The sequence below is a fragment of the Xenopus laevis genome, chromosome 5L, assembly GCF_017654675.1.
Source record: "Xenopus laevis strain J_2021 chromosome 5L, Xenopus_laevis_v10.1, whole genome shotgun sequence".
NCBI lineage: Eukaryota > Metazoa > Chordata > Amphibia > Anura > Pipidae > Xenopus > Xenopus laevis.
In genome coordinates, this window is record NC_054379.1 from 137,121,008 (window position 1) to 137,193,096 (window position 72,089).

General features: G+C 39.0%; 1 protein-coding gene across 4 annotated transcripts; it reads left to right on the top strand.

Moving 5' to 3' along the window:
- The first annotated feature begins 14,998 nt into the window (after positions 1-14,998).
- st6gal1.L (ST6 beta-galactosamide alpha-2,6-sialyltranferase 1 L homeolog) lies at positions 14,999-48,796 on the top strand. 4 transcript variants are annotated; one of them, XM_018263917.2, is made up of 7 exons: positions 15,003-15,350; positions 22,726-22,845; positions 40,760-41,483; positions 42,158-42,255; positions 43,073-43,174; positions 43,736-43,910; positions 46,251-48,796. In XM_018263917.2, the coding sequence occupies exons 3-7, from the start codon at positions 40,790-40,792 to the stop codon at positions 46,490-46,492; spliced, it is 1,311 nt and encodes a 436-aa protein (XP_018119406.1). In that variant the 5' UTR covers positions 15,003-15,350; positions 22,726-22,845; positions 40,760-40,789; the 3' UTR covers positions 46,493-48,796. The 4 variants fall into 4 exon arrangements, with proteins under 4 accessions (XP_041419395.1, XP_018119406.1, XP_018119404.1 ...); XM_018263915.2 differs by lacking the exon at positions 22,726-22,845; XM_018263916.2 differs by lacking the exons at positions 15,003-15,350; positions 22,726-22,845 and adding an exon at positions 34,335-34,793.
- The last annotated feature ends 23,293 nt before the right edge of the window (positions 48,797-72,089 follow it).

Genomic DNA, 72,089 nt, shown 5'->3' on the forward strand with positions numbered 1-72,089 from the left:
TCTCCTCTTCTTTGGGCGACTAATCTCCCCGAACTGCCTTCCCCTTGGCTAGAATGTAAATCGTCGGTGGGATAGCACTGGGAGCACTTCGTTTTCCGAAGTCGTCTGAAGTTGCCTCACGAGGAAACTCCGGGCGACTTCGGAAAACAAAGTGCTCCGAGTGCCATCTCTCCTGCAATTTACATTCTAGCCGAGGGGAAGGCAGAGGAAGGCAGTTCGGGGAGATTAGGCACCTGAAGAAGAAGAGATTAAACGCCGGGCGACTAAATCTCCCCAAATCTGAGCATGTGTCTCTGCCCTTTTATAATAAGGAGCAGCTCATTATACAGAGGCTTATCAGTGAACTGGTAATTTATCATCTTCTCTTCTGCTGACTCAGCAGAACAGGACGTCGGTCAGGAAGTGAGAAAGTGAAAGTGGCAATTAATAAATAAAAGAAAGAAAGAAATATTAGACTTACAAAAACATTTGTAGTATAAACAGCTCATCAAACATTACACAGCCAGAAAGAAGTAGATGCCCCTTTATCAAGTGAAATTTTCCTCTTTTATTCTAGTACAAGAAATAACACAAAACAGACATATGTCTTAACTAAAGAGGATCTAAAGCCCAAAAAATGAATTGCTGTAAAGAAACTCAGGATGTTTCTCTAAGCACTTTTGTTGTTTACCAGGGGCGTAACTACAGAGGAAGCAGACCCTGCGGCTGCAGGGGGGCCCAGGAGGTACATATGAACATATATTGGTAAAACAGGACAAACACTGGATATGTTGGGGGTCCTAAAATTAATTTGATGTGGGGCCCAGCAACATCTAGTTACGCCACTGTTGTTTACATTTAATTTTCTAATTTTGTGAGATATTTGCATTATTAGACTGCAAATACCAGGTTTTTGGATCCAAGATTCAACAACCCGAGAGTTAACTAAATCCAAGATGTGCAAAGAAAATGCAAAGACAGTCAGGGTTACTGACTCTCACAGTCAAAGGAATCAAGGGATTTGAATGTTAGCAGAAGGATTTTGTATGCTTTCCTTTGCTTAACAGGCAGTGATGATAGAGATTCTACCAAGGGATGGATAGGTTCCCTCTTAGGAGAGAAGGAACCTTTAAATGAACTTTTAGTATGAGGTAGCCATTTTATCACATTGGCTGTTGCTATGCCACCCAACCCCACCCCACATTTTCCGGCACCAGAGGAGGTCCAGGAGGGGCTGCATTTCTGGATTAATAACCGGAAATTAATCTCTCACCAGGAATGGCTTTTGTGCCTTTATGGCATATTGGGGACACCATTTACATTTTCAATTCAAAGTTTTATTTTTTTTATTTGTATAAAAAAAAACTCAAAATAGTACAATAACCTCAAAAATGGGGTTGTTGTATTTCTAGTACTGTAGAATTCACTGCTATTTAAAATCTAACACTGACTGATTGTAAAAGGTATTGCCAAACTTAGGGGGAGATATGTTAAAATATACAATTTGTGGGGATTTTACATGTGTATCTTCAGTATTCAACTGATAAGCGGTTTATATTCATTGATGTGACTTCTCAGCTTGCTTAAAAGGGAAATATGCTTCATTATTTCTTACAAGATTTCTTTTTTTTTTTATAGATTAGGCAGGTGGTTTATTTCCACTTTTAAGAGAGAGAGAGAGAGAGAAATCCCATCCCCAACTCCAGACCCCTTACATCACACTACCAGCCTATTGTGTCCTTCGTCTAACTCTGAGAGGTGGTGTGGTAGCAGTGAGTGAGGCCAAAGCAGGGGGCCGGGGGTTGGGGGGGAGGGTTTTGTTCTCCTTTAATGTTGTCCTTATTGCCCAACTTAATTCTAAATGTTATCTGTACAAATAGTACTTGATGAAGGTGACATGGAGATCTGATATGTGGTGTACAGTAGCTATACTAGTATGTACAGGTATATGATCCATTCTCTAGAAAGCTCAGAATTATGGAAAGGCTGTCTCCCATAGGCTCCATTTTAATCAAATAATTTACATTTTTTTAAATGATCTCCTTTTTCTTTTTAATAATAAAACAGTACCTTGTACTTGATCCAAAGATATAATTAATCCTTATTGGAAGCAAAATAAGTCTGTTTAATATCCAGGTGTCCCATATTCCAGTGTATAGCTCCATCTGGTTATACAACTGGTATTGTAGTTATTTTCTTTGTATTTTCTTTAACTCTACAAATCAAAAGTGTTTGTGTATTTCATGTGTGGCCCCAGACAATTTTTCTTTTTCCAATGTGGCCCAGGGAAGCCCTGGGTTATATGGTTCAAGGGCAAGGCAGAACTATATGGTTTCATATCAGGGCTGATATTATACAGTATATACATACATACATTTAGGTAAGTGGTTAAAGTCAAGTAAAGGGAGCTCGGCTAAGCAAACAACCTGGAAATGCAATAGGAAAGAAGCTTTTTCTCTGTAGTAAAAAAACAGTAGCTTGTACTTGATCCAAACTAAGAAATAATTAATCCTTATTGGAAACAAAACCAGCCTGTTTGGTTTATCAAGGGGCCTATTTATGAAAGTTCAATTTTTTCTGGTTGAGTTTTTTAGGGGGAAAACTCAAATTTTTAGAGAAAAAATGTTGAAGAAAAATAAATTTTTAGAGATTTATTATACCCCAAAGCTGCTTAAAATCTAAATCTGAAAATATTCCAGCTAAAACCTGACGAGGTCATGTAATAGCCAATGGCAGATTTCCCTTTTACAATTTGAAGATGTTTCTTGATATCTGATCTGTGCCGGATAATCTGAAAAAGTCTGGGTTTTCGGGCAACAACTTGAATTTCAAAAAGTGTTACAATTATAATAAGTAAAACAAAACAAAAACGAATGTCTATAGGATTTTCTAGTAGACTTAAGGTATGGTGATCCAAATAACGGAAATATCCACTATCCAGAAAACCCCAGGTCCCAAGAATTCTGGATAACAGGTCCCATTCCTATACTGGTAAATAACGGTGTTTCTGAAAATATCCATTACAGCTGCCTGGCAGTGTGCGCAACAATTAATTCTGTTTAAAGCACATTCAGAGAAATAAAAAAAGCTACGCCAGCATGTCAGGGCACTATTTGTGGATATACCTTCCTTTCTCACAGCTTCACAAAGTGCCCAAGGCTCAGCGGGAGCTTTACTGGAGAATTGCTCTGCCCTAAATATGGTTACACTGACTGTGAAATTCAGGCCGGTCTCACTAATTTGTATGATTATCAGTCTACGAGAGGGGATCCAGAATAAACACTTGGTAAGTTAAACTCCCTCATATTTGCACCAGAGCTGATTAGCCAGAACCAACATCCTAGTGATCCCCACTATCAATTGTATAGGATTATCATCCTTCCTGGAACTATATGGTGGGACATCACACACCTCCCAACATTTTGGAAATAGAAAGAGGGACAAAAAGATTTGAGGCATTGAGCATGGCAACATTTTTGACCACACCCATTTAGTGGCCACACCCTCCTAATTACCATGTCCAGGTTATAAAAGTTTGAACACATTTCTGTGTTTTTTATGTTTTATTACAGTTTTGCTAATGAAGTTGAATTGCCTTTAAGCTGCAAGTCAGTTTTCCCAAAAGACCTGCTTATCTTAAATTGTCACAAAAGTATCTGAGGGGGTTATTTATCAAAGCCCGATTTTATCTCAACATTTTATTTTACAAACTCCAATCAAATCTACGTTTTTTTTACGTTAATTTATTATTACATTTTCCCAAAAATTTGCTTTGCGGGAAAAAATCTGATTTTCACAGTTTTTTTGGATTTTTTCACCTGAAAACTCAGATTTCTTATGCTTTTTTGAAAACTTTGGGGTATTGCATGAAACCCAACGCATATCAAAAAATCATTGTGACTTTTCCCAATGACTTATATGCAACCTCGACAGCTCTGAGATGCCGGATTTTCTAATTCTGACTTTTCCATCCCCGGGGTTTAATGCATTCCAAAAAATTCATGATTTTTTAAAAGTGAGATTTTATATAAAAAAATGGCATGTGACTTTTAGCAGCAGTAAATCCTGAAAAAAAGGGCAAGGGATTCTATAGAGGAGAATTATTGCTCTCATATTAAATAAACACATCCAGTAATACTAGAGTGATGGTGGTACAATAAGATGCAGAAAAAAATGTCCTTCCTTTTGAGATATGAAGGCTGATTGCACATAGATGCAGAATAAAGAACACAACAAAATAAATGGAATAACCTTGCTTTCCTGCTCAGTCACATCAGTGCTAAAAGTCAACACAATTTTATAATGCCTTTATTTGAAATTTTAGCCTTGCAAACATTATAGGGTTTAAAGGGGTGTAACACCATTAAGTTAACTTTTAGTATTGTAGCGCTATAGTAAACTGACTTGTGCTGGGACAGTTTAGCTACGTTCCTTGGTGGGCTGAGACCACAGATGAGCTCTCTTTCTCAGGGGTAAGCCCTCGCAGCGGGGTGGAGGCAAGGGTGTTGTGTAACTGTAACCTGATGCGATAGCACAATGATGGGCGCCAGTAGTTCTTTAACAGTTGAACCAAGAACAGTATTTATTGAACAATAGCACAGAGATCATTTAGCACATTGATCCACAATGGAGTGTAGAACATACACAGCAGCATAAAGGAAGCATATACTCACAGCACGTATAGGCTGAATACCCACAGGCTAGGGAATATACAGCAGAGAGTAAGTTGACAGCATGTGATGGGTATTGCAGAGTAAGCCTTCAAGCTGCCTCCAAGTGTTTTCCTTCTTTTATATCAATTATATTAGTGATCACAGTTTATTTTTGGATTGGGGTTGGGATTCACTCCCGGGCATCACTTCACTTATCCATGGATACCTTCTGGGAGGGATATTTAGGTTTTCCACTGCCCACTTTGTCTAGTCTGGGCTGATAGCATCATAATGGCGATCACCCATTGATAACATGAAATAGGAAGCCAAGAGGTGAAAGTGCCAGAGGAATCTCTTCAAACTGCTGACATTTTTTTTTTCACTAGAAACCAGCTGATGTGGGCACCTATTGTTTCCAGTTTCCTTTCAAAGAAATGTTTGCAGTTTACCCCTTGCTGATAATTGATCCTGTTTATGCAGATTATTGCTAAGTAGGCTTTAAACCCGGGGACTGAAATATCCTGTTCACTCATTCATTTTTACATGAATACTAATTTTGTCCACGAGCTGTCAAAATATTCAGTTCCATTATTGCCAGCTGGTCTGATAACACCTTTCATTAATATCAATTTACTTTTTGCTGAAGTGTATGAAATTCTGTGCTGGGTTCCTTAAAGGAGTCTTGACCTCCATTGTTCTTCTAAAGACAGCAAACAACAAACATCCATGTCCCATGATCCATTTGTCTGGTGCTATACATTGTATCAGCAAGTCAGGGCAGGGATTTCAACAGAGCGAGGGGAAGGGAATTGAGGACAGACACAAGATGATGGTTCTACAAAGTAGCAGCAACAGCTGCAGAAATATTGTATGCTGCTCAAAGATGCCCATTGCCTTTTCTCCATGAATCTTATATCCCTGGTCCAACTTACTACTGCAATGAATAGCAGTACCCTCCCAATAATCAGCCTTTAAGAATCCAATTGCCAACAGTCCTAAATTATTTGGTATAGCTCCAGAAAATTGTTCACAAAAGGGGTCAGCTTACCTAGGCATGATTTGGCAGATTGGTGACCTACAAAATTTGAAGTTTCATTTTTAGAATGTTGTCAATTTACCAAGCAGAGATCGTCATTTTCATGAAGGGCTGTACTATATTCATAAATATAGCTGCCTGGCTAAAATCTATCATAGACAGCATGCAATAATCAGTGCTACTTCCAGGCCTATATATCCATAGAGATGGTAGCAGTGGCATAACTAGAAATTACTAGGCCCCACAGCAGAAATGTCTATAGGTTGACCAGTTTTACCAATATTTATTTACATTGTATATGAATTAGGACCTCATGGGGCCTCTATACCTCCTGGGCCCCCCTGCAGCCTCATGGTCTCCTCTATAGTTACACCCCTGGATGGTAGCACCTGTTGTCCAAAGGCACCAGAAGCACAGCCAGGAATGAACAGGCAATCTGTAGATTGTGACAGGGGATGCTGAAAGATGCCATAGACAGTCACTATTCATTGGGCCTGTGGGGGTTGTTTGAACCTCGTGTACCTGAAATTCCAGGGCCTATTTTGAACAGTATACTGTTGACACAAGGATACACCTACAGAGAACTGCACCTTCCAGCATTTTAGTTTGGTCAACACACTTGAACTTCAGTGGAGTTTATTGCAAGGCCTCAGTATCCCCACAGAACATTGTACACACTCCCAGTATAGCTCGAATTTAAACTGCATTGTCTGAACTGCCATTAAACACTGAACTACATTTTATGTACAGTACGATCATTACACTGTACAACACTCCACATATCAGTGTTGGGTGCCCAACATAACGTAGCACACACACCAAAAACCAGATAGTGACCAAACCATCTCCCCATAACACAAGTATTCCAGCATTACAAGCACAATATAAGAGCAAGGAGCACAATTAACTGAGCACAAATTATAGGCACATTATGGAGTAAATGTACAGTCAGCAGGTGAATTACCCAGTACCAGACTGCATATTACACCAAGGACGAACATATAACAGTGCCAGACTGCATATTATACTGACCCCTAGAAGGTAAATATTAGATACCAGGCTTCATATTACACCACAAAAGTAAATATTGCAGTGTGACCCTGCATGTTACACTGGACAGGTACATATAACATATATATATATATATACATATCTGAAGAAGGATTTATGAGCCAAAATAATGTCACAAATACATTTCTATCATGTGGATTAAAGAAGTCTGCCTGTTACATATATTTAAGATACATGATAGCAGCCTCCAAACTATGTACTGTATATCAAACTACTAGTCCACATACATTATTTTACTCTCAAGTTTATAGAATGTTTGCATTAACTGTAAATGATATACTAAAATAAAAACATGAAATCTGAATCCCTGGTCATATTGGCTCACACATCCCATTCCTATCACAAGACAGGTTTCTCTGTCAATACAGAAATCACAAAAGCTCAGCTATATATTATCCTCAGGCCTGGTAAAAACGCACTGGCTGAACAAGTGGGACTGGCCCACCGGGATACCAGGAAAACTCCTGGGGGGCCAAGGTGTCAGTGGGCCCTCAAGCTGCTAAACGTTTGGCCTATTTCATGGCCATTCCCTATTCTATGAGAACAAAGAGGCTAAATAGATGGAATAATAGATAATAGTATGTAAAGAATACAAACTAGGAGAATAGAGGATGATTGAGGAGATGAAGAATGTAAGTACTGAGAGTGGGCCCCTGGTCTAAGGTTTTTGGATGGGCCCCTGGTGTCCCAGTCCGACACTGGATAAATAGTTTGGGAAGACAAGGTAGGGGGTTGGGAGGGGCCCAGAAATGCAAAAAGGGACCCAAATTGAGAGGGAACGGGACAATGGCAGTCAAAAATGAATAAAGCCAAGCACAGTTAAAGGGAAAGCACAGCAGATAGTTAGGGTCATTTACGACACAATACATTGTGCAAAGTGCAATTTTTGGACACACGACTGCAGCATTTTGATCAGAATCCCAGTGTCGTTGTGACAAGTTGTACCCAATGTGTGTGAATCAGGTGCAAGTTACGGCTTACATTTTCAGCGTTGGGATTACTTCTATTATGTGGCGTTGAAACGCCATCAGCATGTGATTCTTTGACAGACCCTCACCCTGCTATGGGAAACCTGGAATTAGCACCACGTTTCAGGGTGGAGGTGGCTCCAGGATTCACCAGTGTCATTGGGTTCACTTGAGCACAATTCAGCAGAAGAGGCAGGACGGAAGCAACTCCACGGACATGCATGGAGCATATTTGCACACAAGTACCTTTCATGTATGGCGTCAATACACGGAACATTTTAGACTGCTCTTGAACTTTAATGGCCCTTAGAGTCTGTGACAGTTCTGAGGGGGGAGGAGTCTGCTATACAATGCATTCAAATGATACATTATTTCTACTATTTCTTTAAGTATCAATCATTTAGAAACACACGTTTAATAAAAAAAGCTGCAAACCCTGAATCAGGATTATTTTCCCTTTAAAGGGATGATTCACTTTTGCGTCAACTATGATGTAGGGTTATTGTAATACAATTTGAATTTGGTTTTCATTTTGTATTATTTGTGGTTTTTGAGTAATTTAGCTTTTTATTCAGTTCTCTAGTTTGCAATTTCAGCAATCTGGTTGCTAGGGTCCAAATTACCCTAGCAACCATGCATTGATTTGAATAAGAGGCTGGAATATGAATAGGACAGGGCTAGAATAGAAAGATGGTTAATAAAAATTAGCAATAACAATACATTTGTAGCCTTACAGAGCATTTGTTTTTTGATGGGGGTCAGTGACCCCTATTTGAAAGCTGGAAAGAGTCAGAAGAAGAAGGCAAATAATTCAAAAACTATAAAAAAAATAAATAGTGAAAACAAAATTGCTTAGAATTGACTGTTCTATAACTTCTCTAGGAACCACTCCTTTAAACAAGCAGGGGATTTTAGATACTAAATTATATAATGCTAAAAAGGCACATTAGCTTAGTAAATAGAATCTGACAAGCTGGAGCCTCCAGGAAAAGCTATGATGTATGTAGCCTAAATTTTAAACTTGGAAAACAATAGCATGGTAGTAACAGAGTGACTGACGATGCAAGAGTATTAAATTCTACATTAAGGTTGTCTTATTATAATCCGAATGTTAAAATCTTGAAAAATTCAACTTTTTGCTCTAGAAAACTTGAATTTTTAGAGAAAAAAAAACTATTTTTTTTCGAGCTTTATTATACCCCCGATGCTGCAAAAAGCCGGAATCTGAAAATCCACCATCTCAGACCTGTTGAGTCCTGTATAAGTGAATGAGAGAGGCACCAATCTCAATTTGAAGTTTTTGGTGGTATGCGCTGGGTTTAGCCCGAAAATCCAACTTTTCAGAAAAAAATCTAGAAATTTGAGCGGATTTGGGAAGAAGCCCGAAAAATTTGAGCAATTCAGGAAAAAGCCAGAAAATTTTGAGCAATTCAGGTTTTTGCTCAATATTATCGAGTTTTTCAGTGATCCAATGAAATCAAGTTTTTTATTAATAAATATCTGGCATGGGAGTTTGGTCGTGGTTGTTTTAAATCAGGAGTCCCCAACCTTTTCGATCCATGAGCCACATTCAAATGTTAAAAAAAGTTGAAGAGCAACACAAGAATGCAAAAAGTTCCCAATTATGGGGGTCCCAAATATGTGATTGACTATTAGTAGTTCTTATGTGGACTAGCAGCCTAAAACAGCCTTTATTTGGCAGTGCACTTGGTTTTTATGCAACTAAAACTTGCCCCAAGCCAGGAATTTAAAAAGAACCACCTGCCTGAGGCCACTGGGAGCAACATCCAAGGAGTTAGTGAGTAACATGTTGCCACTGGTTGGGGATCACTGTTTTAAATAAAATATTAGATTATTTCGGATTTTAGTAAAGAACCCCCTTAAAGGAAAACTATACCCCCAAAATGAATACTTAGCAACAGATACACATACTACTAAATAAGTATATTATTATGAAAATAGTTTATCTGCATGAAGCAGGGTTTTACATATGAGCTGTTTTATGCAATATCTTTTTATAGAGACCTACATTGTTTGGGGGTTATAGTTTTCCTTTAATTTATAGCAAAGTGACCACCAAATGGTCTGTAAGTTTGGTTTCTGCAGGAAGCTTTGATTTTAATAACAGAACTGACAGTTATGAGAAGAATATTGTAGATTCACACGGGTGTTTTTATCAGGGCACCATGAAACAGCTCACAGTGAGTTTCCACATGCAGAGAGTTAAGGTTGATCTGCATAGGAAACCTATAACAAGGGTGACGATGATCATTTAACAACAGGTCTAGCATAGTCATGGACGAATTTATTCGGCAGGCGCGATTTTGCGGCGAATTCCCTGCGTCAAAAAAAAATTAGACAAAAACGGACGCCGTTGTCTAATAAATGTACGTCAAAAATGAGACGCCGGCGCCGTTTTGCGAAAATTTTCACTGTTTCACAAATTTCACTGGAAATTTGCGAATTTTTTGGCAAAGCGAAATGCCCCAAATTCGCCCATCACTTGTCTAGCATTCCCTGAATCATTAGCCAGACTCACTTTGCTGTAGTCAACCTAGAAATGTTTGTGTTTACTAATACGTTCTGCTATAAGATGCAGAATGCAGCCAGATAGACAAGCTGGAAATAATGGCATCAATTGATCTGAATGAATCTGTTGTGATCTTACCACCCTGGGAATGAAGTGAGACATGAGTAAAACTCATTGCTCTTGCCATAATACCACTGCCACTTGTGGTGGTGATTAAACACTACTACCAACCAAGAATCATTACCTATTTACTTAGGGAACAGGAAAGTGAATAAGGGGTCTTCACCGTATGGTATACATATACAGGTATGGGATCTGTTATCCAGAATGCTCAGGAGTCAGGACCTAGGTTTTTTCCTGATAAGGGATAATTTGGATATCCATACCTTACATCTACTAAAAAACATTTACAGGGTCAGACTTGAACCCTGCCGGTGCTCCCCCAGTCTGCTGATCTAATTTATGCATGCTCGGGGGGGACAGGTGGCGGCTGCCCCTTGGGGAGAGGGGGGCCCTCGGGCAGTAGCCCCGGTGAGCCCTGCACCCACCACTCCGACCCTGGACATTAACAAGGTACTTTTTAATTATAACAGAGAAAAATGAAATGCATTTTTTAAACTTTAATTACAGGTATGGGACCTGTTATCCAAAATGCTCGGGACCAGGGGTTTTCCAGATAATGGATCTTTCTGTAAATTGGATCTTCATACCTTAGGTCTCCTAGGAAATCATTTAAAAATTAAATAAACTGAATGGACTGGTTTTGCTCCAGTAAAGATTAATTTTATCTTAGTTTAGATCAAGTACAAAACACTGTTTTATTATTACCGACAAAAAGGAAATCGTTTTTAAAAATGTGGATTTTTTGAATAAAGTGGAGTCTACAGAAAACAGCCTTCCTGTAATTCGGAGCTTTCTGGTTAACGGGTTTCTGGATAACGGATCCCATATCTGTATTTGATTAAAATGGAGTCTATGTTAGAGGGCCTTCCTGAAATTCAGAGCTTTCTGGGTAAAAGGTTTCTAGATAATGGATCCCATAACTGTATATTTATTTTACCAAGCAAAGAAACCTCTTCTTTGACAATTCCATGGGGCAAATTCACTAACCGGCGAAAATTCGCCAGCGCTGGCTTCATGCACATCGCAACACTTCACCAGGCGTAAATTCGCCTGGACAACGCTAATTCACGAAGATCCGAAGTTGCGCACAGGGTAACGAACGCTGCCAGCGAAATTACGCTCAGCAGTTCCAAGTTACTGGCTAATTAGCATATGGCGTTCAGTAACGTAATGTAGAACTTCGTATGGAGAAGGCAGAATGGCGAGGATATAGTTGTACTACTACAGGGACTGTGTTGGGCTTGTTCACTTTATGTGCTGGGAGAGATAAGAATTATATCTCCCAGCACTGGTAAGGTTTTCTTCTTGAATTCCTGTTCAGTTATTTTAGTGCTTATCTCAGAGTAGTGAGCGACTGATGCGTGCAGGGCCAGCTTGTGTGCAGTGAAGCCCCAGACTCTCATCTTCTGTAACTGTTATGCTAAAAATTGAACATTTTTGTTTTTTCCATGCTGCCTACACATTTCCTCCAGAGGTGGCTTTTTTTTAAAGGTGTACGCCCTCTGCCTTTGGTCAAAATGGACAGGGAGCATATGAGGACCATACAGTATATGGCAGCCTTCATATTGTTCTCTACCTCCTACAGTAGTCCACCAACCAGTAGTATATGTGTTTCTAGCAAGGCAGGGACAGGGAGTGTTTGAATTTATATCCAGTATAATAAATCAGCTCAAAAGACATTAAAGATCACTTCACTCAAAGTTTAAGGGTGTCTAAAAGCCTAAAACAGCCATAATGATATGCCCTATAGCATTCCACCTTCACACTGCCAACCAAAAGGTGCTGCCCTTTCACACAACCTATATAACCCCATCCTCCCACACAGTCCACACTTTATTATCACTCTTCCACCAACCAAATGGGGTTATATGCAAAATTCTGATTTGTTAGCGACCTTTCCACTGGAGTGGTTCACTTTGAAATTAACTTTTAGGAGTATATTTATCAAAGAGTGAAGTTAGAGATCGCCACAGTCCGCTAGCATGAAATTCCGCCACCCATTCATTTTTATGGGATTTTAAAAGGCGTATTTATCAAAGGAAGAACTTTCATTTTAACCCATAGATAAATTCTCTTTTAAAAATCCCATATGAATGAAGGAATGGAGAGTGGCGGACTGTGGCGATCTCGCTTTGATAAATATACCTCCATATATGTTATAAAATGGCCTATTCTAGCAACTTTGCAATTTGTTTTAATTATTTTTTTATAGTTTTTGAATTATCTGCCTTTCTCCTCTGACTCTTTCCTGCTTTCAAATGGGGGTCACTGACCCTGGCAGCCAAAAACTTCTGCTTTGTGATGCTACACGTTTATTGATACTTTTTATTACTTCTCTTTCTAAGCCAGTGATACCCAACCAGTAGCTCGCGAGCAACATGTTGCTCTCCAACACCTTGGATGTTGCTCCCAGTGGCCTCAAAACAGGTACCTAGTTTGGAATTTCTGGCTTAGAGGCAAGTTTTGGTTGTATAAAAAAACAGGTCTACTGCTATATAGAGCCTCCTGTAGGCTGCCAGTCCACATAGGGGGCCAGCAAATAGCCAATCACAGCCCTTATTTGGCACCCCAGGAACATTTTGCATGCCTGTGTTGCTCCCCAACTCTTTTTATTTTTGAATGTGGCTCACGGGTAAGGTAAGGTAAGGTTGGGGACCCCTGTTCTAAGCAGTCCCTCTCCTATTCATATTCCTGTCTCCCGTTCAAATCACTACCTGGTTGATAGAGCAAATAGGACCCTAGCAATTAGATAGCTGCTGAAATTCCAAACTACATAGCTGCTGAACAAAATGCAAAATAACTGAATAACCACAAAAATTAAGACAAATTGCAACTTGTCTAAGAATATCAATGAAAATACACAAGGGGGGTTGTGGGAGCACCCGCATTGCTAAGTAAAAATATATAGAAGTATAAGGGAAGTGCTACTGGCATATCCAAATGGGTCAGTGCACATTCCCTGGGCCCCTGTCTAAGTAATTCAGTAGATATGCAAATGCATGTGTTAACAAAGACAGGGGTTTTTAGTTACAACGTTATGATCATAAAGCTGAAAAGCCACCATACCACGTCAAGGTAAACCCCATATGGCGGTCCCTAACTTATTTACCTACCAGTCATAGTTTTGAGGATCCTGTGTCTCTCTGCATAATAGCATTAGTAAAGTAAAAAGTAAAAGTCTGCTGAACCTTGGTTTCTGGAGAGCTAAATCATCCCCCGCTGCTGAATTGCAGCTTTTAAGAGAGAGTGATTGCCCAAACCAACGCCCATTTTTGAAAAAAATGTATAAATATGGTGCAGTTAAAAGCATAGGGCCACTATTAATTAATAGGGGTGGGTATGGGGGTGCTACAAGCCACAAGAAGCTTAGCCAAAGCTACAGGCTGTAAGAGCAAATACACAAGGGGGGTTGTGGGAGCACCCGCATTGCTAAGTAAAAATATATAGAAGTATAAGGGAAGTGCTACTGGCATATCCAAATGGGTCAGTGCACATTCCCTGGGCCCCTGTCTAAGTAATTCAGTAGATATGCAAATGCATGTGTTAACAAAGACAGGGGTTTTTAGTTACAACGTTATGATCATAAAGTTGAAAAGCCACCATACCACGTCAAGGTAAACCCCATATGGCGGTCCCTAACTTGTTTACCTACCAGTCATAGTATTGAGGATCCTGTGTCTCTCTGCATAATAGCATTAGTAAAGTAAAAAGTAAAAGTCTGCTGAACCTTGGTTTCTGGAGGGCTTTTACTTTTTACTTTACTAATGCTATTGAAACCGTAGAAAAAAGAGGTGTTAGGAGCAGTAAATGAAAATGAAGTTGGAATTGGAAGAGAGATAAAGAGAGAATGAAGCTTGAGATTAGTTGGTGTTCCCTATATTAAAGGACCAAAATTTGTTACTCTACATTTAGCATGGGCAGAGGCGGGCCAGGCTGTCTGGCCGCCCTAGGCAGACCAGCCAGCCAAAATGCTCCCCATCCCCATCTCGCAGTAGCTGCATTCGCGCGCATGTGCAGTAGCGGCATTCAGACGCACTTGTTTGGTAGTGGCGTTCACGCACACATGTGTGGTAGAGGCGTTTGTGTGCACATGCACGTTAAGTTCACAAGTCTAGTGCCAGGTCCAGGCTAGGGGTAGGCAGAAGAGGTAGTTGCCCTGTGCCCCCCAATCCTTGCACCCTAGGCAGCTGCCTTTTTTGCCTAACCCTAGTTCCGGCCCTGAGCATTGGGCAGGGGTTCTTGATCCTATGCATAGGGATTGTAGGTGCCAGATATGGAGGGCTGGACTAAAGACCACAGAGACTGTGGGATGGGTGATTTTTTTCGCCGTGTTTCGCCAGGGAAATGACGCCCATAGACTTATATGGTATAAATACATTTTTGGGCAAAATGAAACCGGTCAAATTCGCTCAAGCCAGAGTCCCTGAGGCTAAAGAAAACTACATGAAGTAGGAAAAAGGTACATAAATCAATGACATCCAACAACCAGTCCCCGAGCTGTCATTAAACTACATATCAGCCCCCAGCTGTCATTAAACACTCATCAGCCCCCTCCCAGATGTCATTAAAATACCATATTCACACGCCATAGATATCTGCCCCCTGCCAGACCTCGAACAATGCGACTCCCTCCTCTGATAAAGCACAAGTGACAGATGTTTCATAACTCCCTGTCGCCCACTGAGAGGCAGCAGCGGCCTCTCCCATTCATGAGCGGAAAAACGCTCTAGATCGAGTCCAGTCCCGCTGGGTGATCTCCTCGCTTGTCTCTGCCCTGCGCGCTTCATCCCGTGTCCAAGTATATGGCAAACACAACGCTGGCTCCGGCCACTTAGTCTTTACGTGTATAGGAATAAGCGCTCCAGCCAGCAGTCACTCTGGAAATAAACGCTCCAGCCAGCAGTCACTGTATCGGAATAAGCGCTCCAGCCAGTGCATGAGAGAGGCGGCTGTAGCAGACAGAGACAGCAGGGCGATTGATCATGGACACAGTGAGTACCTCTACTTTCCCTTGGGGCACTGTCAGTAACTGGTGAGCAGTCAAAGCCATTGGTGTAACTAGATGTTAATTTTTTTAGAGCCTTTTTTAGAACATATCTAGAGTTTGTCTTGTTTTACCAATATATGTTGAAATTACTCTCTATTTGGAACTCATGGGGCCCCCCTATACCTCCTGGGAATCAGCTGGTTCTGCTTCCTCTGTAGTTACCCCCTGATCAAAGCTTATTAGTGCATTGGGGGCTTAGATATTATACAGTGTAGGATATTTGCTTTGGACCATCAGCATCAAAGGGTGGGAGAATAGTTAAAAGTACAAATAGCCTATATACTGTGTAGCAGTTGTTAGTCTTTTTGGTGTGTGTGTGTGAGACAGGGGGTGTCCAACCAACAACCTTAATGTGTAGTATTGTATATTCTGAGAGATGGAGTTAAAGTAAAACAACTCGTAGGGTGTTGCAGGCTGGGCATCCTTGATTTGTGCATCATGGAAAGGGGAGCCCATTGGTAGACCATGTTCTTTATCTCTGGGGTTTGTAATGGAGATGAGAGGGAAATAAGTGGTGAGAGGCAGCACTAGGTGTTACTAACCCCCATGCATTTATAGAAGGCTGAGATGCAATGTACCTCAACACTCAACAGACTATTATTATCCTTTATTGGCCAACAGCAGACAATCAGACTCACTCGTTGCATGCAGGAACGCTTAATAGTATAGCTGCAGAGAACAGTGGTGTGTGAACCCGCCGACTCAAGCCAGTAAAAGTCAGCCTAGACCTGTCATTAGAACGATTAGTATGTTAATAGTGTTATAATGGTCTGTAACAAATATACCGCCTTGTACTGATAATTGCAGTGTCTGCAGTGGACAGTTGTGAGAAGATTGAGTGTAACTGTAGTGATGCCAATGAGGTGTAATAACAAATAATGTTCCCCGGCGTAAAATGTGAAAGGTGTATAAGACTGGGGTGTCCTACCTGTAGACATTGTGGGGCCGTATATAAATATATGTATATATATATATATATATATATATATATATATATATATATATATATATATATATATATATATATATATATTTGGAACATCTATGGCTTATGTATGGCTTGTTGTACTAAAACCCTCAGCATTGACCTAATAGTCCTGCACAGTGGTTGCTGGGAGTTATACTTCAGCAACTACAATAAGGCTGCAGGGTGGACAATAGTGATACCAGGCGCATATCTCCTAACATTTTGGAAAAATATTTTTTTTTGACCACACCCATTGAGTTATTAAACTTTTGCTAATGAAGGTGAATTGCTCTTTAAGCTGCAAGTCACAGTCTCCCCAATAAACCTGCTTATCATAAATTGCTACAATTGTTTCTTTGCTTATCTTAAATTGTTACAAAAGTATCAAGGTGGACCTGCCACATATTCTGGCCTCCCTGCCAATTGTTTAAGAAAGTTTGTGTCTTTTACTGGCTGTTCAGTGCAGGAGATCAAAGAGTAAATCGGGACATTTCAGTAACAAATTGAGCTGTCAATATTGGGACTGTCCTGCGAAAAATGAGACGTTTGGGAGGTATGCAGGTGTTGTTCTACTAAACCACACTCAATACTTACAGCTGCTGCTTTGTGGGGCACAACTGTATCCAGGATCATTGGCAGTCAAAAAAAGTCCTGTGATAAGGTATGAAATTAGAGGCCAAAAAAGTTTAACAGACAGATGTTAAATAAATTGTTATTTATAAACACTGGGCAAATTTGCACCTGGGCAGTAACCCATAGCAACCAATCAGATGATTGCTTTCAGTGTTCACCCTACAGCTGGCTGAAAAAAAGCTCATCACTGATTGGTTGCTATGGGTTACTGCCCAGGTGCAAATTTGCCCAGTGTTTATAAATAACCCGTGTTTATGTCAGAGTACTGAGAGCTGAAGCCAACAGAGAGCTATGGGTACTGACTGCATCATCAAACTTGTAGTATGATTATAATGTACAAAATTGTATCAAGTTATCAACTCTACGTGTGCTATATCTATGGCTTGTCAAGTCAATAGGGTATGTATGACTGCTGCAATGAGTGTGGGCTTAGTCGTGCAGGCACAGCCCTCTAATTTGCCTAAGCCACCCAAACACCTCAGACTTGAGAAACCATAGCACAACATTCAGCGCTGACAGGGGATTCACTACAAGCACTTTTTCTGCATTCAGGTAAATTAGTGAAAAGAAAGGGATATCATAGATAGGAATAAAAAAACAGCAGCACATTTAGGGGCAGATTTATCAAACTGTGGGGCAGATTTACTTCAGGGCGAAGTGACTAACGCTTGCCAGCATTTCAAGCACTTTGCCGATTTACTAACGGGCGCAGGCGTAACTTTGCTAGCGAAAGAGACAGACTCCAGCACTCATTTGCACTCTATCGCCAGGCGAATTTTCACTCTGGCGAATGGTCGTTACTCCGCAAATTCACTAAGATGTGGATTTTACTGAACGTTACCTTTTTCGCCAGACTTGCCTTCACCAGCTCAGACCAGGCGAAGTGCACTGGAGTGCATAGATCTTCCTCAATCTTCTGTTACTTACATCATATTTTTAGTGGAAAAAGGCTCTAAGTCCCAAAAAATGCTGGTGTCTTTTCCCTTTTTGTGATAGCCTGCAAAAGTCCTTAATTTTTTTTTTTTAGGTAACATATGGAACATGAACTATACACTGGGCTCATGTGTAGGGCAATATAACAACTCTATTTTCTTTTTTAAGGTTCCCTGGACTTGTGTAATGTAATGTATTTGCTGCAACATATATGTCCATTCAACTTTATAATTTCCCACCATATGCAAATTAGCCTGAGCGAAGACCTCTAATGAAGTTGCGCTGGGCAGAATTGAACGCTAGCGCATCTTCGCTTTGATTGCCTCAGTAACGCTAGCGAAAATTCACCAGCCCTGGACGCAACTTTGCATTTTAGTAAATTAGCGTTGTCTCCGTGAATTTTCGCCTGGCAAAGTGTGATGGCTGCGAAGCCATCGCTGCTGAATTTTCGCCACTTAGTAAATTTACCCCTGTGAGTTTAGAGCTTAGTAAATAAAAATCCAACCACGTTGTATTCATTCCTATGGGATTTTTAGAACCGTATTTATCAAATGGGGAGTTCTAACTTTCATCTATTATGAATACAATTCTAAAAATCCCAATGGAATGAATAGCACGTGGGTGAATTTTTATTTATTAAGCTCTAAACTCACATTTTGATAAATCTGCCCTGGATATGAGGTTAGAAGAATCAAGAGTCACCTCTTCTTCCTGTTTTAAATTGTAATCGGCTTCGAAAGACTGAATCTTCATGTTATAATACAGATGCTGTTTAAATACTATAAAACATGTATGCCATTATCATTGTTACTATTTTATATGCAGCATTGCATAGCGATATCTTGGATAGGATATGTTGTATTACACACAGACACACTTATACTGCTTTCTATTTTAAAACTAATATTCCTTTTAAATATAATTGTTTGTCCTTTGGTTCTTGCATTAAGGTCAGTTAGTGACATTTATATACCTCTGTTGGATATAACAGGCTCACTGCCCTCCCCTCGACATAGTGCAGATTTTGGACTCTGCAATATATATATATATATATATATATATATATATATATATATATATATATATATATATATATATATATATATATATATATATATATATATATATATATATATAAAAAAATATATATATATATATATATATAGACAAATACAAGAGTCCTCTGCACTCAACCCATTATCTATATATTTAAGACAGCGACATTTTGTGCATACTGCTACTAAAAAATGCCTTACCCTTTAAGCAAAACAGGGATTGTTTGTCCATATATTGCAATATATTTAAGCTGGCCAACTACGTCAAAGTCATCCCATATCTGGCCAGTCCTATGCTCAATTTTCATTTGATTCATTAAGAATTCTATTGCTTCATTATACATTTTACAAAGGGACTAAGTTTTACCTGCAACTTACTTGCTGCTTTCAAAGTAAAACTCCCAAACTTGGCTGCCCTTTTATTAGACACCAGTGGGATCACCTGACTATAGCTGGGAAGGGTGGAAGCTACAACATGGAGCTGGTCACTGCTCCTGTATAACTATAACAAACAAGGGAAAGTTGTGCTCACCACTAATTTTTAAAACCATTAGGCGGGGGTGCAATGATGCTGTATATATATATACTAAATTCATATCACAATTTAGTGTATTTATGTCCTAGAAACTGCTTTGGAAAGCTTGTACGTCGCTCAGTACCTTGCATATTCTGCACCTCCAGAATCTAGATCAGTTTGGTGATTAACCCCCTAATCTCATAAGAATGTTGTTCTGTAATGAAAAAAAATGTATAATAATATTTATAATATGTGGCGAAATCCTCCAATAATGATATTGCATGTTGTTTTGGGATTAATTCAATGTGTTTAATGAAACAAGCATTTTCAAGTTTTAATCCAAAAGCATTCTTTGGATATATTACTTGACTTTATTCTAGAATACAGCTGGGATTTAAAATTGAATAACAGCTTGTGTGCCTTTAACCTGTCCACAGCAAAGTGAATCCTGCGTAGAATTGTTATGAATACAAATAGTTTCCTCTTTTGTTGGAATTATGAAGATTCTGTATCTTTTGGCTAAATTGTCTCAAACTGTTCTCTCAAGATACTCAATGCATTATTTAGGGCATATGAGACAAGTATGGGACCTGTTATCCAGCATGCTTGGGACCTGGGGTTTCCAGATAAATTATCTTTCCCCAATATCTAAAGTCTACTAGAAACTCATGTAAATATTAATTAAACCCAATAGGCTTGTTTTGCCACCAACATAATATATGAATTGTGAGCAGGATCAGATGAACAGACAGTTTCTTAGCAGGGTAAATTACATTTGGGGGCAGATTAATCAAAGTGTGTGAGATTAGAACTCATCACATAAAAACTCATGTTCTATTCAATCCTATGGGATTTTTAGAATTGTATATATAAATGGAGTTCACAATTTGATAAATATGCTTTTAAGAGTTTTTCTGTGGTGAGTTCTGATCTCACACTTTGATAAATCTGACCCTTATTGTTTATACGTTCAGACTCTGTGAGCAAACAGGTATAAAACAAAATAAAACAAAATCCTTGCCACACTGAGTCTCTAAATAATACACAGGGTATTTTCCCTCTCTACTACCAGTCCCCTACTGGAATTTTCAGCCAAAATGTACAACTTCACAGAATCACAGCACCTTCACAGAGTCCTTTTCCTTTGGGAAAAACAAAACAGCAGCAATCCAAACAGTATCACCCAGATCCCACGTCTCAATCCTCTCTGCATGTGGCTCAAATCTCACTCTGGAGCTGCACTTTCTATGGCAGCCTACAGATCTAGCCTGATAATTATTCCCCAGGTGAGATTCTAGGGCAGGGATCCCCAACCTTTTTCACCCGTGAGCCACATTGAAATGTAAGAAGGGTTGGGGAGCAACATAAGCATGAAAATAGTTCCTGAGGATGCTAACAAAGGGATTTGATTGGCTATCTGGTAGCCCCTATGTGAACTGGCAGCCTACAGAAAGCTCTATTTGGCAGTACAACTGTTTTTTATGCAACCAAAAGTTGTATCCAAGCCTGTAATTCAAAAATAAGCACCTGCTTTGAAGCTATTGTGAGCAACATCCAAGGGGTTGGTGAGCAACATGTTGCTCATGAGCTACTGGTTGGGGATCACTGCTCTAGGGGAATAAACCCCATCAGGACTGCTGTACATATGGGAGTAAGAGATGAATCTAGGGGAAATACATCTCCTTTCAAACTGTTCCCCAGTTACCAGTTCACAAAATATATAACTAAATATCTAAATAATTACATGCCCAAATATCTAAATATTTACATGCCCAAAGCGCTAAAATTAGTAAGAAATATTGCCCTATAGCCTAGTAAAGCAATGGTGCTGTAGTACTTGAGACCAGAGTTAAGACTAAATTTGATGGTTGTGGTCCTGTCCCAGTTTTGCATCTTATTGCGCAGTATCCTGGCCTCAGAGAAATAAAAAATATGACCTATTGTTTTCTCTGCCATTATGTAACACAGTGTTTCAGTCACTGTCCAGAAACTGAATTGCTCTAAGTTTACCCATATAGGAAAATATCAGTGTATAAGTCATTTCATTTAGACATAGTGTCAAGGATATCTGGGACAATACGTTTTCACTCCAAATCTCATCCAGTTTTTAGGCTGTGCTGAAAGACAGTAAGGGGGTTACTTTTTATTAAACCAAGCTCGACCAAACTCCCATCCACGATTTTATCTTATTTATCAATAAAACAAGTCAGGTCGGGAAAAGACTCGATAAAATCGATCGAAAACGCTAATCTCTTGATTTTTTCGGGTTATTGCCCGAAACCCCCGAATTTTTCAGTTTATCAGATGAAACCCAGCTCAGATCACAATATCTTCAAATGGTAAAAGGGACATCTACACGATCTCTGCAGGTTTGACATGGCAGATGTTCAGGATTGGACTTTTAGCAGCTTCAAAGTATAATAAATCTTGAAAAATGTAAGGGTTTTTTTTCCACTTAAAATGTTTTTGCCCAAAAAACCTCACCAGAAAAAATCAATGTTTAGTAAATAACAAATTCTTCCAAATTTTTACCCTAATTGGGTTGAGCCCTGTCTACCCCTGCTCTGAACCCCCCAAAGAGGGGTCAGTCCCACTGCATTAAGGGGAAGTTTGCAGTCTTGCCTCATACTGTACAACCTCCATTCTCAAAGTAGAACCTTTACCAATGGCCTTGGTTCTGGTGGTCTAAACCCTAACACTGGGCCAACACCATTACAGAAAATACTAGCCAGTGTTGCTGTAATATGTATCAGTTAGGGTATCTAAGTCTACTCTGAGTTTCATAGTACAATCAGGATTAAGTACAAATATAGTGCCTGAGACCAGCAAATCTGTTCCTATAAAGAGTGCGAGAGCCGTAATTAAATGACAGTAGTGGGGATCATCACGCTAAAAGCAGAACTATAACCTTTGCCCAAAGTGCCTGCGGGAGACATAGTAACGCAATTAAGCACATTAAGTCAAATTCTTTGCAGGGAGTTGTTGGCACATAAGTGCACAATGAGACCATCAGATTGTTACTGTGCTACGCTTCCTAAGGGATAGATTTGAGATTAATATGACAGTTGCCAATGAATGAAGGTAGGTGAGGTCACACCAGATGTATGGTGCAACAAGGAGGGGTAACTGAGGGAGGAGCAAAAAAAGCCAGGGAGTGCATTAGGAGACAAAGGCTGATTTCTGTATTTAATGAACATTTTCTACCCACATACAGCAAGACACCACCAACGAGCCAAGGTAACACGTAAGATTCACACGAAAGATTCAGCTATCCCCAGTATGTGCCACGTTAAACATCTTTAAAGAAGAAACTGAAACCCCTGTTGGGTGACAGGTACATCTTTTTTTGTATATGAAGAATATATGGGAACCTTATGTTATGTTTCTTTACACTTGGTATTTTTAAGGGTTTCTGCATTTACACCATTCTTTATGGCAATTCCAATTGATTTCAGTGATTTCAGAGAACCTTAACTCGCCCCGTCTTGTAAAGTGCGGTGTACCTTGCTGGCACTGTATAAGTTAATGAGGATGATGATGGTACTGCCTAATTTTAGAACTAAAGGGAATGTCAACCCAAAATATTGCCTAATAAAAGAAAACACAATTCTAAGCAACTTTGCAATATACATGCAGTACAGTTTTTCTATGGTATTTAAGTTATTTGTATATGTATTGCTATTGAAGGCAGTGTCTGTCTGTCCCTTTCTATTCTCTAGTTCAGACTGTTGATACAATGTGAGACAAGGCAGCTGATTAACAGACCTGTCTTTGCTGGGGAACTAAGACTTTTGCAACATTCTTTAAAAAGTAACAACTAGGAATTAGGCAAATAACTCCGAAACAATATATTTCCCTTCATGGGTGCTAGTTTGGATCAGATTCCACCCAGTCTTTGATGTCAGCAGTGGGCTTTATTAGAACGTTCTGATGGCAGCTTGCAAAGGAAAGGGTTGGGTATCTGTAACAGTTATAATTTCTAATGAAGTGAAATAGTAATGTTCAATAATTTTCTATATTGTATCAGAATAAGTGTATATACTACTCTTCTTCAATTATTGTGTCCAGTCATTTAAATCTAAGTTCTCTTAATTCAATTCTTTGGATACATACTATGACTTTCCTAATTTAGTACAGAGAAGTGCTTTATTGAAGGAAGACAATGACCCCATGTTCCTAAAACTGGTGAAAGCAAGTTTGAGAAAAAGCCCCTAGCTGCATCAGAAGACAGATTTAAAACCGTAGCTTTCCTTTGAACCTTATTTGCTATGAATGGGATCAGTGTCACATAAAAATGGGGCTCTTAATCCAGTGTGAACAAAGTGTAATAAATAGACAAGCTGGCGATAAGAGAGTGCAAGGGAGGGTGGTCGCGGGAAAAGAGCAATAAAGAAAAATGAAACTGGTGCTCAGTGATTTATAACAGAAGCCAGAGGGGAGCTGGGTGCGCTATCCATAGAAGCTGACTCAAGACTTGCTGCATTTTGTCTGCCAGACTCGAGGCTTCTCTGGACAGAGACAGATCTGCTGTGCAAAACAAGGTAGTGAGTAACTCACTTAACTGTGTCCCAGAAGCTTAAAACATTTAGGAACACACACACACACACACATATGGATAATGGTACCATGGAATGAATAATTGAGAATTTTATACATGGGAGTGCTGTTTTTTTGAATACAAGGTTTTACATACAGATTTTAACTGTGCACCCCAGCTATATATATATATATTGAGAAAGGTCCCTGAGTGGACCGAAACGTCACGTCGGCTTTACATGAATACACTTTGATTTTTTTCACCAAAGAACTCGGTGTTGCTGGTCATTTCTATTTTACTATCTATTTAATTTACCTTGCACCCGAGGTAAGCTTCAAAGGCGGGGTGCTGCCCATTTGGAAACTATTACATATATATATATATATATATATATATATATCTATATCTATATCTATATCTATATCTATATCTATATCTATAGCTATATCTATATATATATATATATATATATATAATAAAAGGGCAGCCAAGTTTGGGAGTTTTACTTTGAAAGCAGCTAGTACGTTGCAGGTAAAACTTAGTCCCTTTGTAAAATGTATAATGAAGCAATAGAATTTTTAATGAATCAGATGAAAATTGAGCGTAAGACTGGCCAGATATGGGATGACTTTGACGTAGTTGGCCAGCTTAAATATATTGCAATATATGGACAAACAATCCCTGTGTTGTTTAAAGGGTAAGGCATTTTTCAGTAGCAGTATGCACAAAATGTCTCTGTCTTAAATAAATTGATAATGGGTTGAGTGCAGAGGACCTCTTGTAGTTGACTATTTAAGAACATAAAAAATGTATAATTTGCATAAATTACAACTATTCATAATCTCTACATTTAAACATTACATGCATTCAACTTCTAAAACCACGATACTGTGCAACTATGTTTTGTAACATTAATTAAGATGTAATTTCCTGCTCCGTGTCATAACAATAAACTATGTTGCAAAAAAGTATCAAAAAGTAAGAGATAAGATAACAGGCCTGCTCTGAAGCTCCTTCCCTGGCTTGTGTTAATTAACTAGTTCGGTATCCAGAATGATCGCTCCGTGTACGGCTAAAATAGACTCTACAACTAATCTTTTCACTAAAACACTGCTTGTGTGCCCCGCTCCTACATAATGTATGACTCCTGTCTTTTAAACCCTGTCGTTATATGTCATAAATGACTATAAATCCAGACAGATATAAGCCCCTCTATTGTGGATCTACGATCTACCCAGTATAACAGCGGCGTGTGTATTGAGGACAAATCTACTTGTATATGCGCAATGGGACCCCGAGCCTTCACATAATTCTATATATCAAACATCTAATGCTTCGTGTATCCATCAGTGATAAAAACAAAACCCAATACACCACATTAATTGAGTGCAAAAAGTTTAACCCTTACATTCCCAATATCAATGTCTCGAGTTTATGGGTACTGTATACAATATTAATTTCTTATCTCCATAATTAAACCCCTAATTTATTTATAATTTATTATAATCAAAATAATTAAATTAACAAGTGAACACTGTTGTGATATTAATCTATATCTAATACCTTAAAAACATTTACAAATATTTATGTAAAAATAAATTAGCCCCACTAAATATAAATAAAATTAGTGAGAAATACATATAGCTAAAGACAAAAATCAAAAATCAAATGTAACATGTAAAAATGTGTTTACCAACATATATTGTGGATCATAGTGGATGTCCTGTGGACATTAAGTGGAGGTGGAGCTTGCCCATGCTGACAGATGGCTTACCAATGACTTTATGAATGGATTGTGACTTTTTGGATACCGGGACCCTTTGCACACATTTTTACATGTTACATTTGATTTTTTATATTTGTCTTTAGCTATATGTATTGCTCACTAATTTTATTTATATTTATATATATATATATATATATACCGCCAGTGTCAAAGTGCAAAAAATGCAAATTTGATAAAGCAACTACCCTGTATAAAAAGTTGAGGGGCCCATTATCCAGAATGCTCGGGACCTGGGGTTTTCCGGATAATGAATCTTTCTATCATTTGTATCTTCATACTTTGTCTACTGTAAACATTAAATAAACCCAAAAGACAGGTTTTGCTTCCAATAAAAATTAATTATATCTTCATTTGGATACAAGGTACTGTTTTCTCATTACAGAGAAAAAGAGAATTTTTTTTAAGAATTTGGATTATTTGGATAAAATGGAGTCAATGGGAGATGGCCTTTCTGTAATTAGGAGCTTTCTGGATAAATGGTTTCTGGGGAATGGATAATGTAATTGTGATATACATGTGTTTTCATATGCAAAACAACAAGTATAAAAATGATTTTTGCATTTACAAGCACCTGTTATCCAGAATGCTCAGGGGTTTTCTGGATAAAGGGTCTACTTTCCAATCAATTAACCCAATAGGATTGTTTTGCCTCCAATAAGGATGAATTATATTTTAGTTGGAATTAAGCACAAGGTACTGTTTTAATATTACAGAGAAAAAAAAAAGAAATCCTTTAAAAAATATATTGAATAAAATGGAGTCTGTGAAAGAATGCCTTCCTGTAATTTAGAGCTTTCTGGATAACAGGTTTCCGGATAACAGATTCCACACCAGGGATTATGTGTGCATTTGGCTATTCTGGAATTTATATTCTGTTCTGTGCAGGACAAAACTAACGGGAAGACGGTGTGTTCCTTTGCACCCACATATACTGTATCTTCCAAAGATGTAGTAAATGATGAAGACTTTTCCGCATAGTTGTACCTCCTTATTACATATTTTGTCACAGAAGCTTGAATAGTCGTTTTATACCTGCAGGTTAATAACAGGTTGTAAGGGACATTGGATGACCGGACAAGACAAAATCTACCAAGACTAATGGACTAATTTACTAAATGGAGCCGGTGCAAAAAAAATTCTCTTGAGGTGCAAAGATTTTTGCCTGACAGCAATTAGGTGCTCGCTAGTGTTTTGCATTGCAGTTTGAATTGAATGCACTAACAAAGACCCTACTGGTACAGATGACTCCTTTTAGTGCCATGTCTCTGCGCATGCGCTTTCTGATATTAAATACACAGTATTGTGCCTATTAGCATGCAAAGCACTTACTATTTGTAAATGAGCCCTAAAATGTTATAAGAAATGGGAATTTCTAAACACACAATCATGAATAAATGACCCAAATAAGTCTGTTGCTTTAAGTCCTCAAAGAAGTGAAGGAAAGAGGTGGCACAATCAGTCCACATAGATCAAGGAAATGAAAATAGTGCAGGAAGGAAGCATTTTCATAAAGTGGACAATGGCTGGGATGCAGGGACATACCTTGAACCTGAAGCGAGGGGGAAACATAAGGAAGCACTTATTTACAGAAAGAGTGCTAAATATATGCAATAGCTTCCACTAGAAATGGTGGCAAGAGTTGTTCAGATGAATGGGATAGATATAAATCTATTTTGGAAACTTGGACAAGAAACATAAACACAGTATGTTCTTGGGCGACTGGTTCATTCCTGCTGGTACAGTTCTGTTTCCATGTAACATATGTAAATCTCTATAGATATAAATAGATATAGATATAAATAGGGCTAGTTAATATACATATTAGACAGTATGCCACTATCTATCTATCTATCTATCTATCTATCTATCTATCTATCTATCTATCTATCTGTCTATCTATCTATCTATCTATCATCTACAGGTATCTATCATCTCTATCTATCTATCTATCTATCTATCTATCTATCTATCTATCTATCTATCTATCTATCTATCTATCTATCTATCTATCATCTAACATCTATCTATCTATCTATCATCTATCTATCTATCTCTCTATCTATCTATCTATCTATCTATCTGTCTGTCTGTCTGTCTGTCTGTCTGTCTGTCTGTCTGTCTGTCTGTCTATCTATCTATCTATCTATCTATCTATCTATCTATCTATCATCTATCTGTCTGTCTGTCTGTCTGTCTGTCTGTCTGTCTGTCTATCTATCTATCTATCTATCATCTATCTATCTATCATCTATCTATCTATCTATCATCTATCTATCTATCTATCTATCTATCTATCTATCTATCTATCTATCTATCTATCTATCTATCTATCTATCTATCTATCTATCTATCTATCTATCTATCTATCTATCTATCATCTATCTATCTATCTATCTATCTATCTATCTATCTATCTATCTATCATCTATCTATCTATCTATCTATCATCTATCTATCTATCTATCTATCTATCTATCATCTATCTATCTATCTATCTATCTATCTATCTATCTATCTCTATGCATCTATCCATATTGTAAATACCTGTTAACAATACAAACAGATGAATGCACGATCGCTGTAAGTTTACCCATATAGGAAATGTCACTGTGTTATGTACTTCTACAACTCTTATTCACACCTATAATAATCTCTTAATGCCTTCAGCTAAATTCAAACTTACCCTTTGTAAATGTTTGTTAAGAATGTTTAGTGCTCCATGGCAAGTATATACATACATGAATTGGTGTTCTGACATTTTCAGGTGGAATTTCCCAAGCCCATAGTAACCAACCACTGGAACAATCTAGTCTGCCTTGCATTGTCACTCTTTGGGAGGAACAGTACTAGTAAAGTTCATTCAGTGCAAGTCATAGTGCTCTCAAGTTCTGCAGTCAAGCAGGCTTTCTGACCTGTTTTCTTTGAAGAATATCTGAAGGCAAAAATACAATTGAAGGAAAGTTGATAAAGTTCTGAGAAATTTAGCAATTTATCAAAATTTTTTAATTTAATATCTGTTTTAAAGATATATCTACTATTGGGCTTTCAGAAGCCCTAGGGTCAGTTGTATATGTAGTCAGAATCCGAAATAACACTCAAAAAAGAGATAAACGTGTGGGCGCATTGGGGCAGCCGCATATTTAATGAAATGTATGACCAGCACTCACTACAGTCTGCCAGAGGGAAGTTTCAATTATTTGGGGTTTTAGTGACATATTTATCAGTGGGTCAACCCTTTAATAAATATACATTCTGGTGAACTATGGCAAGCTCTGTTTCACTTTTTGATAAATATGCCCCTTGAAGCATGATCGCTGATAGGATCCGATACTTAGTCATTGGGGAACTTGAAATGTGTGTGAGCTCAGTTAAGTAGCTTTTTCGCTCCGGCTGTTAGCACTTTAAAACCCAAAAGGGTCAGAGAGAGGCAACGCAAAGCATCATTCCTGAGAGAAACGCTGAGCCCAAAGCTGATATTAGCACTAATACTGCTACAGGTATGGGATCCCTTATCTGGAAACCCTTTATCCAGAAAGCTTTGCATTTTGGGTGGCCATCTTCCATGGAGTCTATTTTAAGCAAATCAATTTTTAAAAATATATTTCCTTTGTCTCTGTAATAATAAAACAATAGCTTGTGCGTGATCCTAACAACGCTACATGAATCCACATTGGTGGCAAAACGTTGGGTTTATTGAACGTTGAAATAATTTTTAGTCCCAATCATTCTGGATAATAGGTCCTATACCTGTGCTATCTTTAAATTGACTAAAAAAAAGAAAATAAATTGTAAAAATGCTTATAAAAGTGCTTTGAGAAAGATTAGCTTAATTTTACTTTTGCTGTTAGATCCCCTTTGAATTAAAATATTATCCCTGGTAACATTTAAGACCTCTCTTGCCATCATGAATGCTATGTGTGCTATGAGCTCTAGGGAGAATATAGAGGTTGGCAAAGACGCCAGCCTAGTTGTATTATAAACTGGGTGCTCCGGTTCTCTCAAACCACGCCCATTCTGTTAGTCATTAGTAAATTAGATAATGACTACTAATTAAGCCTATAACCACTGCATGTCACTGCTTACACCCCCTCACCAACAAAGTTGACATTTAGAGAATATTCACTATTCCAATGCCAACTGTCAGCTCCAGTAGAAAGAACAAAAATGGGCAGATTCAACCTTGCCCTATTTAAATACCAGTTTCACTGGGATATAATTGCTAATTCTGTATCCCTTGTATTCGTGGTAACTTTTTCTGATCCTGTCTCTCTTTAGTATATCATTATGAAAACCTTGCCTTTTATCTGAATTCTTTTATTATGATTTCATAGAACTTCTGTCAAGACCCTATTATTGACTTATGCGTTTTATTTTGTGTTTAAAAAAAAATCCTCTTGTTCCTCTCTCACTTTCTAACTGAATATTTTTAAACAGGCATAGCTGCAATTTTAGATCTGTTTTTCTGTTGTTTAGAAGGTTATTTGAATGGCAGAGTTAAGGCTTTTTTTGGTTGTAGCTTTGTTTTTTTGGTTTTAACTTTAACTACTCTCGTCTGAGAACTTAAGGGATCACATAGGGTTGCACTTTTTAAAAAGGCTTAACGGCAGCTACAATTGCCCTACTTATTTATCACAATTAGTGGTTAAGGCTTCTCATGCTGAGACTACTTTGATGTGATTGGGAAGCTGCAATACACTGGGATAGTAAATGAAAAGGTGCAAGGTTATATGCCATGTGCTCTGACCTGTAGCCAGACAGTCAGAAATGACACAAACAAATTTTGACCATAGCTTGTGTCCAATTTGTAAAAATTACTCACCCACAATTGAGATAATGTTAACGTATTGGTAGCACTTGCACACAGTCACAATTACGGTGCAATTCATGCAATGAAAAGCCGCATGCACGCATTTCAGTAAAAAAAAAACCATGGCTTATTGCACCCAACCTGCAGTTGTTAATGAGCCCTTTAGTGGTTACATCGCTCCCTGATATAATTGCAAGACCAGCAAATAATTTGGTTCTGAATCAAATGCAGTTGTGCCTATTGCATAGATCTACCACCATCTATGAACCAGGCAGAAGCGCCATGGTTCTGGGTCAGTGTCAATCAATGTAACACAGTTCTGCCAAAAGAATAGGAGGCACACCTGTATCAAAACTATTCTGCGCAGTTGTGTTCAATTTGCATCAAAGTTGAGGCACATTTATGCTAATCTCAACTGCAATTGAGTCAGACACAATTCCCCCTGGTTTTCTGGGAAAAACACTGCATTGTTGGATGAAACACAGAGATGGCACTCAAACTTGCACTTTGCTCACTGCATTCGTGGTAAATGACCCCTTGTTTTTCTTTATAGGTCTCTTAATCAGCTGGCTTATATTACATTGCCTCAAAGGTCAGAACCAGTCATGCAGAGAATGGCAAGGGGCACACAGACTGTTTTAAATTATACAGTTCTAAATGATAAATTGGGGGCTGTCCAGCTTTTGCCTAGAGGTTTTATATTTTAATTGGTGGTGTAATTCAGAAGCTAAAAAGCTGCACTTCTAAACAGCAGAGGTAACCATAGAGAGGATGCAGACCCTATGACTGTTGAGGGGCCCAGAAGGTATAGGGGTCCTACTAGGGCACAGACTAATACATGAAAAATTTCTTATTTAGACAGTTTAAGGGGAACTAAAATGATTTTGCAATGGGTCCCAGTAACTGCTAGTAGTGACCGCTGCTAAAGAGCCATTTATTAATGTGAGAGTGGGTATGTAGGTTACTTGCCTGAGGTCACTTGTATAAGGCCTTGTTGACACAAAACACTTTATTCAGTCACATGTTGTTCCACTGACAAACAGATCAATGTAAAGTTGTATGTAACAGTCATTTTACACTAAACAGGAATTGCGTGCATTGATTTTGCCTTAACAATATGGCAACATGGTATTCAATAAATGAGAACGATAAGATTATTATTATAGTATTTCTGCAACAGTGAACAATACATTAAAAAATAAAGCAAACAACATTTATAGAATATAATGCATAGCCTGAGGTCAGGTCCGACTGGCAGATGTTACTGTCCAGGGAATTTAGGGTTGGATGAGTTCAGGCATGTTTTAAATGTAGGAGATTTTTTACTAACATTGGAGATAAATCTCAACTGTGATGTTACCCTGTCCATACCAACCAATCAGCAATTATATGTAAACAGTCACAAGCTACAAGCTAGAAAAAAAGCAAAGATCTGATTGGTTGCTCCAATGCTGATTGGTTGCTCCAATGCTGATTGGTTGCTCCAATGTTAGTAAAGACACCTCTTAGTCGGGAAAGTCCCCATTAGCAACTCAAAAGTGCAGAGTTTACCAGAAAAAAGGAGGACCTTGGAATGTATCCAGGGTGGGGGTTTGAGTGTATGCAGGGTGGGCTAGAATTACAGTAAATCAGCATGAGCAACTCATAAACTGGGAATGTTGGAAGTTATGGTTCATGCCAATATTACAGTTAAACCAGATGAATGGTTGAACCAGTCGGCCTGTGATCAGCCCTGTGAATCAAATTGTCAGATATTGTGCAGTAGGATCCAATGGCATTTTAGCATTTATTTGAGCTTGAGACTAACTGCAGATTCCCCATCCACATACAGACAAGGGACATTATCATTTAAAAAATGTAGGGGTTGGACAATACCGATGGGTCAGGGAATAGGATGGTTGACTGAACCAGACCCTGAGATGCCCTATATATCCAGACAGTCAGACAGTATGGGAAATAAACAGCCAAGATTCCTTGTTTGACCACCGTTCAAGTGGGTTGAAGCTATAGCATTTTCCAGCCCTGATTTAGGCATGTGCAATCAATTTTGATATATGCAAGACTTGAACCAGCCTACAACTAACTAACTAACAGGGCTATAAGTTCTGAAATTTGTTCTAAACCAGAGTTGGACATGAAGTAAGGAAAATCCCAGCTGGGCTCATTCTGCTGCCCACTTGCCACTAGTCCTTTTAGACAACAGATTGAGGGTGATCATTGGGTAAGCATTCTGCAAAATAGTGGCCCCAGAGGTCACCAGGAAGGTCACCAGGAAGCTCAGTTTAACACTAGTTTGACCTATTAGAAAAAGGAAATTAGGAAAGTTTACAATTCCATAATAAACACGTGCTATGTGAACCGAAAAGGATATGAAACGTTTGACTGCTTAAACAAAGGCCATACATTCAACTAGTTTTCTTTGCTCTCTGTGTAAATATTCACTTAGAAACCATTGACCCCAATCAACCCTCTTTCCACTCCTGATTCTGACTGAATGTGTGAAGATTTGGTAAATAAAGACTAAAGCTGGGTGTTTTGGAAAGGTTGGACTCAACTGACTTACATCCTTGTTGTTGTTATAGGGTTAGCGGATCTTTGGAATAAATACCAGGGGGACAGGGGTTGTAACTGCACCAGGGTCTGCAGGGAAATTGTCAGTGCAGAAGCAATACTGCCAGGAGATGAGCAGCATTAAAGGGGTTGTTCACCTTCAAATGAACTTTTAGTATGATGTAGAGAGTGATATTTTGAGACAATTTGCAATCAGTTTTCAGGGTTTTTTTTGGAGTTATTTAACTTTTTATTCAGCAGCTCTCCAGTTTGCAATTTCAGCAATCTGGTTGCTAGGGTCCAAATTTCCTTACCAACCATGCATTGATTTGAATAAGAGAATGGAATGAGTAATAGAGGGCCTGATTAGAGAGATGAGTATCGAAAAACTAATAATAATAATAAATCTGTAGCCGTATAGAGCATTTGTTTTTAACATGGGGTCAGTGAACCCCATTAGAAATTATACAAAAGAACTATAAGAAGAGTTATATTGTGTCGTACCATCCATGTACCGTGATTATAGTGTAATAAAAAGGAGAAAGAAAATGAAAGAATATAATTCACGGTAAAAAATTATTATTGTAACTCTTCAAAAATTCATTGTGCATCAATTGCAATAAATTAATTTATATCAAACGTGTATGTCAGACAATGAATTTTTTAAGAGTTACAATAATAATTTTTCACCATGAATTATATTCGTTAATTTTCTTTCTCCTTATTATTACACTATAATCACGGTACATGGATGGTGCGACACAATATAACTCTTCTGATAGTTCTTTTGCATAATTTATCACATTTATTAAATGGAGTTGTCTGCACATCCATTCTCCTTCCTGGCAATGATGATGTGTTAGAAGGTGTGGAAAATAGATATAAAATAGACCCCATTAGAAAGCTAGAAAGAGTCTGAAGAAGGCAAATAATTAGTGAGAATTTGGGGCGTTTAGCTTCGGTGAAAAATTCGCTAATTTCGCATCTCGTTTTTGACTCTGGAGTCCTTTTTTGATGCCGTTTTTTTTGAATCGCAGGAATTCGCCACAAATTCACGGCTGGCGAATAAATTCGCCCATCACTACAAATAAATCAAAAACTATAAAAAAAAAAGAAAAATGTATGGCCAATTAATAAGTTGCTTAGAATTAGACTTTCTCTAACATACTAAAAGTTAACTCAGAGGTGAAACATCCCTTCAAATTACATGGGGGAGAGGTACAATGGGGAACCCAGTGCAAATTCTACTCTGGGGCCCTCAGGACACTAGTTACGTTTCTGTACCAGACATCATAAACACATCCTGATTTGACCTGTGTTTATTAGTCTATTATCAGTAGTCCAACTGGAATATTCACACTGTTGGGGAAATTCCCTAGTCCCTAACTAGCAGCCACCTACCTCTCCCCTCGTCCCATTAATAAGCCTCTCACCGGCAGAGTCTTTTGCTTAACCAGATCCTCCTCTCACTCCACATTGAAATGTCAATCAATAGGCACAAACAATGAGGTGAACACAGTCTCTGTCGGAGGGGGAATTACACAGTTGGCAGTGGGCAAAAGAAAAGAAGATTTGTGCTCTACACAGAAGATAAAATTGAAGGTAAAGTGGAGTATTCACTCGGGATGCTCAAGATTGCAATAATGTAGGTCTAGGACCACATAAGAGCTCAAGCTCTCCAGCCAAATGCATGTTAAAATGTCATAAGGCTCCCATGCCACTTCTGATATGTTTTTTGTTTTAGAGCAGAAGCCCCCTTATTTGCATCACTGGCTTTAATTTCCTAATGTACATTCATAGAAGTGGCAAGAACAACTCCCCTTAAGAAAATGATGACATTTTTCTTTGTAAGCTAGCTAACCATATGATCTGACATCAGTACACACATCATTTAGGGCAGGGGTCTCCAACTTTTACCTGTGATCAAAATTCTAATTTAAAAATAGTCAGGGAGCAACATAAACATGAGAAAAAGTTCCTACTGGTGCCAAGTATGTTTGGCTATTTGGTAGCCCTTATGTGGACTGGCAGTCTACAGGAAGCTCTGTTTGGCAGTACATCTGTTTTTTATGCAACCATCCAAACCTGGAATTCAAAAAATTATCATCTGCTTTGAGGCCACTGGAAACAACATCCAAAGGGTTGGTGAGTAACATGTTGCTCCTGAGCCACTGATTGGGGATCCCTGATTTAGGCTTCTACTGGTTGGCCTGGACATGAAATTGCATTTGCTTCTTGTATATTGCAGGGTTTGCATAGCAGGAGACAGCTAAAACACTGAATAATAATAACTATTTTTGTAGTTATCTGAGAGCACAAAATAAGTCTATGTTATTACCATATCTTTCACGCTTTGAGTTTGTCCATGAGGAAGGCCAATTTATGTGACGTAACATTGACTCTATTGCAAAAGACCTGTGAGTTTGGTAGTTTTTCATTATCTTTATTTACTGGCCAGCATTCAGACATCCCTCCTACCGTAAATATAGGCGTGTATATATATATACATCAGCTATTCCTGTTTTAGAATGGAAGTGTTGATTTGGTGCAAGACCTCGCTGAAACAAAAGCCCCTTTGAGGCTTGTTAAAATGGGGAGGTTGTGCCCCGTTCTGTAGATACAGCCATTTAGCATTCTCAACTCACTCTCACTGACCAGGGTTGTAGATTGTATATTTAGATTCTGCATTGCACTTTTTGAGCTCTTCAGAAGTCAATGTGCGAACAGCTGTGGGGAAACCCTATCACTGCGTATAAACATTTCCAGTGCAAAGCCACAAACAAAATTCTCTTTGATGAATCAGTAAATGCACAGCAGTTTGGTGTAAACCACAGAGCTATATACTTCTGTGTAGCTGCCAGGCAATTCTCGCTGTACCTTCAAATCTATTTAGATCGTGTCTATAGGCTTCTACTTATATATGCATCTCTGCCTGCATGCAGACTTCTTGTGTGTCTACTGACATGGGGAACATCAAATGGTTTATGTTCAAATTAGAATAAAATGTGTTTTCAAATGATATTTTTTCCTACTTTTATTAGATCAAGTTTTATTTAATGCTAGTTATCAAAACAAAATATTGTTTAAATTGACCTATTGGGTTTTTCTGGAAACGCAAAAAAAACAAAAACCGACACAATAAATTCTAACCTCTTGCTAAAATTGTTTCTAAAACCTATTCTATTATTGGTTTGAAAAGCCACTGAAAAAATGTTTATGGTGTTCAAATATGTCTTATGAAAAAACGTATAGTTTTGCACATGTAACACATCATGCAAATTATAGTAACGAGTGCGGAAACTACCCTGGGAAGTATAAGAAAAAGAGAAGTACAGCCTATACTGAGTGAAAATGAATAGAGATTCCCATTGTGCATAAACACTGATTGTGTGTAGTGGCAAATCAGTTCTTTATCTTTATGCAGATGAGTTGTGTGTTCACTTGTAGAGTACTACTGTTGATGTTTTAATAGGATTTTTATGCTCTTTTTGCCCTGGGAATTCTAGGAAAGTATTGCTTTAAAATGCTGTTGAAATGGGGTATTCTTTGTTACTTATTTGGTACATGAGCCCCACTTTCTCTTTGTATACATGCAGGATAGGTCTGGACTGGTAATCAAAATAGGCCCTGGCATTCCAAGTACACAGAGGGCAAACCAACTCCCACCAGCCCACTAAATAGTGACTTACAATGGCAGCAGCTCCTCTGGTATCTGCCAGAACCCACAGATTGCCAGTCCAGGTTTGATGCAGGGTACTGTGTTTGCATGGCCCTCGGTTCTGTGTTAACTTGAATGGTTCTCGATGGAATGTTGATTCTTTGGATCCTTGTTGAGTAGTTGTAGAATGTTGTAGAATGTTGCTTTGAGTACATGTTGATGGGTTCAACATATGTATCATCATAGGGGTGCTGTACCTGCATGCTCATTCTGTGGGTGCAAAAAGCAATTCTGTATCTGAAAGCAGCACTGGTTCTATGTTTACTTGCAGAGCAGTACTTACAGTGGCAGCACCATGCCCCCCCCCACCAAAAAATTTACAGAGGTGGCCCGGCGCAAACAGTGTCTTCCCCTGGCCCCCCGCCTGACTTCTCACGCCACACCTCCAGCACTGCAATGCTATTTTAAAGGTAAAAGATGGGTCTGGGTGGGGGACTATGATGCAGCAGACCCCACAGTCTGGGTCCCACCTGTTGCTCGCCCCAGCGCCGCGGGATCTGCTGTATATGGGGTTGCCACCTGCCCGGTATTTTACTGGCCTGGCTGGTGAAAATGATGATTGATTCCAATGTTATTAATTGGGAAAAAAGATAAATATATAGGAGGGCCGGTATTTTTTTCCGAAAAGGTGGCAACCCTAGCTGTATAGGTAGTTACGCCAGTGAGTATTTGGGTGTGCATGTATTTGGAGGGGGTTACAAATGTATATTATGCAGAAAGTCTATTCAGGTATATTCCAATAGAGCAGATTTATGTTTGCATGCAGAATGCCCTTGTATGTATGTATTTTGCTGAGTGGTTTAGTATTTTCTGTATAGAACTGCAGAGGTTTTCCTAGTGCCTGTTTCCTAGTTTTCTAGCAGGAACCATTAAAAGACAGCTGAAGGTCTTTAACCGCAGTCCATGACTAGTTCACATGACCTATGCCATGGTTTTGGGGTTAAAAGGGCCCTGTTACTGTATATTCCTAGCCTAAAAACATGCCAGTCATTCTGGACAGATATGGCCATCTGGCCCATGCAAGGGGTTTATGTAGGCATGTATTATATTGACTTATTTTAATTGCATCACAGTAAGGAAACGTGTGCTCACTATTGTACATTATACATTATGAAACCAGTGTACAATGAATTATATGGTCAACCTAGTCAGTCAGACATGCCTTAAAGTACAGGCATTTTGTAAAATTACCAATGTTTTTAAACAAAACTGGTGCAATTTGTCCATAAATTATGTTATTTTAGTATTAGTGCACCAACACTGTACCGGGCTGTTGTGCATTGTACAAGTACACATATTAAATTCTTTCAAAATGCAAGGACTTCGCTGGGCATTTGCATGGGGTATGTCCACCTTTGAAATTTGATCTGGACAATCTGGATTTACAAAGTGTACGAGTTTCTGCAGGGACTGCCTGGGTTCCAGTGGCCTGAATAGCGAACATAGAACACACAAAGTACAGCAAATGAGTGTGACAGTGAGGAACGCAGGGGACACCAACAATGTACAGGGCAAAAGACTGATGTTCTGTTTTATTATACTGTATGTATAGAAGATATGTTTGCAATTGACCATTTTATAGGGGAGTTAAAATGATTTAACTGCCCAGTGATTTTTAATAATTATTATTTTTTTTAAAATGCCCCTGCATTGTGTCTATGTTCACAAAAGTGTATACACCAAAGGGCAGATTTATCAAAGGTCGAGGTGAATTTTCGAGCTATTTTCGAGCATGCTTGACAAAGGGGCTTAGCCCCGAAACGTTACATTTCTGCAAATAAACACGCAAGGGGATCTCCCTTCTTGAACCTGCCATGAAACTGCGGGCGGTATGGAGGGGGGCGGGGCCCGGCTGCACGTCACGCACCAGGGCCCGCCCCCCTCTAGTTACGCTACTGGCCGTGAGTGCCAGTGTATTCCTGTAATCCACCAAGAGCACACATATGCAATAAAGCTGCAACTCCCATGCTTTGTGCTAAGGAATCACCAATAGTTTTCCTGATTTAGTAAAATATTCAAAGAGCATCTCTCAAATTTCTGGTCCAAGTGACAATCGTGTATTTAATTAATTCATGTTGTATCTACTGTTCTGCAGACTCTAGCAATAGTGTACATGCTTATTTTAGAGTTCCCAGAATGGGAAGGCAGATATTAATATATTGCTGCATTTCTGAATAGGTGCATGGTGCTGTACCCATATTCTCTAAAAAAAAAAGACAATGTCAACCACTTATAACTTTTGCTTTAGGTAAGTTTTTAATGTCACACGCTTACTACTAGAAGACAGCATTTCTTATGATGTGCTTTTCAGATCCTATCAGTACAGACAGAGGTTTTTGCAGACAGTACTTATAAAGCACTGTGTAGGCTGCCACTATATCTATCGGTATTAACGTTTCAAACCACTTTTCTTCTGTGCATGGTGGCACAGTGGTTAGCGTTGCTGCCTTGCAGCGTAGGCAACCTGTGTTTGGTTGCAACCAAGACGCTAGCAAAGAGCTTGTATTTTCTTCTAATGTTTGGGTGGATTTCCTCCCACACTCCAGAAACACATAGACAGGGTAAATGGCTACTGATAAAACTGCCCATAGTGTATATGATATGAATTGCAAGCTCTGGGGCAGGAGCTGAACTCCTGGCTGTTTTGTGTGCTTTGCACTGTGCCTCCAGCTTTGTAAATGAACCTTTTTAGAGACCGATAGTAAAAGAGGACTCGATGGCGGAGCTCTCCCCACTCCTTCCTCTCTCCCTCGTCCACCGCAGCTATCGCGGGATCTCGGTAACTCTCAACCGAGTACTCCAATACTTCCAACCAATTATCCGCTGGCAGCGCTGGTAGACATATCCACGGGAGGCGGTAAGGATAATATCAATATTCGGCTTTATTTAAACATACATAGTGATATAGCAGCAGTGGGAGTGCAGAAAAGTTTTCCGCACTCCCACTGCTGCTATATCACTATGTATGTTTAAATAAAGCCTAATATTGATATTATCCTTACCGCCTCCCGTGGATATGTCTACCAGCGCTGCCAGCGGATAATTGGTTTGAACCTTTTTAGAGGGCCATTTTAGGAATACAAAAAGACGGAATGATTAATAATTTGTACAATCAAGTCCACTGCCACTTACTTGTTTATTAACTTCTTGCTGTGATAATACAGCAGAATTACCGTATATACTTGAGTATAACCCAAAATGTGCTGAAAAAGTCTACCTCGGCTTATACTTGAGTCAGTATACGAGTGGCTGTGCTACTGACCGGAGTCCCGTGCCCCTGCATCCCTGATGGGGCCCGCAACCAGGCCGAGGATTAAAACAGATCGCCGGGTTCTCCATGGCGCATTGCGAGTGATGCGCATAATGTGACATCACCGGCGGAAGTGGGGGGTCCTGTTGAGCCCCCATTGCTTTTTATCCAGGGTGGGATTGGGTAAGTTTGTAGCTGAAGATTTATTGGGGGGGGACGTGAAAGAGAGGTGGGACGTGGGGAGAGTTTGGAACTCATCCCATGCCATTTACTGCTCACATACTGTGGAACAATCTAAATTCAGTGCTTCATCTAGATTTCAGGTCCTTTTAAAACAGATTTATTGGAACCAGAATTTAGACATTTTGCTTTAATCTAGAATCATTATTGTTGTTTTAGATTATCTGAATCTGAAATATGGAATATTGGGCCTAACATTTGGGTATCTATTGGTCTATTTCTCAAATGTCTTTGTAAGACACGATAGCTAAAGAATTTTATTTAATATAATTGTGAAACTATTTTTTGCTTTTAACATATTTGCTCAAGACTTTCTATACTGAGATTTCATGGCACTAATAGACTTCCTTCTCTCCTTAGGGTTATAAATACAAGATCTTTCCTAATATCATGGCCCGCTGCATCAGTAAGTTCAGTGTCATGTTCATCATACTTTGCACTTTTGGCTTCTTTTTCTTGGACTTCTATGGTAAATCCAAATGTCTGAACAGCTGCACTACAGAGCAAGTGCCTGCAAAGCAGCTCATTGTGAGTAATTCGAAGGTAGAGGTGACCCGGGATGAAAATAATAATTTAATTGAAGAGTTGGAAAAGAAAAAAGAGCTTGAAAGGAAAAAAGAGCTTGAAAGGAAAAATGAGCTTGAAAGGAAAAATGAGCTTGAACGGAAAATGGCTATTGTCAGAGCAGAAGCAGAACGTTTAGTTAAGCTCCATCAGAGGCGAGGAGTCCAATCAAGATGGCGGTTAAATAATAAATATGGAGTATGGAATGAGCACATGTCATCAAAAGACATACTACCTAGACTGCAGGAGGTAAAGATGTCGTACCAATCAATGAACAAATACAAAGTAAAATTTCAGGGAAAACTGGGTCAGCTATTCACACCACAAGAACTGCTGTGTGCATTAAAAATGAAGGTGAATATGAATACCCTTGTGAGTGCTGACCTTCCACTAAATGCCTCCTCCTGGAGCAAGTACTTGCCAATAAACACTCTTCAGGAAGAAGTTAAAAGCCTGGGGAAATGCGCTGTGGTGTCCTCAGCAGGATCAATTAAGTACTCAAAGCTTGGACAGGAGATTGGTGAGTAAAGCAATAGCCAATAGCAATAGATTAGTATTTCCAGACAAGAGAGTTGTACTGGGCCCCAACTGAAGCCCACAAGTCTAGTTCTTATCATACTAGTGACACCTTGGAACAAATCCTAGCATTCCTACCACTTGTAGTAAGTAGCAAAGTATCTCTGGTTCTTATAAAGGCCCTGTGTGAGTAATGTTGTTTACATTGAGTTATACAACACGTATACAATAAAAGCATCCATAGAAAAAGAATAAATGCACATATTACTATTATGTGTAATGACAGATTCTAGTACTTATGCTATGTGTGGATTAGTGTTTGTGTGATTTAAGTTCCCAGAGTGACTGACTTGAAACAGTTACTGCATAACATACAGTTCATGGCAGCCCACAGTCTGTCTTCAGTAGTGATGGGCGAATTTATTCGCCAGGCGTGAATTCGAGGCGAATTCCCGCAATTTGCGAAACCGCCCCGAAAATTTGCCGGCGCAGTTTAGTGAATTTTTCACCGTTTTTTTGCGAATTGTGCAAATTTCTCTGGAAATTTGCAAATTTTTCTGTGAAACGCGTCAAATTCACCCATCACTAGTCTTCAGTAGTTGTTGGGTTTGCTCTGTCAGTTGTTACTCTCCTGTACTCTTTTTTTTTTTCTTCAATGCTTTTTCTTTCCATATGCAGATGCCCATGATGCCATTTTGAGGTTTAATGCTGCTCCAACTATAGGGTATCAGGCTGATGTTGGAACAAAAACTACATTCCGTCTGCTTAATTCACAGGTAAGGGTAAAAAACTTGCTCTGCCATGAAAATCTCATCTGTTTTTAGTATAAGACTGAAGCTCTGTCGCATGCTTTTCTGACATGGGGCATTTTTTCCAGGCCTGGATGTAACTTTAAGAGTAAATCAATTTTTTCCACTACACTATTGATTTCCCCCACTAACTTTTAAGATAGAGGACTGGTAATGCTGTTTTTCACCTTATTTTTACTGCCCACAGCCCAGGGCCAGAACTATGGGTAGGTAGAAGAGGCAGCTCGGGGTGCAATTACAGAGAAAATTACGGTATAAATTATGCTCCCCTGCCCCAGGCTTTAAGTTCAAGAAAGTGTGGGTGGTTGAATTCATTCCACAGAAGTGAATGAGACAAGTAATGGGAGGATGCAAGTATCTCTTGGCCCAGCATTGACTCAGCATGCCCCCAAGCTATATACAGTAATTTCACTTTTCCCCCTTACTTAGCCCTCTTTACAGAAAAGGTAGGGCACTTTTGCTGCAGTGCACCTACAACGTCCTAAGCCCATGCTACTTGTGTAAATATTACGGCTCCAAAAGTTGCCTACCATGGAGCTTCTCAAGTTTCTTAACCTTTGTAAGCACAAAACCAGAGTCAGATTTCAAACCCAAGGTCGAATTAAGAATGATATATGTTTTTATGAATTTTCGTTATTTTTATTTTTGAAAGGGACTTTCTATATCAATAGGGATTATGGTGAGCCATCATTGGGGTAAAGAGGACAATTTTTGGGTCTTGATATGAATTGGCCATTATTAACAACAGTTTTTTTCATTAAAGTATCTTTCTGATTGTGTGCAGCTTGTTTCCCGTCCTGAGCTCAAATTCTTAGAAGATCCTCTGTATAAAGAAGGCACCTTACTTATGTGGGATCCAGCACAATATGAAGCAGACTTAGATCAGGTAGAATCATGTATAATTTCATATTGCTTTTATTTAGGAATTAGGACCTTCTACATCAGTGATAAAAGGGAGCTCTATAAATGCTGGGAAAATATGCGGGGGAAAGCTTAATTTTGATAAAATTATGGACATATGTAGTCAATAAATTATTTGCATGGACGCAGTATTTAAATATATATTTTATGTCTAGAGCCTTTATGTCTCCTTTAATATAGTCTTTTTGGAAAGTAGCATACATTTGCCCTTTGACAACAAGGTCCATTCTCTAGTCAGGCAATTCCTGTTCATTAGTAGTTAATCTGTCTTAGACTTTATTTTACTTTACGTTAAACTTCCATTGAAGATGTATGCAGTAGAGCTTCTGAATATACTTTTGACTGGTGAAAGTCAATTACCGTATGTTGATTTTATAGTAATAACACATAATGCTCATTTCTCATCAGTAGCCTCACTTAAAAAACAAGCTAGTGAGTAATCCAAATGTCATCCATTATTTAATGTGTTTCCTGGTACTAACATTGCACTGCACTTGTTGATAAGTGTTTTTTTCTTGACTCTCAGTGGCACAGGAACCCAGACTATATGTTCTTTGAAAGGTATAGTGAGTATCGGAGGAAGAACCCAGACCAGATGTTCTATGTCCTAAATCCAAAGGCTGCCTGGCAGCTGTGGGATATAATTCAGCAAAACTCACCTGAAGACATTCATCTGGGCCCTCCTTCATCTGGCTTTTTAGGTGAGGAGCTTCTAAAGTCACATATGGTCCTGTATAAATATTACATCCAAAAATGAATACCTGATGGACCTTTGTCTCTACAAACACATGAATATATACAGTACTTGTATCACTTGTGAATGTGAAACAATGCACGCTTGGATTATGTAGTAGGTTTATTTAGCATCTTCCCAAGGAAACATTTACCCCCACATGTAATAAAAGGCACTAAGTTTGGCCAGGAGCAGTAACCAGTAGCAACCAATAAGATGTTTGCTTTTAAACATGTGACCAGGAAATTCTACCTGCTGATTGGTTGCTATAGGTTACTGCCCCTGGGCAAACTTAGTGCCTTTAATTACATAACCCCTCTAGAGTTTAAAAAGTCTAAGGGGGTTATTTATTAACGTCCGAATGGCAAAAAACTTTCTTTACTATAAAATCCCAATTTTTAGTGAGAACATTTTTTTCGTGGTTTATTATACCCGAGGATGGAAAAGGTCAGAATCTGAAAATCCAGCTTCTCAGTCCTGCCGAGATTGTATTTAAGTCATTAGGAGAAGCAGGCACGGATTTGTGGTGAGGCCACATAGGCCCTCGCCCAGGGCGGCAACATTTTGGGGGCAGAAAGCCGCCCAGCGGCATCGCTAAGGAGCACTGGGGACTCCGGTGCTTGAAAGCACGCTAACGCAGGTGCTGAGGAGGAGTTGCACCCAGTAACTTTTTGCCACTAGGAACATGCGGCGGGGGAGGGGCGCGTGCGTGTTAGCGGCATGGAATCCGCCCCTGAGGAGAAGTCCCGATCTGCACTGGGTTTTGTGCAAAAATCCAAAGATTTCCTGGTTTTTGGGCAAAAATTGGAAAAAATCTGATTTTACAAACGGAACATTTTTGTTTGAGTTTTTTTTCCCAAACTGGAAATTTCGGGAAATGGAAGAATATTTCAGAAAATAATGAGATAAATTTGGATTTTGATAAATAACCCCCTAAGAGACTTGTTTCTAACCAGACCTCTCTATCTATACATTTTGGATTGATCTGTTTCAGTGAATTGTATTTTTTACTTGCATTGCTAAAAGGGAATAATCTCTTTTCTATAGATAAAGAGTTGCTGTAGATACATTCCCTGGATCTGTAGTTGGCTCAGAGAGAGATTTTGTGAAACTGGCATGACAGAAACAAATACTTTGTTTATGTTTAAGGATTAGGCAAATTAAAATGTATTATCATGCAAAGGGCATCAACGGTAATGTTCAATAAACACACCATTTCTCTCTATTCCTGGCAATACATCTAAGCCTACTTCAAATAGTAGTTATTTTACTAGATGTGCATTGCTGTCACTAGCTACTTATTTCTTTAAATCCTGCAGTTCCCTGGGCAAGTACCATGCACAGTAGCCCACTTCCTAGCACTAAGCAACCTCCAAACATCCAGAATTGTGATGGCATTATTGATGACCTGAGGTCAAGTGGGAAGCTAATGATCTATTGTAGTCTTCCCACAGCCTCCCCATATACCCACATGCTACCATTAACAATGTAGGCTTCTTGCTTTCTGTAGAGGAGTTTTGTTTCCTATTTCTCTGCTGCTCTTCTGGGTGCAAAATCAGAGGTTATGTAGATTTCAAGATAGTGGCCCTATGAGCATTACAGCCCTCAGAGAAGCATACATGAGCCTGGACAGATTTTATGAGAACATGAACGCGTAGGGGCTTATTTATCAAAGTCCGATTATATCTCAACATTTTCTGCTACAAACTCTGAGCAAACCTGAAACCAAAAAAAACAAAAAATCATTGGGACTTCTACCATTAACTTGTAGATATATTAATATGCAAGCTCGACAGGTCTGAGAAGCCGGATTTTTTAATTTGGACTTTGCCATCTTTGGGGTTTAATAAATTCCGAAAAATTCATGATTTTTTAAAAGTCACATTTTATAAAAACAAAAATCACAAATTTTTCAGGATTTTTCGGAGTTTAGTAAATAACCCCCTTAGAGATTCAGAAGGGGATGGGGAGGCAAATAACTGGCCAAATCAGTATAGATAATTTTCTCCTCTTTATATTTATTTCAAGTTTCTTACCTCCAGCAACTCTTTTTGCTCCACTATGTACTTACACACCTACCCTGGCCTGCACCCACGGGATCACTGAAGGAAGCCAAGAAACAGAACTCCCCAGAAGGTTAACTTACCCCTCCCCCTAGCTCTTGTGATCACTTTTAGTCTGCATGTCCTTAACTTTACAGATGATACAGTAGAGCCTGAAGTGAATCAGAGCCCACTTAGAACAATAGCATATCTAGTATAACATTTACATCCACTTTATAATGTTTTAAATGTTTGTTTCCTCTTAGGCATCCTGCTGATGATGGATCTGTGCGATCAGGTAGATGTTTATGAATTTTTGCCATCCAGACGTCAGACTGATTTCTGTCACTATTACGAGATGTATCAAGATCGTGCCTGCACCCTGGGAGCATACCACCCTCTCATGTATGAGAAGAACCTGGTGAAGAAGCTCAATCTTGGAGACGACAACAATATATATCACTTTGGGAAGGTCACAATGCCAGGACTTAGGGGACTGCAGTGCTGATATTTATAATATAAAGTAAGATAGAGCAAAGGATGTGGAGAAATATTTTGGTTTCTATGCACCATACAAGATATTCCATTAGAAGACAATACCACTAGGAGAGAACATCATAGAAAGTGCCGCTGAGAAATCAATGAATGATCCACCCTATGCACAGTCTAGTCTTCTACCTGGGAAATCTACATGGAAAAGAAAAGCCTTTTGTAAATAGCTGACTGCATTGTCTACAAACAACTTTTCCCAGAGATACATATTTTTGAGCATCAACACATTTTTTGCCAGTTAATTTTTATGAACATACCATGTGGTAAGGGGACAAACTGATGAGGACCAAAGACTTTGGAAAATTGTATCTCAGGAAGTCCAACTGTGAGATCAAATTTTGTGAATGACACCAAATGATTGTTAGGAATGAACTCTTCAATTGCCTGGACAGATATCTGTGATAACTATCTCACTCAGACAAGATCTGTGAGTAGGTTCACATGGTAAATGTTGCACTAGGAGGCTTCACTGGAAACAAGCCCAGTGATCATATGTCAGCATATGCATGCTGGCCTACCTATTCTAAATGATTGTTAGTATATAGAGCTACTCATTCAAGGCTAGGGCAAAATAAATAGGTACCAAAGGTAACCTGATCAACGTGACCACCGATGTGCATGGTCCATTTACTAAAATGTCCCCTTTTCTGTGCCCAAGCAGAATGAGTGGATTTTTGGGATTCTTATTAATGTAATTAATAGTGGAAAACGTTATTTAAAATGGTGTCTTTGTGAATGCTTAGCACTGCTCACAATGTAAAATCATTGCACATTTTTGCTAAACAAATGTTTACTGTTAACACCTGCTCTGGAGTTTCGTTAAATATTGTCGCTAAAAAGACTTTGTGCTTGCGAAATTTAATTACATATGCTGCAAAAGTCATTTGTTTGCAAACTTTGTGATGAAGTCGTTGAGGTCTTTAATCAGTCAAAAAGGACGCAAAAATGTTCTCAGGCTTCTTTGTACAGGTTTTTTGCGCTAGCGAAACATATTACATCCCCCCATAGTCCCTAAATAGGCAGCCCCTTTACTATTTGTAGGATAAAATACAGATTTTGGAGCCGGACCCTGAGTCTGGCCAAACACAAAACTCAAATTTATGCATTTACTTACATAACCGCTGAAGCCGATGCAGCATTGCAATTACCCATAGCATCCAATCAATCAACAACTGCAAGTAGCATTTATAATGGAAAAGCTGATTCATTGCTGTGATATTAATGCACGGGGGCAATTTAAACCCAACATTAATATATGAGTCCCTTTTTATAGCTAGTCTCCAGAAGCACTTTTCTGAGGTTAGGAGCATATAGTAAATAAAATATTTTTTATTGCAACACAATATGTACTGTACCTTGACTGTGACTGACATAGATCAGCAAGAAGTAAATTTACTGTTTACTTGTATTTATGAAACAAGTTACTTTCTTAATACAGGTATGGGATCAGGAAACCCATTATCCAGAAAGCTCCGAATTACGGAAAGGCCATCTCCCATAGACTCCATTTTATCTCAATGATCCAATTCTTTTGAAAAGAATTACTTTTTTTGGCTGTAAAAATTAAAGAGTACCTTGTTCTTAATTCAAACTAAGATATAATTCTACCATATAATCCACATTTTTAAAAATGATTTCCTTTTGCTCTGTAATAATAAAACAGTATCTTGCCCAATTAAGATTATGGCTTCCAATATATATAATTCCAATAATATAATTAATCCTTATTGGAAGCAAAACCAGCCTATTGGGGTTATATAATGTTTACATGATTTTCTAGTAATCGTAAGGTATGAAGAACCAATTTACAGAAAGATCCATTATCCAGAAAAGCCCAGGTCCTGAGCATTCCCATGCCATACTTGTATTTGGAATGAAGGTTGAATAAAGTCTCCCTGAAACAGCTGCTACATGTGGGCTCCCTTCAGGACCTTCTAATATGCTTTTTTACTGTTTGGACTTTTTATGCTTTGCAAAAAATTGTGAATCTACTGTTTATCTCAATTTCAGTATCCCTGTGCTATTTTCTTATTTTCCAGTGTGATTGTCCATTTTCTGGATAAGTCTGTATATTCAGAGCAAAGATATTCAGTCTGCAGCTACTGAACTACTTCGACCATTGCCCCTTCCTCTCTGTGCAGGGAGCTTTAGTCCAAGCAGCTGGAGGGCTGCAGATTGGATGTCCCTGTTTGCTGAATTGTCCAATTTGTTAATATTTTAATTCCCAGAAATAAATAGAACAATATATTTTTGTACTATTGTTTCTGCTCTGTGTGTAATTGATTGTTAGAAAGCAGAGGCTGTTCTCCTGGACTTTTAATTAAGTAGTTTTATTTATTTTATCATTATAAAATGACACTGTGGCAGGTGTCACACACATACTACTTTCTTGCCATGTGTATACAGTATGGAGGCTGGTGGGTCCTGGCTTTTTTGGTTCAAGTTACCCTTTAAGTTTATAGCCCCTTCTTGCCCCTCGCTAGCTAAGCACATATGGGGGTCCAGCGGTCTGGCATCCCTGCAAGATATACAGCTTTGTACAAACTAAATCAGGGCCTTTTTACAGATTATTTGACAGGTTTTTATGTTAAAGGGGAACTGCACACAAACATAACTTAAGCCTTTTGAAAAGTATATATAATTTCAAGCAACTTTGCAATATACATCAATTAAAAAATGTGCTTTTTATGATTTTTGATGGTTTCTGGCAGTTCCCCAAGCCTTGCCCCCTGCTCTTCTGCTGATTCGCCTGACTACTGTGCTGAGCTGACTGACTACGGTAACTTTGTATCAACAGCCATCTCTCCTTAGCCTGCATCCTCCAAACCCCACAATTCCCTGCACACGTGATTTCAATAAGGAACATCCCAGTGCAATGCATTGTGGGTTATGTAGTTCCTGCATGCTGTCTGTAAGCTGTGGAGAAGTTGTTACAATTAGTGATGGGCGAATCTATTCTCATTTGCCGCGAATTTGCTGCGAATTTGCGTGATTCGCCGCCAGCGAATAAATTCACGAAACGCCCGTGAAAATTCGCCCGAAAAAAAACAGGCGCCGTTTCGCGCCGTTTTGCAAATTCGCCCATCACTAGTTACAATTTGTAACATCAGTGTTTATTCCCTTCTTCCCTGCCAGGGTTTCAAATGATGCAGAAAGAGAAGAACTGTTAAACAGCTGGATTTCAGCATAGAAAATGGCATTTATTTATACTTTTTGAAGGAACAGGTAACTGTGATGTTTATATTAGGTGTTTCTGTATTATGTGGGCCTCTTTATCAAAATTTGGTTTGGAAGCCAGAGTTCCCCTTTATTGGAAGGATTCTTTAAATATATCAATGGTTTGTGTTATTTCTCGCACTGGACAAGAATATGAAGCCAGGTTCACTTTAGCACTTCCTTGTTGCTTCTGTTCCCAAATGACTTCAGTGGAGCTGATAAAACTAATTACTAGCCCACTGAAAAACCCCTGATGATAAGCTGCTCAAAGGCAGGTGCTTAGAGAAGGGAGAGGTTTGTTTGTTCAACGGTAGATAGGGAGCTCTAAACAAATTGCCCTGTTTATAAAGGAAGGAGGTATAAGGTTTGTCAAAATAGTACAACTTTAAAATTAGTGCTTTATAATGACAAAATATATATAATGAAATTTCAACACAAGTTGTTTGCACATTTATCTATTAAAACTCACTGAATTGTGATGTCACATTTTCGCAAGAGCAAACTTTACGGTTGATTTGATCCACAGCCAAAAAGCTAATGGCATAGTGCACATCTGCTGATATATCTAGAGTTGCCATCTGGCTGGTAAAAATGATGCTTGACGTCAGTACTAATAAGGAAGAAATATAGCAATATAGGATGGTCATATTTTATTACAAAACAGGTGGCTTCCTAGATAATGCCCATTCTTCTGTTTTAAGAAATCAAGAGCACTTGCCATATCTGAGAGATGAGTCACTCAGAGATAATTACACCACACCTGGTATGTTAAGCAAAACGTTATTACCAATAACGTTAAGAATATAATCATGAATGCATCACTGTTTGAGTCAGCATCATCATCTTCACCAAGTGACTGGGAGATCCCAATTCAGTCGGCAGAGAGGGACAATGAGCTCATATCATAAAAACCACTTGGGACCCACTTCGACAAAATCTCTTTCTTCTGGTGCACGCATTAGGTTTCCAAGGAACACACTCAAAGCCAAAAGCTTAACTTTATTAATTATATTAGTATTTGAGTACATATCTTGCCCCTAACTTTCATAATGAAGAAAGTTTCTATGAGAACACATTATGAACTTTCAGAAGTCATAAACACATTATGTGATTAAGTTCAACAGTTCATTCCTTCAAAGCTCTCTTATGCAAAACTATAATCAACAGTTTCTTCCTACAAGGCTGCTTTGCACAAAACTTTTATCAAAGTATTACTCTTAGCCACCATTGTGTATGTATATATGTGTATATATATATATATATATATATATATATATATATATATATATATATATATATATATATATATATAAATAAATAAATAAAAACGTCAGCACTCCAGAAATGTTGGATTCTAATAAACCTGCTCTTTCTTCACCTTTGAACTTTGTTTAAAATCCTTGGAGTGCTGCCGTTTTTTGCCTATATATCCTCATTTTGGTTCAATCACCCAGGTTTTGTTTCCGGCTCGTGGGGTGCGCTCCATTTGTATTATAATTATATATATATATATATATATATATATATATATATATATATATATATATATATAGACAAATACAAGATTCCTCTGCACTCAACCCATTATCAATTTATTTAAGACAGAGACATTTTGTGCATACTGCTACTGAAAAATGCCTTACCCTTTAAACAAAACAGGGATTGTTTGTCCATATATTGCAATATATTTAAGCTGGCCAACTACGTCAAAGTCATCCCATATCTGGCCAGTCCTACGCTTAATTTTCATCTGATTCATTAAGAATTCTATGGTTTCATTATACATTTTATAAAAGGGACGAATACGTTTTACCTGCAACTTACTAGCTGTTTTCAAAGTAAAACTCCCAAACTTGGCTGCCCTTTTATTAGACACCAGTGGGATCACCTGACTATAGCTGGGAGGGGTGGGAGCTACAACATGGAGCTGGTCACTGCTCTTGTAGAACTATAACAAACAAGGGAAAGTTGTGCTCACCACTAGTTTTTAAAATCATTAGGCGGGGGTGCAATGAGGGTGTGACCACAAAATACATATAGACAAATACAAGATTCCTCTGCACTCAACCCATTATCAATATATTTAAGACAGAGACATTTTGTGCATACTGCTACTGAAAAATGCCTTACCCTTTAAACAAAACAGGGATTGTTTGTCCATATATTGCAATATATTTAAGCTGGCCAACTACGTCAAAGTCATCCCATATCTGGCCAGTCCATATATATATATATGCAGTATCAAAAATTCAATAAGTAACCAGCACAGAGGATCTGCACTCACAGGTCTTATATAAATATAAAAAATTTTTTATTGTTATATGCGATACTAACGTTTCAGCCTCCTCCAAAGCCTTTCTCAAAGTGTCTGGTAGTTGGTAAAAATGCACTTAAATACAGGTATTGGCGGGAAACTAGACAAATTGGAACTTACGTGGCAACAACATCACAGAAACGTAACATAATTTAAGTATCACTCATTACATACAAGCAAACCTAAAAACTGCAAAGCACATGTATAACTAGGGGTTATAAGTCATCTCATTTAAAACAATATATCCCTTATACAGATTAGGGATGTCGCGGACTGTTCGCCCGCGAACTAGTTCGCGCGAACATCGACTGTTCGCGTCCGCCGAATGTTCGCGAACGTCGCGCGACGTTCGCCAATTTGGGTTCGCCTTAGCTGGCGCTTATTTTTGCCATTTCTCCCCCAGACCAGCAGATACATGGCAGCCAATCAGGAAGCTCTCCCTCCTGGACCACCCCCACACCCCCTGGACCACTCCCCTTCCATATAAAAAACTGAAGCCCTGCAGCGTTTTTTCATTCTGCCTGTGTGTGCTTGGAAGAGCTAGTGTAGGGAGAGAGCTGTTTAGTGATTTGAGGGACAGTTGATAGTAACTTTGCTGGCTAGTAATCTACTTGATACTGCTCTGTATTGTAGGGACAGAACTCTGCAGGGATTTGAGGGACAGTGAGTTTAGGTTAGTTAGCTTTGCTGACTAGTAATCTACCTTCTACTGCAGTGCTCTGTATGTAGCTGCTGTGGCCACTGATCTCTTCTGATCTCTCATCTGCTGACTGCTGTAATAACCCAATAGTCCTTGTAAGGACTGCTTTTATTTTCTTTTTTGTTTTTTTTACTTTGCTACTGTAAGAGCCCAGTGCTATTAGTCTAGCTGTGTTGGGGAGTGGGACTGGTGTGCTGCTCCTCCTAGTAGTTCACCACCACCAGCACCAACCAGAGTCAAAATTGTTACAAAGTATCTTATTTGCACCTGTTAGTTGTTCTGAGCTCTCTGCCAAAAGCTAATTAAGTTAGAAACTGTTTTTTTTCTGGCTGTTCAGTTCAGAGAAAAGAGGGACTGGTGTGCTGCTCCTCCTAGTAGTTCACCACTACCAGCACCAACCAGAGTCAAAATTGTTACAAAGTATCTTATTTGCACCTGTTAGCTGTTCTGAGCTCTCTGCCAAAAGCTAATTAAGTTAGAAACTGGGTTTTTTCTGGCTGTTCAGTGCAGAGAAAAGAGGGACAGGGGGTTGAGTGGTCAAAAGAGGGACAGTTGGGAGGTATGCAAGTGCCACCTAGCTGTGTGAGCTTTTTCACATTCCGTGTCCAGAAACATCACCTGAGTGACGTAGTGTGATTTCTGCCCTTTACAGCACAAAACGCAGCGCTGTGTCAACAATGTATTTTTCAGAAACATTTTTGCCCTTGATCCCCCTCTGGCATGCCACTGTCCAGGTCGTTGCACCCTTTAAACAACTTTAAAATCCTTTTTCTGGCCAGAAATGTCTTTTCTAGCTTTTAAAATTCGCCTTCCCATTGAAGTCTATGGGGTTCGCGACGTTCGCGAACCGTTCGCATTTTTGCCCGGAAGTTCGCAAAAATGCATTGTGTAACAATGTTGCAAATTATTAGTAATATTGTATCTATATAATTATGCTGCATGTCATTAAACATTGTTACTAAAACATCCTAAAATTGAGTTAGAATAGTAGGCCTAAACAGAGAGTCATTCTTTATTTATACTAAATACTTTATCAATTATTTAAAAATGATTTAAAACCACCACTCTCTAAGCGGGGTAATGGTTCCTTCATTTGTTCATCTCATTTTATTATCTAATCAGTGCCCTGCCTCTACAAATTGGAAATCTTGTGCTGGCTTAACCCACATCAATAAGCCCTTTTAGATCCGTATCACCATCTAGCTGTAATCCTTGTTGTAGTTATTTTAACCCAGGGGCGTGTGTGTCAGACCCATCTAGTATATATACCCGGAGCCGTAAGCAACAGTATGTATAAATCTTAACTATGTGAGACTTATTGTCAGGGGACCCCATCATTCTACCAATCCTCTGTGTAAACATTACATCTCAGAATGTGTCTTAGTAAATGCAATTACTTATAAGTCAAACAAACAATATTATCTATAGAGCTAAACATTATTTAAACAAAAACACCATAATGATTAAAAATATTAGTGCATAGTTAAGTGGAAATTCCCTCGCATGGAGAACTAAATAATGAAAAAAACACAATACTAAGGACTTAACGAGTGCAGGAAACATTTACGTTAATTTAATATATGATGAATAAATAAAAAATAGAAGAAAAAAATGGAAAAAATTATATGGCACAGTCTATTTTAGATCCAAATGAAAAGTTTTATTGGCAAAGTTCCTTCGTATAGGATGGCTTGCTTTCCCCTTACTGTCCGGGCTTCACATACTTCAGGACATAATGTCTATGTAAGGAGTTTTAGTAAACCTGTCAGGTAAATGTACCATTCACAGGCGCCTATACCAAAACCCCAAATATAAGGCACCATCCACCGGGAAATCGGGAATCACACATATCGCATCATGGATAGTGAATGTCACTATTATTCCCCCAAAGATTGTTAGTTATCATTTTAGAGTGAAAGCGCTTATTAAAGTCTATCCAAATTTCATAGTGTTCTGAGCTATGGGCTGTTGAAATGAGCTCCGCAAAGGGCTTGCAGCTCACAATCTCAGTGGCTCAACTTACTGCAGGTGTACGTAACAGGTAAATCCACTTTTCCAACTTTTGTTCCACCGCTAAAATCACCCAAGCAGTGAGGGAGCAGACGTGTAAGGTGCTCGTAATCGGCCGGTCACCTCCCAACAACGCCGGCGTGTATAGTTAACCAGGGCACCTTCTCCGGTCATCATCCTGAGCCACTCTATCAAGTATGTTCAGAAACGCTTGTAGGTAAGCTCCTATTCAAACACTGGGCCTCAGTCATCATCCTGAACTTCAGAGTGGCAATTTCCTCTCCAGACCATTATGGGCCTCTGGGGGATATGTCGAGACGTCAGCAAACATTATGTCTATTAGCACCATTCCTGCAATAAGCATTCTTTAAATAAATTATTTTTATGTCAAAGAAGCTCAGGTGCACGGCTTAAAATTCCCAAAATACAATCCACAAGATAGCCAGCACTCACTAATAAAGGTCTAAGTTGCCTGGGTGCAGTATCAAAAATTCAATAATTAACCAGCACAGAGGATCCGCACTCACAGGTCTTATATAAATATAAAAACATTTTTATTGATGTATGCTAGACTAACGTTTTGGCCTCCTACGAGGCCTTTCTCAAAGTGTCTGGTAGTTGGTAAAAATGCACTCGGAGAAGGCCGAAACGTTAGTCTCGCATACAACAATAAAAAAAGACCTGTGAGTGCAGATCCTCTTTGCTGGTTATATATATATATATATATATATATATATATATATATATATATATATATATATATATATATATATATATATATATATATATAATACACAAAAGCCATGAATATCTTGTAAATTATATCCTTATAAACGGTGAGTTCTGATGTCATTTCTGTCACTGAAATTTGTGTATTATAATAAATAAAGAACCCCCAGTTTGCAAAATATGAGAATATTAGCAGTTACCTCGGAGTTCCATGACCTTTATAAAAACACTCGGCCTTCGGCCTCATGTTTTTATGTGGTCATAAAACTCCTCGGTAACTTATAATATCCTATTTTACAAGAGGGGATACTTTATTCAATATATATATATATATATATATATATATATATATATATATATATATATATATATATATATATATATATATATATATATACTGTATATATTGTGACAGGGTGTTTGGGAAGCACCACTGTCTTAGAGAAAAAGGCACATAAGGTGCATTTAAACTGCATTGTATGTGCTTCAAAGGAATACTCAACAGAGGTAGGGTTAATATTCCCTTTCAGCCAGCTAATTATGGGTCAGCTGGGAGAGGAGCTACCCACAAATGTAAAAAGGCTGGGGTCCCATAGCTCAGGGCTCTCCAAATACCTCCTAAAGTGGAGGGAAGTGGGTGCTGTGAGAGACACTGCCTGGCAGAAGGAGCTTTGCTGGCAGCAAGAGAGTTCGAGAGGTTGGAGCATAAATCCCTTGTGGGGAAAGAAAGAGAAAAGGACTGGCAGAGGCTAGTGAGTCTGAGTCACAGGAGGGTAAGCCAACAGGGCTGAGTGTGAAGCCCAAATACTTGAAAGTGCAAGAGGAAAACCCCTGAATGTTTTGCAGTGTATTTGCTGAACTGTACCCTGCATGTCCTACAGTGAAGTTGTAAACTGAACATTTTTTCTGTTCTGCCTTTTCGTTGGGAATGCCCAGTGCATAATAAACCTGTATTTTTTGTCTGAAGCCTTGGTGTCCCTATCTCTTAGCTCAAAAATCCTATGCTACTTGCCTACCAAACGCTGGTTCACCCCTAAAAGTACATGTGCAGGCCAGTGGCATATCACAATATATAGAGCTAAAAAAACTTCTCTCAGTACAGCCTGCTTTAGAGTAAAGGCTATAGATGATGTGCAGTATGTTACAGATAGAGAAGATGGAGTATGTTGGGAGATGGAAATATTTAGCTTGTCTGGTAGATGAAGTAATCTATGTGGGTAGTTGTTTTCAAGACTGATCACCAACAGTGAACCCTACCTACTTATCAACTGGCACTTTGTAATAGAAATAAAAAGGGTAACATACATGTATCTTAGAGACGCTAAATTGCAGAATTTTGGAGAATTTAGGAAAGTCAGTGAGCAAAGCTGGCATATCTGATGTGCCCTCTGTCTGCATGGAAATTAAATTATTCAGTGTTGTTGGCAACATAGCAGAAGTACAGTAGTTGCAATGCATGAGCTATCATTCACTCTGTGGCAGTGACTGCAGAATTCTTCAAGTCTTGTTCTCCTCCACTAATTGAGTTCTACTGATCAGTAAATAAATAGTATCAGCCTATCAAAGAACAAATTGGCACCCAGATGTTGATCTACCTCTATTCAGATGGAATCAGCTTGGTTCATATTTGTGCAAGATACCTGACTATATGCAAAACATTCAGATAAAGGTTTGGTATTATGATTCACAACCACAAGATGTTTCTTTCACTCCCACTTCCTTTTCCTGTTTTGTCAAACAGACACAGTCTTTTGAAATGGTTTTAAGGTCTTGGTCCCTAATGGGACAATATTTGTGCAAAATATTATGTAGAAGTTTGTATTAAAGGGTTTGTTCATCTTTGAATTAACTTTTAGTTTTATGCAGGTAGTATTTGTGTTTTTTAGATGGAGTCAGTGACCCCCATTTGAAAGCTGGAAAGAGCCAGAAAAAGAAGGCAGATAATTACAAACTATATAAACAAAAAAATAATGAAGACCAATTTAAAAGTTACTTAGAATAGGCTATTCTATAACATATTAAATGACATATTAAAAGATAACTTAAAGGTGAACCATTTATATGTGTGGGCATAGCAAAATGTTACGTATTTCCTTATTGCATTTATTTAAGGGTCCAGTAACATGCAAATAGGTCACCGACTTAATTTACAGTTGTCAAATCTATCTTCAGTAGGCTTTAGGGATGGGCGAATTTGACCTGTTTCGTTTCGCCGCCGGTGAAATGTCGCTGACGCCCATTTAAGGCTATGGGTGTCAAAAATTTTTTGACGCTCAGCAAAATTTTTTGGACGCACAATGCCATACAAGTCTATGGACATCATTTCCGCGGCGAAACAAGGAGAAAAAATTTGCCTATCTCTAGGCTTCTTAAAGATCTGCCCTAGGTGTTTTCTGGTTTTAATGAGATGTTGGTAGGGTGTACAGCACTGTGTCTCTTTACAGTGTTTTACAAATAAAGTTATACATACCTAAAGGGAAACTTGGAATTTTCTTGTATTCTACAATCCACACCCTTAGTCCACTAGTCATGGGGATGGTCACTCTCACTAGCTCAAGCAGCTAATGTATCTCTCACCATGAAACAATTACTGTAAGGGTTATATTGCTACACAAAGGCTCCAAACCTACCCACCGTTTCCTCCCTTTACATAAAAGAGTTATAGGTTGTTAGCTCTTCTTGTGAGTTGTGTTCTTTTTTGATCAGTGGTACATTTTATTTCTCCATGCCTGACTGAAAGGGTTATTGAAAATTAAAATACACTGTATAATCTCACTTCTCTTTCCTTTGTTGGCTTCTCTTCAAAACCACAGTGGTTTCTCAACTGTATTATTAATAGAACCAGTTGGATGAAAAAAATATATGATATATATATATATATATTGTGGAGCAGGATCAGACAAAAAGACAGTTCTTTAACAGGGCAAAGTCAATTTATTGTTCACATATATAGACTCTGTGAGCAAAAGCGGCATAAACAAAAATAAAACAAAATCCTTGTCCCATTTGGGCTCTAACTAATACACAGGGTATTTTCCCTCTCTACTACTACCGGTCCCCTACTGGGATTCCCAGCCAAACACAAAAGTACAACTCCACAGACTCATGGGGGTAAATTTATCAAAGAGTGAAGTTCCGCCACTAGAGTGAAATTCCGCACATCTCAATTCATTTCTATGGGATTTTGAAAGGCGAGTGTCGGAATTTCACTCTAGTGGCGGAACTTCACTATTAACTTCACTCTTTGATAAATATACCCCATGGTACCTTTCCAAGGTCCTTTGGGCAAACAAACAGCAGCTCCAAATGGCTACAAACAGGTCCCAGGTGTCAGCCCTCTCAGCGTGTAGCTCAAAATTACTATGAGAGGATCCCCCTCTCTAGCAGCTAGCTGATCTAGCCTCCTATTTATTCCCCAGATGAGACTTTCTAGTGGGCTTCTAGTGCCCACTTAATGGCAAGGCATTCCCTTTCCACAATAGAGTACCTACTCTCAGCCGGTGTAAGCTTTCTGCTCAAGTACACTACTGGGCTTGCCTCACCCCTTACCATTTGGGAGAGAACAGCCCCCAAACCCACATCTGAGGCATCAGTTTGCACAATGAAAAACTGTTATTAACACTGGTTGCTTACAGAGGGAATTGTTAAGCTCTATGAAAGCTTTTTCAGCCTCAGCTGACCACTTAACCATTACTGAGCTCTTCCCTTTAGTAAGACCCATAATGGGAGCTGCAATAGAAGCAAAGTTAGGCACAAACCTATGATAGTAGCCTACTATCCCTAGGAAGGCTCTGTGACAGGTTGGGGCCACTTTTGTATTGGCTCCACTTTATTTATTTGAGGCTGTACTGCACATCTTCCAATTACATAGCCTAAGGATTTGGCTTCTTCCATTGCAATCGCACTTTTTAGGGTTTGCAGTAAACCCCGCCTCACGTATAGAGACTAGCACCACTTGTACTTTTGGTAAATGAGACTCCCAATCAGTGCTGAAAACAGTGCCGGGCCAGCCCAGGATGGCGCCCCAGGCAGCCTGGACAGTCCAAGCGCCCAGCAATCGAGTGCGCATGCACAGAAAAACACGCACATACGCGTGCACGAGAGGCTGCGCAACCACCCTGCTTGCCGAAAAAAAGATTTGACGCATAAAGGAGGACAGCCACACCAGGCAGAGCGGCAATCGGGGACCGGACTAGGGGGTAGGAGAGGCAGATAAAGTGCGTGCCTGGCGCCCCTCCAGCTTTGCGCCCTAGGCACGTGCCTACTCTGCCTATCCCTAGTTCCGGCCCTGGCTGAAAATAACCACATCATCGAAATAAGCTGAGGCATAGGGACTATGTGGTTTAAGAACTCGGTCCATTAGCCTTTGAAAAGTAGCTGGGGCCCGTGTAAACCAAGAGGTAGCATATTGTATTGGAAAAGACCCTCAGGAGTAGAAAAGGCTGTTTTTTCCTTAGCCCCTTCCGTTAGTGGTACCTGCCAATACCCTTTTGTGAGATCTAGAGTTGTGAGGTATCGCGCATGGCCTAGCCTTTCGATGAGTTCATCTACCCTAGACATGGGATAGGCATCAAATTTTGAGACTTCATTACAAAACCTTAGAGTCCCATCAGGTTTAGGGATCAAAACAATTGGGCTAGACCAATCACAGTGGGACTCCTCAATTACTCCTAGATCCAACATTTTTCTTACCTCATCAGAGACTGCCTGTCTCCATGCCTCAGGGATTCTATATGGCTTAACCTTAACTTTTACCTGAGGGATAGTAACCACATCATGTTCAATTAGAGTAGTCCTTCCAGGAAGATCAGAGAAGACATCCCTATTTCTCATCAATAATTCTTTCACTTCTTGTTTCTGTTTCTGTGACACTGACAGAGTTTCGGCTATTTTTACTTCTGGAATAAGAATGGTCCAGTTGCACCGGTTCTGATACCAGGACTTCCTGAAGTCTCCAAGGCTTAAGTAAATTCACATGATAAAATTGCACCTGTTTTCAACCAAGCCATCTGTTTGAGGGTAGTAAACTGAAGTACATAAGTGTTTGATACCTAAGAGGCGACACAACTCTTTGGTTACTTTAGACATAAAGGGTGTGCCTTGAACCATCAGGATTTCTTTAGGTATTCCGACCCTAAAAAACAAATGGACCAGCTCTTTAGCTATACATTTTGCTGAAGTATTCCTTAAAGGCACGGCTTCCGGATATCTGGTTGCATAATCCAATATTACAAGTATGTGTTGGTGCCCTCTTGCGGAGTTTGGCAGGGGACCAACCAAATCCATTGCAACCCTCTCAAATGGTATCTCAATAATTGGAAGGGGAACCAAAGGACCTTTGTAATGTGGTCTTGGCGCTGCTAACTGACAATCTGGGCAGGAGTTACAATATTTTACATCTCCAACCACCCAAGGCCAAAAGAACCTCTGAAGGATTCTTACTGTAGTTTTCTCAACTCCCAGGTTGCCCCCAAGTACATGTCTATGTGCCATATCTAATACCACCTTTCTATATTGCTGGGGCATCACCAGCTGTTTTATAATTTCACCCCTTATTTTGCTCACATGATATAACAGATCCTGGTTCAGGGCAATGTGGGGAAACACTGTTTCTGCCCCTGGAAATTGGTGTTCCCCATCTAAAACTTTTATATTTTCTCTAGCATTGCTCAGAGAGGGTCCCTCATTTGGGCAGTTCCAAAGTTGTCATTGGAGACCTATAACTCCGGGACCATGTCACTTTCCTCTACCCCCTCTTCCAGGCCTACAAACTCTTCTAAGGGTGAGGGAACATTACGGGTCACCCCTACTTTTCCATCATTCTCAGGGTGTGTAAAGGATTCTGGGGACAAGCATGGTTCCTCTGCCTTGCATGAGAAACCCCTTTCAGAGTTACTCTCCCCACCCCACAGTTGCCAGAACAACGGAAAATCCTTTCCCAATATAACAGCATGCATTAAGGTTTTTACAACCCCCACTTGATACTTTAAAGTTCCATACTGAGTTTCAATCAGAACCACAGCAGTCTTTAGTGTCCCCATGAATGCACACTACCCCGACTCGTGGGTTAATAGAGACAATGTACACCAAACTAGCGTGCACTAATGTTACCAAACTCCCCAAATCCAGGAGAGCTGTCACCCGGTGTCCTTCTATGACTACCCAGCAAAACTGTTTACCAGTCTCGTCTTGTAGAGAGGCAAGGCATGCCCGCTGCTCATACATGGATTCTTGTTTCCCCCAGCTACAATCCATAGGTTCTGACGTTAGGGGGCAGTTAGCAGCGAAATGGCCAAACTCTTTACACTGCCAGCATTATAACCCCCTTTTATCTCTGTCAGAGGCCTCTTGACCCTGACTGGTTGCCATCCTAGCTTTTTCACCTGTACTCAGTCTCAAAGTCATATCAGAGGTTTTGTCCCTTTTACTTTGGGAAACCACCCATTTAAAGGAGAAGGAAAGCTACAGAGGCATTTTATTGCCAATAGATTAGCTGCAATAGTGCAAGCTAGAATGCTATATTTATTCTGTAGAATGTTTTACCATACCTGAGTAAAAAGCTCTAGAAACTCTCTGTTTGTTTAGGATAGGAGCTGCAATATTAACATGGTGTGACATCACTTCCTGCCTGAGTCTCTCCCTGCTCTGGGCTCAGATTACAGTAGAAAAGGGAGGGGGTGGGGAAGAGGAGCAAACTGAGCATGCTTTTGCCCAGGGCAATGAGGTTTAAACTGAAAACAGGAAGTCTGATACAGAAGCCCATGTGTACACAATAGAAGGAAAGAAATGCTGTGTTTCTTTTGACAGGGGACTCAGAGCAGCACTACTTTGGGGGTTTACTGGTATATTTAGATGGACCTTTCTGATAAGGCTTTCTTAGTTTTAACCTTTCCTTCTCCTTTAAGAAATGGAACAGTCTTACCAAGATTTCCTTGCAGTCTCTGAGGCTTGCTAGTGCACTGGGCAGAGGTTCCCTCTCCTAGGTATCTCTCAGTAGTAATGTACCTCTCCACAAGTTCCACCATCTGGGTCATATCCTGGGGGTCCGCCTGTACAACCCATCGCTGTATATCCCGGGGAAGACCTTTCCGGTACCGTTCTATGACGATCCTTTCCACCACTTGATCAGCTGTGTTGGAGTCTGGTTGCAGCCACTTTCTGGTGAGACACAGGAGGTCATGCATTTGCACACGTGCAGGCTTGCCTTTGCTGTAAATCCAATCATGGAACTTTTTGGCATGAACCGCCAAAGTGATTCCAAGTTGGGCCAGAATTTCCTCTTTTAACTAATTATAGTTATGAGAGTCCTGTTCTTTTAGTTCAAATTACACCTTTTGGGGTTCCCCTGATAAATAAGGTGCTATCACTTCAGCCCATTCCTCTGGGGATAACTTTTCCCTTGTTGCCACTCTTTCAAACACTGGTAGGTATGCCTCGACATCGTCTGCTGGAGTCATCTTTTGCAGACATTTTTGTACCACTTTGCGGATATTTACAGGTACTTGCCCCAGGGCAGCACTACCCTGTAATTTCTCAGCCAGTGCTTGGATCTCCTGCTGCAAATGCAAGTTAATACTCTGTTGTTGTGCTACGGTAACTTTATTGGCTTCCGCTTGGGCGTTAATTTGGATAATCAGCAGCTCATTGGTTTCCTGTTGGGCCCTTAAGGACTCCTGATGGTTTGCATTATTTTGCTGCTGGGTTTGCAGCATCACCTTCAGCACCTCCTCCATTTTAATACTAATTAATACTTTTAATTACTTCAAAACTTCCCCTTTAAACTGTGTCTGTCCCTTTAAATTGGTCTTCACTATTTTCAAATGAAACTTCTGCCCATTGCCTTCCTCCACCAATTGTGAGCAGGATCAAACGAACAGACAGTTCTTTAACAGGGCAAAGCCCATTTATTGTTCCCATATACAGACTCTGTGAGCAAATAAAACAAAACAAAAATAAAATAAAACAAAATCCTTGTCCCATTTGGGCTCTGACTAATACACAGTGTATTTTCCCTCTCTACTACCAGTCCCCTACTGGGATTCCTGGCCAAACACAAAAGTACAACTCCACAGTGTCACAGTACCTTTCCAAGGTCCTTTGTCATTTGGGCTAACAAAAAGCAGCTCAGCCCTGAGCCCTCTCAGTGTGTAGCTCAAAATTTCTATGAGAGGATCCCCCTCTCTAGCAGCTAGCTGATCTAGCCTCCTAATTATTCCCCAGATGAGGCTTTCTAGGGGAATTAACCCACTCAGGACTGCTGTACATATGGGTGTAAGACATGAACCTAGGGGAAATATATCTCCCTTCAAACTATATATATATATATGGTCTATATATATATATATATATATATATATATATATATATATATATATATATATATATATATATATATATATATATATATATTAGGTGTGTGTGTATATATTTCAGCCTAAAGCAATCCACCAATGGCCAAGGAGTTTCAAGAGTACAAGCCTACAAGTAATAGTCAACAACAGCATAAAGACTGTGGCTGGACATTGTTGGCTGTTGTAGGAAAGCTATGTCCTGCCAAATACAGTAGGTCTATTTATTACTGACATTACTCACAGGAATTGGCATTTCCACTGCCAAGTGGCTGATGGTACCCATATACTGTAGTTGATAGAAACTATGGGACATATTTACTAAAGGGGTGACTTTTAGAGAAAATTCACCAAAAAGACAACTCCCACATCACCTATTTATTAAATGCACTAGGGTCAGCTACATCAGGAGATAGTTAACTGGCTTATATGTTTCTAGAGTGTGAGAAGAAACTACATTAACTGGTAAACAACCAGATAGACATGGGGAGGACCATGGAGAGGAATGCTCTTCTGATGCATGCTAGTAACATCACTGAGACCATTGACTATATTGCCATTGTGCCTGAACCAGGAAGCCAAAAACTAGCTCATGAGCACACAAGACATCAAGAAATACATCACTACCAAGTATTGGAAAACTCATAACTCATAACAGTGATGCCACAGTACAATTTTATTTGGTAACTTGGTCCATGAGGTTGTAAATATTCTGTCTCTAATCTGCCCTGACCCATTGCTTAAACCTGGCTTCTGAGACAGTTTAACCCTATTTGAGCTTTCCCATGGACTTTTGACAATCTACCTTGCCGGCCTGTGTGCCTTTATTGTCAGCCTTTATCAGGACCTTCCTTCTTGTCTGGTCTTGTCTTCTCCCAATACAATGTGTTTAAATTTTCCCTATTTAACATCCACCTCAGTCCTCACTAAACCATTTAAAAGTAGATCCACCCCCCTGGTCCTAGTACATTTGGGTTTATTGTTAAGCTTGATATGGAGAATACTGTATGTCCACACAGACTCCTACACCTTTACTGACCAACTATTCAGATACTGCCCATGGACTTCTGTCATTGTCTTTTGTCTATAATATATAACAAAAAAAACAACCCAGAAAGAGTCTATTATTTATTGTTAAAAGGGTAGTTCACCTTCAAACAACTAGTTGTTTTCAGATAGATCACCAGAAATAATGATTTTTTTCCAATTACTTTCTATTTTTTATAGAAGTTGTTGTTGCTTAACTAGAACTCTTAACAAACCCACATGGCCATAGTGGTTAGCAATGCTACTGTCTGCAGATGCCCTGAGTTTGATTATTACAGGGGCTCCTTTATATACACTGGGCAAAGTTGCACCCGGGCAGTAACACATGGCAACCAATCAAATGCTTGCTTTCATTGTTCAACTTGCGGCTGGCTGAAAAATGCCAGTTACTAATTGGTTACTATGGGTAACCTCTCAGGTGCAAATTTGCCCAGTGATTATAAATGATCCCCATGCTCTCCCTACCTCTTTGTGCATTTTTTCTGCTAAGATGCTAAGCTGAGCAACTGAGAATTAGAGCCAGTTAATCAGCCTGTAATATTTTGGAGTAAGGTAGGAAACTGTAGTACAGGTATGGGACCTGTTATCCAGAATGCTCGGGACCTTGGGTCTTCATGCCTTAAGTCTACTAGAAATTCATTTAAACATTAAATATACCCAATAGGCTGGTTTTGCTTTCAATAAGGATTCATTATATTTTAGTTGGGATCAAGTACAAGCTACTGTTTTATTATTACAGAGAAAAAGGAAATCATTTTTAAAAATTTGGATTATTTGGCTAAAATGGAGTCTATGAGAGAGCTTTCTGGATATAGGGTTTCCGCATAAGGGATCCTATACCTGTACTTGGAAGAAACTCACAAATAGAAAGGTAGAGTGTACAGCAGATTCTTATATTCAAAGTCCTTAGTTCCAAATACCTACTTAGCTTGTGACACCTTGGGGCTCATTTATCAACACTGGGCAAATTTGCCCATGGGCAGTAACATATAGCAACCAATCAGTGATTCATTTTTTAAAGCCAGCTGCAAGTAGAACAATGAATGCAGCAAATTGATTGGCTGCCATGGGTTCTGCACATGGGCAAATCTGCCCACTTGTGTCCATCCAGGTAGCTGCAATTCTACAAATGTATTTTAATAAATTGTAACATGAATTTCTGTGTTAAATCAGATGCGAGTACAAGTGAGGTGATTTATGTTGTGTCAGTCTGGCTATATCTGTAATAAAAGCCAGCACAGTTGAATAGCTAAGGATGCTGGGAGAGATAGATGATAACCAATAACCCCAGTGAGATAGTATATTTTGTCAAGAGTGGCAAACTCATGTAAACTTGTGCAAAGCGCTCTTCTAGGCACTTTTGTATTTCACTTTTATTTATTGATTTTTTGTAGTCACATATAGTAACTTTGGTCGACTGGCTATATTTGTCTAAAATATGGATCACCGGAAAAAAAAAACATATTTTTCAAGTTGCTTTAAAATAAAATGCAGTTATTGGGCAGAAAAGCGTCAACTTTTTCTTTCAGGTCAGACTTGTAAGACATGATATTTCCCAGTAAAACCCCTGTGTCCTGCAGGATTACATATTCACTCTCATGAGGAATCTCAGCCCACTGTAACTCACAGCTTTCCCACTGCCCCACTCAGGTTATTATGGATAATATCTGTATTATTTTTGAGAAGTTTCACGATTAATGCTGCCAATATTTAATGCACAGCGTTACAGTGATCTACACAGGCACTATGTTCCCCGACAGCTGATTTATGTGATTTTACTGCTTTTTATATTTGTACATGGAACAGAGTATTTCATATTCACATTCAGACACAAGGTGGCAGTACAATAACTGGAAATAAAGCCCAACTGATATAAGGAAGCCACGTGCCAACCTTTATTAGAAAACAGAAAAATAACCCATTCCAAGCCTTAATGACCAGCTATTTTTTTCATATGGAAAGAGATGCATAGTGCAGTAATGACTTGAACCCTATTGCTCTGTAAATGAGCACTAACAGGTGTGATTTTTCATCCCCTAGCGCTTGTGCACTTGTATTCTGGACAGACATAAACAAGTCCTTAAATGTTAAAAACGTTCACTTTCAAACTTTCATTTTTAAAGAAGGATATTATAGGATAAGTTAAAGGAATACTGTCATGGGAAAATTTTTTTTTTCAAAATGAATCAGTTAATAGTGCTGCTCCAGCAGAATTCTGCTCTGAAATCCATTTCTCAAAAGAACAAACAGATTTTTTTTTTCCCCCCCCCCCCAGCAGCCAAACAAAAGAACAATGGGAAGGTAACCAGATAACAGCTCCCTAACACAAGATAACAGCTGCCTGGTAGATCTAAGAACAACACTCAATAGTAAAAACCCATGTCCCGCTGAGACACATTCAGTTACTGTACATTGAGAAGGAAAAATAGCAGCCTGCCAGAAAGCAGTTCCATCCTAAAGTTCAGGCACAAGTCACATGACTGGGGGCAGCTGGGAAATTGACAAAATGTCTAGCCCCATGTCAGATTTTAAAATTGAATATAAAAAAAAACTGTTTGCTCTTTTGAGAAATGGATTTCAGTGCAGAATTCTACTGGAGTAGCACTATTAACTGATGTGTTTTGAAAAAAATATGTTTTCCGATGACTGGATCCCTTTAAATATCACCCAGGACACCCAATAGTGTCAGTCGATTCACATGCAGAACCGGAATTGACTTGCCCTCGAACACAATAGATTCTGCAACAGCTCCCACCTGAATCAGGCTCACGTTTTGTTGCATGGAATCTTAATGGGTTATAATGCTTAACTTGAATTTGAATGTTAATAAATCTGCCCCTAAGCGTGCCCTGCTTGCAATATATTGGCACATTAAGGGCTCTTACACATGAGCGTTCTGACCTGCGCTCCCCTGCGTTCCGTTTTTTGACGTTCAGCCGCAGGGGAGCGCAGGAATAGACGCAAGTCATTATTTGAAATGGGGCTGTATTCACTCAGGCGCGTGTAGGCGCCGAACGCAGGAAAAATGCAGCATGTTGCGTCTGAACCTGCGTTCGGTGACTACACGCGCCTGAGTGAGTACAGCCCCATTTGAAATAATGACTTGCGTCTATTCCTGCGCTCCCCTGCAACTGAACGCCAAAAAACTGAACGCAGGGGAGCGCAGGTCAGAACGCTCATGTGTAAGAGCCCTTAATGTGCCAATATATTGCAAGCAGGGCACGCTTAGGGGCAGATTTATTAACATTCAAATTCAAGTTTTTTTCCCATGATTCTGTTTTTATGTGGCTTAAATAAGGAATTAGATCTTGAGTTTCTGAAAAGTAAATGTTTGATATCTAAAAGCAGGTCAATGGGAGTTTGGCAAGCTTTTGAGTTTTTTCGATAAAAAATACTTGATAATTCAAAACTTACATTTTTGATAAATACCTTCCAATTAACAATCTTTTTTGTCATACGAAAATGAATTCCATGAATATAATTGCGTCAACAAGAAAAATTATTTCAGTACAAACCACATCCTTTGAAAACAAAAATGTATTTTTTATAACAAAATTACTTTTGGCAGAATAATTTTGTGACTATTTTTTGACATGTATAAATATATATATATATATATATATATATATATATATATATATATATATATATATATATATATATATATATATATATATATATATATATATATATATATATATTTATATTTGTGACAATAATTTGGGGACATAATAATTTCTGTAATTGTGAAGTGCATTTTGGGACTGCAAAAGAATTGCCCACAAATATGCAATGCATATTTGGTGTTTTTAAATATATTGAATACAAACAGCACATTGTTTATCTTCTACAGATCACAGTACAAGTATAGGATCCGTTATCCAGAAACATATTACATGTATAGGATCCCTTATCCGGAAACCCGATATCCAGAAAGCTCCAAATTACGGAATGGTTGTCTGCCATAGACTCCATTTTATCCAAATAATCCAAATTTTTAAAAATTATTTCCTTTTTCTCTGTAATAAAACAGTAGCTTGTACTTGATCCCAACTAAGATATAATTAATCCTTATTGGAAGCAAAGCCAAGCTATTGGGTTTATTCAATGTTTAAATAAATTTCTAGTAGACTTAAGGCATGAAGACCCAAATTATGGAAAGATCCATTATCTGGAAAACCCCAGGTCCCAAGCATTCTGGATAACAGGTCCTATACCTGTATTCAGAAAGTTCCAAATTACGGGAAGGTCATCTCCCACAGACTTAATTTTATCCTAATGATCCAAATTTCTGAAAATGTTTTCCTTTTTCTCTGTAATAATAAAACAGTACCTTGTACTTGATCCAAACTAAGATATAATTAATCCTTATTGGAAGCAAAACCAGCCTATTGGGTTTATTAAGGGTGAGATTCGATTTGTGTTTTTTTTTTTTTTAAAAAAAAAAATCTAATTCAATTTTCGAGATTTATCATACACTGGCTCTTTAAGAACTCTAATTCGACTATTCACCACCTAAAACCTGCTGAATTGCTGTTTTAGTCAATGAAAGACGTCCTGGGATCAATTTGGAGTTGTTTGCAGCCTTCCTGACATTTGAGTTTTTTTCAGAGAAAAAACTCGAATTGATTTTTTAAAACTCGAATCGAATCCGATTCGAGTTTTCGAGGTCGACCCCATTCACCTGCGTTTGGAAAATTCGATTTTTTAAATAAATTTCGATTTGTCGACTTTCAAGATCATGGGAGTTTTTAAAAACTCACATGAACTCGAAATTCGACCCTTGATAAATCTGCCTCTTAATGTCTGAATAATTTTCTAGAAGAAGATATGAAGATCCAAATTACAGAAAGACCCATTATAGAGAAAACCCCAGGTCCGAAGCATTCTGGATAACAGGTCCCATGCCTGTATACGTTTCTGTACATATGTACTAAGAAAGAAAGCAATCATGTGTTAGAACTCTGCTTGAATGATCCCAAGTGCCAGTAATTCCCACTCTAATAGCCCTGTTTCAAAGCTGACTTTTTCATTCAGGAGAATGAGATTTGCAGAGTTCTTAGTCAGGTCAGGGCTGACACTGATTTACAGCAGAGCTTTGCCCAATGGGAAAGCACATGTTCAATCTAAAACAGAGCAGTCTCCTGGCACAAGGATATTAAAGTGTGCTACCTCTGACTGTCCTCGCAGCTTTTTCTATGCTGTTTCTATACTCTATACTCCTCCTGTACATTAGACATAAAATATATGGTAAGGAAAGTGACTGCTTGTTCCTTTGCTCTTTGAAAGCAAAGAATAGAGTGAGTTGACTCTACTCTTGTGTCCGCTGCTTTGCACCTCTCTGAGCTTCGTTCATTTAGGCGCCAATCTACCCAAAACACCCTTACTTAACTTATGCAGGGTTTCCTTTATGATTGCTTGAGCCAAAAGGCTCTCTGTGACCTCTCTTTGTGGCTATGATGTTGAGAAATCACTAAGTTGCTTCAACATGCCTAGATAGGACACATGCTAGTCAATTAGTCTCTAAATCTAAGGATTTTCCATCTCATATGGTGCTATGGCTGCTAGAACAAAAAAATACCTTCAAAGGACAATTCAACCTTAAAGTAAAAAAAACCCTACCCCCCTACCCTACATAGACTCCTCCTCCCCCCAGCCTAGCTGCTACCCCAGGCAAATGCCCCTAACTCTTTACTGAACCCTTGATGCCAATTCTGTCCAGCAAAGTTCACAGCAGCCATCATCTTCTCTTTGGTAATCGTCGGGAAGTAAGTGCCGTAGCGGCACATGCGCAGTTGGAGCAATTTTCTGTTTTGTGACAACGGCACATGCGCCGAAAGTCATGGAGATTACCAAAGCGCCACTCTCATTCCGAAGATTACCAAAGCGGCTGAAGATGGCTGCCGTGAACTCCACTGGACAGAATCTGCACCGAGGGGTAAGTAAATACTTAGGGGCATTTGCCTGGGGTAGCAGCTAGGCTGGGGGGGAGGAGTCTATGTAGGGTAGGTGGGTAGGATTTTTTTTACTTTACAGTTGAATTCTCCTTTAAAGGAATTTTATTTCATTATTACAGAAAACAGGACTAAACAAAGATGTATTTCTTTAATTGCCATACAGTTTGGCTATATTTCTATATACACCCAGATAGGCAGGTCTGCAGCTGCAAGGTGCAAGGTGTCCACTGGACATGTATGTAATGTATGTATAACTTTATTTGTAAAGCACTGCTAAGGAGCCACAGTGTTGTGCAGTGCAGAAAAGTAAAATAGTGTATAAATAAAAGTATACACTGGTAAGACAAATCACATAATAAATATACACAGAAATCATATCAGGACAAATAGCTTAAGTGCTATGTGTTATGTTTATCAAAGTGTGAAGTTAGAGAACTTGGTGAACTTTCACTTTCACCCTTTGATAAATATGCTTTAAAAATCCCATAGAAATGAATGGAAAGAAGTGGTATTTCACTCTAGCAGACTGTGGTGATCACTAACTTGTGGTTAGTGAGGGAGTGTCTAAATATATTTGAATTTCATCAGCATACAGGTTGTATTTAAGGCCAAATGAAGATATATATACAGTATATATATATAAGAGAGAGAGTGTATAAGGAGAAGAACAGAGGACCAAGTACAGAACTCTGAGACACCCCCACATTAAGATGGACAGGGGGAGAGGATTTGTTTGCAAACGTAAAAGAGAAGGAATGATCAGAAAGGTATGAATAGAACCAGGCTGCAGCTTGATCATGGATAACAATTGGTATCAGTTGGGAGGGTTAGAACTTCACACCCTCTAAATCCGCTGTCTACTTTCCAGCCTAACCTAAAAAATACACATGACTGTAGCCTGAGACGTGCCCTACATACTACTCTATTGTCTGGTTTATTTGCTTTCAAATAGAATTAGCCCTTACCCCATATAGCGATAATTGACATTTTAAAGCTTTTTTATGCAAAAATCTGAATCCTGTACCAGTAAGCTTGACAACTCCTTGACTGTGTGTTTTGAACTGTTGAACTGGATCTCACCTACACTTTTCAAGCCTTCCATGCTTGTCAACCTTAGACATCTATAGTATATAGAAAAGATCAGGTCCAGTGAATATAACAAGCATCCCCTTACTGCTTCAACAATCCTATAGGAAAAGTATATTTGTATATAAGATTTTGAGTTAGTATTA

Bases quoted from the DNA above. Each gene is read 5' to 3' on its own strand.
- st6gal1.L (XM_018263915.2), top strand. The intron at 41,484-42,157 runs GTGAGTAAAGCA...TTCCATATGCAG, and splicing joins AAAGCTTGGACAGGAGATTG to ATGCCCATGATGCCATTTTG. The intron at 43,911-46,250 runs GTGAGGAGCTTC...GTTTCCTCTTAG, and splicing joins TCCTTCATCTGGCTTTTTAG to GCATCCTGCTGATGATGGAT.